Source organism: Gekko japonicus, unplaced genomic scaffold, assembly GCF_001447785.1.
Source record: "Gekko japonicus isolate JY-2015 unplaced genomic scaffold, Gekko_japonicus_V1.1 scaffold720, whole genome shotgun sequence".
In the NCBI taxonomy this organism is placed as follows: Eukaryota; Metazoa; Chordata; class Lepidosauria; order Squamata; family Gekkonidae; genus Gekko; species Gekko japonicus.
This window is the reverse complement of record NW_015165256.1, coordinates 511,056-583,144: the sequence shown is the minus strand read 5'-3', so window position 1 is coordinate 583,144 and position 72,089 is coordinate 511,056. Positions and strand designations below refer to the sequence as shown.

The 72,089-nt window shown below is 42.6% G+C and overlaps 2 protein-coding genes across 3 annotated transcripts in view; both read right to left on the bottom strand.

Moving 5' to 3' along the window:
• Positions 1–20,225: 20,225 nt before the first annotated feature.
• On the bottom strand, positions 20,226–38,473 carry SAP30L (SAP30-like). Its single transcript, XM_015410171.1, has 4 exons — positions 37,598–38,473; positions 36,096–36,218; positions 32,993–33,091; positions 20,226–25,069 (listed from the first exon to the last, which is right to left on the bottom strand). Exons 1-4 carry the CDS (start codon positions 37,781–37,783, stop codon positions 24,944–24,946), a joined length of 534 nt encoding a protein of 177 aa, XP_015265657.1. The 5' UTR covers positions 37,784–38,473; the 3' UTR covers positions 20,226–24,943.
• A 29,210-nt stretch (positions 38,474–67,683) lies between these two features.
• Positions 67,684–72,089, bottom strand: part of GALNT10 (polypeptide N-acetylgalactosaminyltransferase 10) — an 88,348-nt gene continuing 83,942 nt past the window's right edge. For both annotated transcript variants that reach the window (XM_015410168.1, XM_015410167.1), the window contains 2 exons: positions 68,503–68,652; positions 67,684–67,851 (listed from right to left, as the gene is read on the bottom strand). In XM_015410168.1, coding sequence (XP_015265654.1) covers positions 67,684–67,851; positions 68,503–68,652 — 318 coding nt within the window. The remainder of the gene's footprint in view (positions 67,852–68,502; positions 68,653–72,089) is intronic.

Here is a 72,089-nt window from a genome sequence, read left to right as displayed (position 1 = left end):
ATAATGAGGGTTTCATTGGATCCATAAGTGAAAATCCCTCCAGATATTCCCAATGGTAGTGGATCCCATTGTTATTGGGTACAATCATATACCACAGAAGAATTTCAAAGTTACCACAGGCATAAGACACACACAATACAATTAAAGTGAGCAGTGACTCACAAGAGCTCATATCCTGCCACATATGTTGTTAGTCAGTTTCAGTTCAGTTTCAGTTAGCCTTTATTGGCATAAAGATGTTGTTAGTCTTTAAAGGGCTACTAGACTCTAGCTTGTTTCTGCAGACAGACTAACATGGCTACCCATCTTGATCTATCATCCAGCAGTTTGCATTCTCCTGCAAAGGCAAATCTCACTCTACTAATGGTGGCACAGAAATGGTTTGGGTAATAGTACATTAACAGGAGTCAATAAATAACACATTTCAAACATGGTCATATATCCACAGCACGAAGTAGCATACCAGCAAAGCTGTGCTTTCTGTTCACTTCCTGTTTAGCTCACCCCTGTACCTCAGGACCACAATGGGATCATTATGTGCATAAAGTCCATAAACCTCTGTGGAACAAAAGTTGTATCAAAGAAGAACTGCTGGACCAGGAGTTGATCCTGATCATTCACTGCTTATTAATGTCATTTAATATAACTGTGGGTGCTGCATGCAGAGTCTCAGTCACACTGTTTAAAGTTTTATGTCAACTTTTTGTTGGACAGGAAAGAAAAATTACCTCCCCTTCTCAGCACAGAAAAGTAGCACAGTAGTTTGAGGTGTGCCTCTTTGATCCTAGAGGCTCACCCTTGCCTTACATCATGTCAACACTTATCCCTGTACAGCTTTAACTCTTGTCAAGGTATTTCTCAAAATCTTTGCAATTCTTCTCCACCCACTGTGGCTTAATTAATTCCTGAGAGGGGGTTTCTTTCCCCTCCTTTACTGAACCCACCATCTATTTCCCAGGACATGGACATATGGACATTTGTACAGTTGGTCTGTTTAGATATTCCTTTTTAAAAAAGATATTCCTGACCAATGCTCCCTCTAAGCTGCGAGTCCTGTGAGCAAAAATTCTACTTTGTAAACTAATGACATTAAAGTTGTGAGCAAGTGATTTGGTTTCTGCATAAGTTAGTTTGCTCTGGAGCCATCCTTCCTGAGCTAAGACAAAATGTGTGAGCCGGAGGCTAAAAAACTGAGCTAGCTCACACTAACTCAGCTTAGAGGGAACATTGTTCCTGAAATATTCAAAATTGCCACCCAAAGTAGTGGGTAAACCAGGGTTACATGGCTGGCTTAACAGGAAGGCAGGAGAGGAGAAAGAGGCCACTATTGAGAAAGAGGCTTAAAAGGATTCCATATCAGTGGCTGCATTTGTTCTTTGTGGTCATGATCCAATGACACAATAAATAAGTACTATTTTCTAATGACTTCTGATTTACTAGCACCACTATTTTTATTACAACTTCCTCAGTGTTCAAAGAACTCCATTCACATTCTTACCAACAACCTTGTAAGGGAGGTTTGTGTTATCTTTGTATTAGTGATAGAGACTGATAGTTTGCCTAAGGCCACACTATGAACTAATCACTGTTGAAATTGGGCTGGGAACTTCCAACTAAGTGTAAATGCTCTTAACCAATACCCTAAAACAATCATAACACTCTCAAGCTTTTCTGTGCAACCCTGAGGACTAGAAAATTAAAATTTTTAGCAGAAGCTGAGAATGTACCTTCCACTGTACTTGCTACATAACTAATCATTTTTTCTTAGTGTCTTGATACCTCTATAAACTTGTACAGTGAAAAGGTAAGCAGGCAGCCCTGCAGCGCTTCACCTACTTGGTGACTCATCTCTGCACTTACATGTTTGGCCTTTTGGCAAATTATCTTGTCTCCCCCCCCCCTTCCCAAGCACACGTTTTTCAGAAAGCCACAGTGCCTGCTTGTTGTTTTTTCGGTATTTATGAGACTGTTTATCTGATTTCAAAGGAGCCAACTCTTATCTCCAAAGCAGCGAGGGAAGGGTTAAATGGAACAGCCCTGTAGACAGCATGGAGCCAAATAAAATACCAATCTGACAAGGGGGGGGGGGTCGGGGAAAAAAAAGCCGGAATGGAAAAAGTGAGGGGAAGCAAAAATGAAATGAAAGGGGGAGTGCCTTGCTTTTCTCAAACTCCTTCCTCTATTGGCTGGGCTTGGCTTAAGAAGGCTCTCTATGAAGCAGACATTGTTACTAGTGCTTTTCCATCCTAGTGCTTTGAGGAGTGCCTCAAAAGAGAAGAACTGCCACTGTCCCACCTTTCTGGGAGAAAGGAAAATGAAATATACCCTTAGGAGCTTCAGGCTCAGGCCTACTCCAAGAGCTCTCTACGTACACACTGAGGAACTGAGCAAAGGAACCCTTATTCCCAACAATAGTTGAGTGTTGCTTCAGAACTGCAGGTCCTGTTAACACTACAAGACATCCACACAAACATTTCCACTCACCATCACCAAACAGGAGGGCTTGGTGGGATTCCAGGGGAATGTTTTCAAGCAAGTAAAATATTGCCTCATATTCCCTCTTGGTGAATTCAAACTCACCGCCTTGCAAATAGAAGGAAGACTACGTCTTGATCTGTGTCCATCTCAGCTGAATGACAGGAAGTCAGGTGGCAGGTTTCCATTTTCTGAAAACTGAAGCACTAGAACTGAAATGCCTCAGCTCTAGAAAATCTCTCTTCTTCAGGGAAACTGCGTTTCCATGAAGGACATAATTGAGGAGGGCATATATTTGTGCCAGTGATGGACTATCTCTGTAATTTAAGTAATTATAAGGAGAGGTGGAAAGGAGTTGTATCAATATAATCTTCACGCCTGCAAATTAGAGGTTCATTTGGGAAAGACAGTTATTTGTGGAACTCCTGGCATTAGCTTTAGTCATCATACATTGTCAAAAGGGGGAGAGGGGGGCTGTGAGGGAATTTTGAAAGATATTCCCACCCCCATAACCACAGAGAAGTTCTCCACAACTGCCCATGTAGGCCGTTACTGGTGAGGGGAGGGGAGGAAAGAGGCACAACAATCAAAAGGACGCCTCTGCCTGCTCAGGGCAGTGCCATGTTGCTATGGCACTCCAAGTGGCTGGTTGTGTCACTTGTACAGAAAAACGGGCCCTAGTTAGCATATTACACAGAGAAAGGTTTCAGTCCTTTGGTTTGGTGTATTGGATAAGTGCACAGACTCTAATCTGGGAGAACCGGGTTTGATTCCCCGCTCCTCCACTTGCACCTGCTGATGTGACCTTGGGTCAGTCACAAGCTCTGGCACAGCTGTCCTTGAAAAAGAGCAGTTTGTGTCAGAGTTCTCTCAGCCCCACCCACCTCACAGGGTGTCTGTTGTGGGGAGGGGAAGGGAAAGGAGTTTGTAAGCCGCTCTGAGACTCCAAGTGAAGGGCGGGGTATAAATCCAATCTCTTCCTCTTCTTCTTCTTCTTCTTACGTTGGGCTAGTTTTCCCCTCAAAAAGGAATTATTACTATAAGAAAATTTAATCCCTCACCTGCCGGCTAAAGTGGTCTAGTCCATTCCAGCACCTCAGCACTCTGCCACCTCATTACCACCTCCTGCGGCTGCATGTGTAAATCAGGCTACTCCCCCACACCAACAATTTCTATTTCAGCCCACTGTGTCAAATTGATGAGGTGAGTTGCATGAGAGCAGTTGTGTGAATTCAATATTTAAACAAGAAAAGCAATCCATCATGCATTGCCAGTGAAGGCAATGATTTTTCAAAGATTTCAAAGATTTTATTCCAGGTGGCTTCCACAAAAGGAATGAATAATATAGAGTGCTTGCATTTATCTTTGTAATCTCTAGTATACTTCAAGCAAAAACTGTACAGCAAAGTAAAAAAAAAGTGAGAGATGTAAGAGATACAAAACAAAACAAAGAAGAGAAACAATAACCGTTTCAGTGACTTGAGAGCAATGTTCCCTCTAAGCCGTGGAGTCTTGTGAGCAAAAATCCTACTTTGTGAGCTACTGGCATTAATGTTGTGAGCGAGCGATTTGGCTACTGCATAAATTAGTTTGCCCTGGAGCCCTCCTTCCTGAGCCAAGACAAAAATGTGTGAGCTGGAGGCTAAAAAACTGTCAGCTAGCTCACACTAACTCAACTTAGAGGGAACACTGCTTGAGAGACACTTTCCAAGATTTCAGTAAAGTCAAAGGAAATAATTTAATTTTAATACCTTAATGCACTCATAATTGGAAGACAATGTTAAGATTCCGTGTGAGATACTGAAAGAATTCAAATTAATGTAGTTAGTAAGGTTAGATTTACATGGCTATTTGGGGAGAATACCAATCGACCTCATTTTTATTATTCATTTGTACCCTACTTTTCTCTACAATGGGGATCCAAAGTGGCTTATAACATTCTCCTGTTCTCCATGTTATCATCATGATATAGCCCTGAGAGGTAGGTTATGCTGAGAATATGTGAGTAGCCCAAGGTCATCCAGCAAGCTGCCATGACAGTGTGGGGGATGGAACCAGGGTCTCCCAGATCCTAGTCTGATACTCTAACCAGTGACATCATGCTGACTCTCTCAAGTCATCATTCACCATCAGAAATCAAATGTGTTTATACTGGGTTCCAAATCCTTTTAAAGGCCTAAAGGCTGATCTTTGGAAAGTGTATTTGTTGGCTTGAGAACCATGCAAATTCTTAATAACAGGGTTTTGTTTGGGATAACATATTGGTCACATGAAGTTGCCCTAAACTGAATCAGATTATAGTCTTCAAAGTCAGTACCGTCTACTCTGATTGGCAGCTTGTTGGGATTCTTGATTTTTAGTTTGTTAGCAGAGTATTAAAGAGGCAGAGTCCATGGTGTGTTTAAAAGAATAAAAGTTTACTACAACCTAGCATGGGAAAAAGGTACACGGGATATAAAACAACGAAGAGCTAAATGGTCTACATCCTTACAGCTAAATTGGAATGGCAGAATGGACGGCTTCTTCTTCTTGCTCAGAACAAAGAAACACAAGACGGGAAGAGAAACCATAAAATGCTGATACTTGGCACTTTGGTTTCCAAACAGAACAACAAACTAGCTCTTAAGTTCCCTGGCTTTCTAACTGTCTAAAACAGATTGGTTACAAACAAACATGTGACTTAACAAACATAATTAACCCAGTAAATACTGAAGTGTTTTAACTTGTAACACCCAACACAGCTGCTCTCCAGGATCTCAGGTAGTAGTCTTTCATATCACATACTATCTGATTCTGTATCTGGAGATTGATCCTAGGATCTTCTGTGTAGAAAGCAGAGGCTTTACCACAGAGCCAATAGCCTGACACCTAATTGTTATGGTACTAACATCTTCCCTGTGGGGACAGACATAGGCTAGACAATATTTGAGATGATAAATTTAATTTTTATTTATTTATTATTTTGATTTATACCCCGCCCTCCCCGCAAGCAGGCTCAGGGCGGGGTATAAATTTAACTTTTGTAACTACTCTCCAAATTTGACTTATGGAAAGTTACTGAAGCTAGGTCTCTCAGTAGAGCAAAAAGGTCACCTAATAGGATATGCTGCTACAGCTGTAGTTACAGAACAGCCATTGTGTGTTTATGGACGATGAACATAATACTAAAGGAGTGGGGAAGAAAATAAAATAAAAACAATAGCTTTTGTGCTCTGATATGCACAAAACTGCGGCTAGCTGGATTAGTTTGCAGTTTTTCAGAACTAGCCACTAAGAACCAAACCAGATGTGATGCTAAGCATTCCATGAATGGAGCTCCTAATAGGTTTTGCTTCTTTAAATAGCAGATGTAGGGGGTCCCTATTGATCAGGACTGTGATGCAGGGGGTGGTGGTTCAAACCTTCTTTGTGCAATTTTCCCCAGCCACCACTGGTGCTGAAGAGCTATTATTTGCCCCTTTGGGGAAACATACAGGTATTGATATTGGGTACCCATAAGGGAAGAAATCAGTGGGCTAAATTAATCTGTGGCAGTTGTCATTCTAATCTGATAGGAAATAGTTAGTTAAGACCTTACAGTGGTGGTGGAAAGTGCTGTCAAATCACAGGTGACTTATGGAGACCCCATGGGGTTTTCAAGGCAAAGGACCTTCAGAGGTGGTTTGCCATTTCCTGCCTCCATGCCATGACCCTGGCATTCCTTGGAGGTCTCCCATCCAAATATTAGCCAGGGCCAACCCTGCTTAGCTTCTGAGATCTGAGAAGACTGGGCTACCCAGGTCAGGGCCAAGACCTTACAGTATGGCATTCCAAAGTAAATCCAGAATGAAACTCCACACAGATTCAAAAATCTGATACTTTTAAAGCAAGATGTATAATTCATTTAAAAAGGCAAAATACTGTTATATTGCTAAACAGAATAATTTTATACCTTGCTTTCTAAAAATCCTCAAACCCAACAAAATCCATTATTGAGAATACTATGGTGTGTTTTTTTTAAAGAAAACAAACAAATTAATTACTTTGGAATATATGTTTGAAATGTTTGCAGCCAGATTTTAAGCTAAAAAATATTGCTTGAGAATTTTATACCCATTTTTGTCCATGTCTAGTTTAGCATCAGAAACCACTTTTGTAGAAACTGCTGCTGGTGTCCTCGCTCATGAGGGCAGGAGAACCTTCATGAAAGGGATGCAGCCACTCTCCACACGTTATTTCAGTCCACATACAATTATTTCTAAGGTACGCTTATACCTCAGGCCAGTTCAATGCTTCTATATGCTGATCCACTATACACATGTACAAATGAGATGTGTGCTTAACGGTACATGCCAGAGGCACAAATGCCATCCTAGGCATAAAGGATGACGGTGTGGCCTGTGTTAATAGTGTTGGTATAGTTATTATGAGTTATTAAAGAAAATAACCTGAAAGTTTTATTTTAGGTACAAATAACAGCAAAGAGACGGTAATTTAGGGTAACTGTATTAAAGTTGTGGAGAGAAAATCCTGTCACAGAGAACATTCTACCCGGTGCTGCTAATGGGGAGGCAAGAAGAGAACTGAGGAGGGGCTTGCTCCATACTTGGGGCTGTTGCCTTGAAGGGATGGATGCATATCAGTTTCTTGGTGAAAACTCTAATTCTGAAGCTTGCTCTATAGATATATATCTCTGTCATCTGTGTTAAGACCATGAAGAAGAATGCATGGAAACTATTAAGAAAGTACAGTGGCTATGAAGACAGTGGTGTATGCTAACTACAAATATAATTCTTTCACACTAAGGGGACTTATAAAGGTAAAGGTAAAGGTTCCCTTGCTCGAAAGCCAGTCGAATCTGACTCTAGGGTTGCGGTGCTCATCTCCGTTTTAAAGCCGAAGAGCCAGCGCTGTCAGAAGACGTTTCCGTGGTCATGTGGCCGGCATGACTAAACAACAAGGCGCACGGAACACTGTTATTTTCCCACCAAAGTGGTACCTATTTATCTACTTACAATTTCTTGCTTTCGAACTGCTAGGTTGGCAGGAGCTGGAACTAGAGACGGGAGCTCACTCCATCCTGCGGCACCCGAGTCTCGAACTGCTGAACTACTGACCTTCCACAGCCTGCAAGGTTCAGCATCTTAACCACTTGAGCCACCGCAGCTCCAAGGGGACTTATACCTTACATCAAAACATGTAAACAAGGATCTTACCTGTTTCCCACATGAACATTTACCATTTGATGACTGCAACATGGTGCAGACTAAAGGGACTACTACAAATCTAACATGACACACTCACATCAACCCACACAAATCAATACATCCAGTTCATGCATTCAGCTGATATCTTCTTGCAGATAGATCAAAATTTAGTCTTTAGGGAGAACACATTGTGAAGGCTACTCGTACTTTGCCTCCTTCTATCTCTCTCTTACTCTGCGAGGTGCTGGCCGACTTCAAGCAGAGAAGTAGATCTGAGTTTTGCTGGCAAAAAAAGCTTCAGTAAAGCATCATTCACGGACATTTGGGAAGACCAATGGAATGGTTTTGTTCTTTTGCGGAGAGGGAGGAGAAGCGCTAGGGCAAGAGGGCAGTCAGTGTGCCAACAAAAAGGGGAAAGTGTCCGTATGGGTGATTACATCAAAATAGGGAAGGGACGTGCCACTTCTTTTTCCTCTTTCTTCCTTTGTGTACTTTTCCTTAAGGAAGCCTCTGACAGTTCTTGTCATCTAAGGTGGCCCTTCAGCTCTGGAGATGGCTCCTTCAGAGAGGGTAATGGGGCCATAATTTGTTTTTTATGTCAAGATGACATCAAAGATAAGGCGGACATTTCTGAATTTGGGGACTAGAGAGACAGGAGAAATCCTGACCTGGGTCCGACCTCAGAGTAATGACCATAAGCCCCAGTAAATAACAGTTGCAGGTGAAAGATTTACAGCCAGGAAGTCCTTTGATCCTGGATCAGACTCCCAGCCTCTCAGGCCAGTTTTCAAATCAAATACCTTGAATAAAACTTTCTTGGTCTTAAAGGTGCCACTGGACTCAGATTTTGTTCCTTGCATTGCTTTCTCTTTGCGTTTCCCACACATCAGCCCAACACTAGGATCTTCATAAGAAATTCTGCATTTATATTGTTCCATAGAGGATTTTAGAACTCCCATCTGAACAGCTGCACACTAGTGTAAGCTGGTGAACTAAGGTGAGAAAACCCAGGAGGAGGCTTTCCTAAAATACAGGTTAGACACAACCTTGGCTGATCAAACCACCTGTATTACTTTCTGTGCTGGGGGTGACCAGTCTCCTGTGAATGGTCCAAGAAATAATGTTACAGAGGCCCTACTACTGGTGCTTTGTAGACTGATGCTGTTGATGGAACAGACAAGGCTTCTTATTCATGTCAAGCACCCTCACTGAGCAGACATTTAATTATAACCAAAGAGAACAGTGTGGTACCTTAGTGTCTATTAAGCACATTAGCCATGCAATATTAATCTCAGCCTCTCTGGAGTTTAAATGTATAGAGAAACCCTCCCTTGACTCAAGAGCTATGACAATAGTTCTGCATAGTAAAACAAAGAGTCTGATTTTAATAAATGTCTATATTCCTCCCCTTTCACTAAAAGTCCAATTAGATGAAGCTTGGAGCTCCCTAGAGAGTTATATAGTAAATCTAATTGCGGAGCATCCAGAGGCCAATGTTTTACTTCTTGGAGATTTTTTTTTTTTTAAGTTTCATTTTCATTTTCATAAAACATCATTCCATGATACATATTTCATCAAATTCACTTATGGAGTCTTTTGCTATACATCTACATTGATCCATTCATACAGACGCTTCCATCTTTCCATAAATGTCTTTTCCTTTTTCCCTTGAAGAACTAAACTTAATTTATCCATCTCTGCTGTTTCTAATAACCTAAGTACTAGATCATCTAGGTTCGGTATGTATTCTTGCTTCCAGAATTTGGCTATTAAAATCCTTGCAGTTGTTAATATATAAATTATCAGGTATTTATCATTCCCTCTAATATCCTCTGGTAACATATTCAGCAATACAGTTTCCGGAGTCAGCTCTATTTCAATCTCAGTTATTTCTAAAATAACATTCTGCACCATTTTCCAATACTCACTGATCTTAGCACATCGCCACCACATATGAAAAAATGTGCCCACATTATTTTTACATTTCCAGCAGTTCTTGCTAAATGTGGGATTACATTTAGCTATCCTATCTGGTGACCAGTACCATCTATAGTAGATTTTGTATATATTTTCCTTATAATTTACACTTATCATAAGTTTTATTGATTTCCATGTCTTCCCCCAGTTTTCTATACTTATATTATGTCCTACATCTTTTTCTCAGGCTAACCATATGTTATTGACTGCACCTTCCTTTGCTCGCTCTTCTAAAAGGAGTTTATATATCCTCCGTATCATTTTGTCGTTGCTCGATGCCCAGATTTTGTCCAGCTGTGATTTACCATCCTCAAACCCTCTTTTCTCATCTTTAGCATATCTCGACTGTAGCTGTGATGTTTCCCACCATGACAATTCAATCCTATAAAGTGTTGATAACACCTCTCTTGACTTTATCTTATTATTTCCATCTAACAACGTATCATAACTTTCTCTATCCGATGATTTAACTATGGATGGCTTAATAAACGCTTCTAACGGTGATACCAATCTAGGTGTTTTTGTGTAGTGCTTTTCTCTAATATCTTTCCATACCCTTATTAGGGCCCCTCTCATTATATGATGTTTAAAATTGTAGTGCACTTTATCTTTTCCGTACCACAGATATGCATGCCATCCCATTTTTAAATCATGCCCTTCCAAAGTCAAATTCCTGATATTATTAAAGCAGATCCAATCTTTTATCCAACTCAACACCACTGCCTGATAGTATACTTTCCAGTCTGGAAGACCAAACCCCCCTCTCTCCTTTCTGTCTTGTAGAGTTTTCATCCTAATTCTGGGCCTTTTTGGATACCAAATAAAATCTTTAATAGTCTTGTCTAATTCTGTAAAAAACTGTGAGTTTTTTAACACTGGTATATTTTGCATGAGAAAAAGAACTTTAGGCAAGATGTTCATTTTAATTGTCGATATTCTACCTAGTAAGGATAGTTGTATATTTTTCCACTGATTCAAATCTTTTTTAATTTCCTCCAATAATTTATCATAATTATCTTTAATTAGTTTAATATTTTTACCGGAGATTATTATTCCTAAATACTTAAATTTTTGCACTATTTCCATCTCTGTTAATTTTTGTAAATCCATTATCATGTTAGTTGTACAGTTTTTTGTCATTATTTTTGTCTTTTTACGATTGATCTTTAACCCTCTACCTCTCCGAAGTTATTAATTACTGTTAGTAGCCATTGGGTCCTCTATTATAAAGACAACATCATCTGCATAGGCTAAAAGCTTGAATTCCTCCCCTCTTATTTTTAATCCTCTAATTTGTGGATCATTCCTTATTAAATCATTTAATGTTTCCAGGGCAAAGATAAATAGTAAAGGGGATAACAGACAGCCTTGCCTCGTTCCCTTCTGTATTTCAATATCTGCCGTTACTTCTCCGTTTATAATTACTTTAGCGAACTGTTTATCATAAATGGCTTTTATCATTGTTTCAAAGTCAGTCCCACACTCCCACCTTTGTAATTTCTGGATTATAAATTCCCATGAGATATTGTCGAATGCCTTTTCAGCATCCATAAACATTAAGGCCATATTTTTCTCAGGGTGAGCGTCATAATATTCAATTACATTTTAGATTGTTCTGGTATTATTCTTAATCTGTCTATTAGGGAGGAATCCTGCTTGGTCTTGATGTATAATGTTCGACAGCACTTTTTTTAATCTTGAGACTAATGTGTTGGCAAAAATTTTGTAATCTGCATTTAATAGCGAGATTGGTCTGTAGTTTTTAATATCTTTACTGTCCGTATCGGGCTTATGTATTAAAGTAATAATTGCATGCTGCCAAAAACTTGGCAGTTTCCCCCTTACCCTAATGTGCTCCAGAAGGTCTTTAAAATGCGGACCAATTTGGTCCTCAAATATTTGATATATTTCAACTGGTACTCCATCTACTCCTGTTTTTTTCCCCTTTTTTGTCTTTTAATCGCTTTTACTATTTCATGCATTGCTATTTTCCCACTTAAAATATTTTTATATTTTTCTTCAAGTTTATTTTCTTCCTTTTCTTGGATGTATTTTTTAATTTGCTCTTTATTTTGAGTTTCTTGTTTGTATAGGTTTTTATAAAAAATTTCTATGATTGACTTCATTCCTTGGAGATCATACTGGATCTCTCCTTTATCATTATTCAATGCTACAATATTCCTTTTTTCCCTTTCTTTTCTTAATCTGTACGCCAACCACCTTGTGGGTTTATTTGCATTGTCAAAATAATATGCTTTAGTGTATTCTATAGATTTCGCTATTTCCTGTGTTAATATTAAATTTAGCCTATGATTTAATATCTTTAATTTGTCTCTTGTGGATTTATTTTCTTTTAATTTAAGCGCGTTCCCCTCCTTTTTAATTGCTAAATTTATTTTTACGTATTGCTCTCTCTTTTTCTTTTTCTTCCATGCATCTTGGTTTATAAACAGTCCTCTTATATAGGCCTTAAATGTATCCCATATAATATCCATTGCCATTCCTTCTTTCCTGTTTCTTTGAAAGAATTCTTGTATTTCTGCTTTCATTTTTGTTGTAAAGACCTGATCCCGCAAAAGCCCCAAATTAAGTCTCCATCTTGAGTTCTTATGTCTATCTTTTAGCAGAAGCTGTATCGGGTTATGATCAGCAAAAGTTTGTGGTAGAATTTCCACTTCTGTAACCTCCTGCAACCATTCAGTGGGTGCCCATATCATATCTATTTTCGACCAGCATTTATGTCTGGCCGAGTAATATGAAAAATCCCAGTAAATACTGAAGTGTTTTTTCTTTTTTTATATATAAAAATAAAAAACACTTCAGTATTTACTGGTTTAATGATGTTTGTTAAGTCACATGTTTGTTTGTAACCAATCTATTTTAGATAATAGGAAGCCTGGGAACTTCGGAACTATTTTGTTACTCTGATTGGAAACTGAGTTCAGTCCAAATTTCTCAGAGCAGTTCTTCAGGTCCCGAGGTGTGTATCGAATACACTGATCCGTCTAGAGACAGGTGCTATATCAGTGGAAGCCACAATTACTTTAGCTTCACTCCAGTATTGGCTTAAACTAAATTTCCATCCTCAGGGACTAACCCACTTGTTACTCTCAGACAACTTTCAACCCAAATGGCTGAGAGCAGTTCATAATAAATTATATGAGCTTGGTTTTTCCTCCCAAGCGATTCTGAGTATGCATTGGGATGTAGCAAAATCAGCCCTAAAACAGAGAATGCTGGACATGGAGAGACGGACAGATCTCGGTAGATGTCCTAAGTTTAGAGCCCCAGATTCTGTCAAATATCGCTTGCAACCCATGTCCTATTTATCACAGCTTGATACAAGTTTAGGAAAACCTTCACATTAGCTAGATGTGAGGCTTTCCCCTCCACGATGCTTGAGGGCAGATTCAAAAGGATCCCCACTGAATATAGACTTTGTCAATGCAGCTCAGGAGAGATAGAAACTATTGAGCGCATGATGCTCAGATGTAACTGGTATAACAAGATCCGTGACAAATATATTACTCCTCTTATAACAGATATGGTGGGACAATCAGGTGCTGAGCAGTGTAACCGATGGTTAATTGATGGGAACCGGACAATTACCGAAACTGTGGCAAAATTTTGGGTGGCATGCTACTGCATCCGAAATACACAATCAAATATATAATAATAGTTGCCTAATAGTCTCTGTTTTATGTTCTAAATTCAGTTATACAAATGTTATATTTAAGCATGTGTGTTCTATGGCTTGTTGCCGTAATAAATGCCTGTCAGTCAGGTACTAACAACAAATATCCAACCAGTGCTGTGCCAGCGGCACTGGATCCAGGTTGAATACTGGATCAGGTTCAAGGTTCTGGTATTAACCTTTAAGGCCCTAAATGGTCTGGGGCCAATGTATCTATGGAACCCCCCTCTCCTGGCATAACCCTTGAAGAGCATTATGCTCTGGTGGGAAGAATCTTCTGGTGATCCCTGGCCCGAAGGATATCTGGTTGTCCTCGACCTGAGCCAGGACCTTTTTGGTCCTGGCCTGTTGGAACTCTCTGCCTAACGACACCTCCGTCCTGCAGGACCTAATGTAGTTCAGTAGGGCCTGTAAGACAGAGATGTTCCGCCAGGTCTATGGTTGAGGACAGCAACAGTTGACATCCATCCCGGCCTCCTTATCTTTCATCTCTCTGCCCCTCCAAGGGGTTCAACACAAATATCTTAACATCATCTGGAACAGTTTGTTGTTTAATTTTTAACTTTTTAATTATTGTATTTATTGGAATGATAGAGTATATTGAATGTTGTGAACTGCCCTGAGTCCTATTGGGGGAGGGCAGTTTGCAAATAAAAACAACAAACAAACAAATAAATTATGATGGACTTGAAGTCTCTTAACATCAGATTTGCAGTTCCACTTTAAAGTCTCTTGTGACAGAGTGGAAAAAGTTGAAAATGGATAGCTCTGCAAACTAATGCAGTGTACCCCTAAATATGTGCAAATATTCATTTTAGTGTAATTTCGGTTTTCATAATGGCTTTTGTAGCCAGTTTGGTGTCATGGTTAGTTGCACGGACTCTAATTTGGGAGAACCGGGTTTGATTCCCTGTGCCTCCACATGCAGCTGCTGGGTGACCTTGGGCAAGCCACAGTTCTCTCAGAGCTGTTCTATCAAGAGCAGTTTTCAAAGACCTCTATCAGCCCCCCCCAATTCACAGGGTGTCTGTTGTGGGTAGAGGACAGGAAGGAGATTGTAACCCACACTCAGACTCCAAGTAAAGGGCGGGGTAGAAATCCAATCTCTTCGTCTTCTTTCCTTTGGCCCATCCTGATCATACTGCTATATTTACCATGGACTATTAGAAGAAAAGGTAGAAAACCTTAAAAGCAAAGAAAACTCTCTCCCCCTTTATCCGCCCAGGTTTTATAGTAGCCAAGGAAAAAGCCAATCATGTCTTCAAAGACACAAGAGATAGCTCTCATATGAATGGGATAGGAGGTCTTCTTAGTCATTTCTTATTATGCACAATGGGCAAACATAAAATATAAGCCTCAGCTATTAGAATAGACTTCAGTTTACTTGATAACAGATGATTTTTTAAAAACCCACAATTAAATCCCCATTTACATTTCCCCATATCCTCCAATCTGCCCTTTATAACAGGGATGCTGAGAAAACCAAAGCCTGGTTTCTATCAAGCATTATGGAAAGGGTGGAGAAAAGACTCCTTCAGGGATCCAATCTGCTATACATGTTTCATCTCATTCTTAACCAGGCCACTAAAAAATAGTCAATCCCTTTTTTATGATATCCACATCCCTTAATGCTGCATAATCCTACTTCCAGTATCTGACAAGAACCACCATTTCTACTGGAAAAGCCTTGTTTGTGACAGAAAAATGGCTGTGATCCCTATTAGAATATTCCTTGCCCAATCAGCAAACAAAGAACAGAGCTACAAGTCCAGGGATGATTACTATTTTAAGCACAGGCAATCAGTTGTGTTGCTTATATGATACTGCCCTCATATGGTCAAAAAGTGCATGAAAGGAGAACAAGCAGAAAATGATCATACTCCAGAGTTTCCAGTGCTTGGAAGCCAGATCAGTCCTTTAGCATTTGCTAGGCAGGGAAGATTCTGTAGGGATTACTTCTCTATCAGAGTACTACAGCGACAGCAGCTATGCTGCCAAACTTCTTCTTGAAAAACAAGTGGTTTCAAAACTTGTAATCCTTTAAGTATGAAGTTAATTTAGATTGTAGCAAACCTGCTCTAGAAATATCTGGGAACGAATACTTGCAACTCTGCATATATAGTTGTAATGGTGAAGTCGGAAGAAAAGTGAATTTCTTCAAAAATGCATCTGAACAGAAACCTCACATTAACCCCAAACTCTACTATCATACTTACGAGTGGGTCAGGACTGGTGATCTCCAGCTGTCTTTGTTGATGTCTCCTAGTACTGAAGGTGCATGATAAACCAGCTCTTATCTAAATGGTTTGGGGGTGATTTTAGGAGCTATTTTTGTTTGCAGAGTTGTATGAGGAACAATCCTGAAGTATATATATTTGGGTGGAAGTACATCTACACATATGCATGTGATGGGGCCAGGGGCAGATTAAGGCTCACTGGTGCCCTAAGCACTGACCAATCTTGGTGCCCCCAATCTTGGTATCATAGCACCTCACCAACAAAAAATAGAAGATAACCCTAGGGTGCACCATGATCAATGTGCACTAGTTTTATCAAAAAAAATTTTTTTACAAATCTTCATTCGTGTTTTTTTTCTTTTCACCCTTTCCCGAACTTTTCGGTGCCCTCTTCGGCCCTGGTGCCCTAAGGACGTGCTTAGTCTGCTTAATGGTTAATCTGCCCCTGGATGTGGCAATTTCAAGGAATGGGGGGGGGGGTCAACCAATTACATATCTTGAAAGGGCAGCAACGGGGGAGGGGGACACCTGCAAGGCCTAGGGCCAAATATTACACAAAACAAGGGTTTGCCTTTAGTTTGGATGCTCAAAGGATCATATGGTCAGGTAGAAATGTAAGAATTCCTGTCAACAAATGTGCTAGACCAGAGGTCCCCAACTTTTTTTTTTGAGCCTGTGGGAACCTTTGAAATCCTGACACAAGGTGGTGGGCACAACCACTAAATGGCCATCATGAGAGGTGGAGCCAACCACAAAATGGCTGCCATGGGAGGCAGAGCCACAGACAAAGAAAGCCCAAGTGGAGAAGACAAGCATAGTAATTTTAAAAAAAATACACTGGAAAAGAGAAGTGAAAGAATAATACCAACACTGTGCTGGTGGCTGCCAGCAAAGCAACAGTATTTTAATTTGCACAGCCAATTGGATCTCCAGAGGTCAATAAGAAGCCTTGCTGGGGAGAAACCACCTGCCCCGGTTTCTAAAAAAACTTGGCAGGCACCATGTTGGAGACCCCGGCGACAGGCTATTCCGTTACTATGAGCTTCAATCACAAGGTATAGGACCACTTTTGGTAACATTTGGAAATCACAAGTCCAAATAGATCGCCATGGTAGCTAACAGGGAGAGTGACTCATAGAATATTCTTGCTTATGGCTTTATTACGTAAAGCTGTGCAGAACTATTGGTGGGACATACTTTGAACCAGCATGAGGCTGCAAGCTTTTAGTCACACCACTAAAGGAAGCTCTGTGATATATAATCAATGTGAAGAATATGGCAAACAACCTCTAACAGAATCAATACAAATTTCAATTGAACAATTAGTATTTTTGTACTGCTATGTCCTATAATTTCTTCAGTTGGCAGGTATTTACTTTTTAATTGGCTGTTAAAATGGTCATTTATGTAACTAGCAGACCAGTTCAAGCAGAAACAGTTTGTGACATAGTACTGCAATATTTGACAAGTTTACATGGGTGAATACTTTTTTAAAAAATATTATGCTCTCTGCACCACTGAAAATGCAGGTGACATAACAGTCTAGAATTTACCTGGTCTAGATGACACCAGAGATCCAACCCAGTGCTTCTGCAGTAAGGATCCCAGATGCTTTGCTTTCTGCTCAGTCTGGGCTATTCCTTTCTGAAGGAGGCTGCCATGTTCTTGCATGGCACACACTCAAAGAGTTTAAGAAACACAGTTGTGAAACTATTGATATTCTACCAATAGGATGCAACTTGTCACTAAATTTGGCCTCCCTAATGAAGGGCTAAACAATTGCCGGTGTAACAATGATTTTTTTAAAAAGGAAGATCTGGGATCCCTTGCTCCTGTCCTCCCAACAATCCTTTCTAACTCCATGAAAGTTAACCTGATAAGTATTCTGGGTGGACTTGAGGAAAATTATTAAAAGTAGAACATGCACACCGAGGAACAATCAACATCTTATCTAAATTAGTTTAGAAAACTGATATACTATGTTTCCAGAGAGCTGCTTCTGCAAAGGGAAGTCCTGTCTAATCAACCTTTTGGAGTTTTGAGAGTATTAACAAGTTGAAAGCTTTTAAGAAGTCCAGGTTCCTCAACAGGCTCCTTAATAAAGTCATAGGATAACAGTAAAGATCCTCTTATGAACTAATAACTGGTTAAACAACAATCAGAGTGTAGGAGTAAATGGCCACCTTCAGTCTAAGGCAATAAAGATATAAACATTTTAAATTAATAAGAGAAGCAAGCACTGAGATTTCCTGGGGGATTTGTATTAGGACCAGCATTGTACAATGTGTTCATAAACAGACATAGGTGAGCGGTGAAGTGATGAAGTTATTCAACATGGCACAGACAAAGAATATCTCTCTAAATGAACTTATGGACACAGCAGAGAATGAGGTACAACACCAAGTAACACACTCTTGGGCAAAATATAAATCTCACCAATAGTAGTAGTAACTAATCAAGGAAGATGTTATAGTTGTAGTGGGTAGTTGACTGTAAATAGAGGTTCTCATTCTCTGGGTTGCAGGACCCTTGGGGACTATTATCCATGCAGGTGTGTCTGTGTGTGAGTGGGTGGGGTTGGACTGGAGAGGAAGGAGACAAAAATCGCCTTTCTTATCAGCGAAGATTCACATTTGTCAGGAACGTTCACTAATACATTGCTAGGTCCAACCCACTAAACACAGTTCTAGTAGGGCCATCCTAAAATGGATATAGTATAGCAGGAAAATGGCAACCATACTAAGGGATTGGAACATCTTTCTTTCAAGGTAAGGCTAAAGAATTTGCAGCTTTTCAGTTCTGAGAAAGATGACCAAAGAAAACACTATGTACAGGTTTATAAAATATGCATGTGGTAGGGGAAAGCGGGGAGAAACAAACCATTCTCCCTGCCCCCAAATACTTGCAATCAGGGGCACCTAGTGAAGATATGGCACAGTAAACTCAGGAGAGGCAAGATAAAGTATTGATTCATGATAGTGTCAAGCAGTTAAGTCAGGGATCCCCAACGTGATGCGTGTGGATGCCCTGGTGCCTGCCAACACCTTTCCTGGTGCCTGCCAAGCGTTTCTAGGAAGCGGGTGGGGCCAGATAGAGCTTTTGCCCAGCAAGGCTTCTGAATGACTATTGGAGATTTGATTGCCTGTGCAGATTTTTAAAAGTGCTGCTTTGACAGTAACTGCCACCACGGTACAAGAATCTTCACTGTGTGACTGAAGTAAAGCTGTGGCAGCCGTTTTCCATCATGCCATGTCGAAATTCCAAAGGTGCCCACAGACTCAAAATAGCTGGGGACCCCTGAGTTAAGTACATAATTAGAAAAAGCAGCTTAAAATTTGGATTTCCCCCCCAGGCTTTTCAGTTTTCCTATCTATTTTCTGTCTGAATATAAAGCCTTTATGTCAATCATTTGTAGCATTGGGATTGAGTGGCATCAATATGCAGATAATACCCAGCTCTATACAACCTTATCCAAATCCCCTCCCTGGTGATGTGGTAGAGGTCCTGAATTATTGCCTGGCTGTTGGGGTAAATTAGCTAAGAATGAACAAATTGAAACTAAACCAAAAAAAACAAACAAACCCTAACAGGGATAATACTGGTTAGGAAGGCAGAGATCTTGAAGGTTATTGTGTCCCCCATTTTTGATGGAGTTCAGCTGACCCTCACTGACTTGGTTAAGGGCCTTGGAGTTATACTGGACCCAACTTTATTAATGGAGAAATAAGTTAATGCAGCTACAAAAAAAAAGAGGCTTTCTCCAAACTCAGCCTAGCCCAAAAGATGACAAGCTGATCTGACCACCTGGAACCATGTCACAGTAACACCAAGACTAGACTACTGCAAAGCACTGTACATTGGTCTCCCCCTCAAAATCAAATTGGGAACTCCAGCTGAATCGTGCCACGGCACAGCTGTTATTGGAAGCTAGATGGAGTGTTTATATTACTCCCATCCTACAGGCATTTCACTGGTTGCCCCTCAGCTACTGAGCTCAATTTAAAGTATTAGCTATCACGTACAAAGCCCTTTGGCCTTGGACCCTCATATCTGTGAGACTGCCTCTCCCCCTATACTCTACCATGACAGCTTTGTTAATCGGAGCAGGGTCTTCTGCAGGTGCCAACCTGCAAATGGGCAAAATCAATAATTGTCCATACATGTGCATTCTCTGTTATGGTCTGCCTGAGGAAATTATTCAAGAGGGCTTTTCTACACAGGCAATAGAGTTGCAGTATATTAAATGGTTCACAAAGGTACCTGAATAAATTATTAGTGACTGTGGTTTATATTACTGTGTTTAGCTTGCTGAAACTAGGATACTACTATGTAATTTTTGCATCATTTAATGTTTCATGTTACTACTTGTGCTTTGATTCCATCCAGTTTTAGACTTCCGGTTGGTTCTACAACCCTAATTCCTATTGCACTGTTCACTGAATGTCCCATTCTGTTGCTTGCATTGACTCACTCTGTGTAATCCACCTTGAGTCCAAGTGAGAACAGTGGACTACAAATAACATAAAATAAATACATGTATGTTCAGTAAAACTGTAATATTTAGTCTCTTTGGTTATATGCTTCAAATTCAGCATGGGTGTCCTACACAAATACAAAAAGCAATACCATATAAGCAACTAAAACAAATGTGGCTTGTTGCTCAACTGATCATTTATTAAAAATGCATCTCAAGCATTTATATCTTTATCGAACAGCACAGAGTTTAAATCTCATACACACAGTGGTAGTAGGGTGCACTATACAGCATGGAGAAAAGAATTCTACAGTTTCACTATAAGTTACTAGATTGCTTTAAGAGTACACAGTTATATTTCACAATTAAAAATACAAGTTTACCCAAAACATTTGGCATAAATTTCAGTACAACACATGAAGGCCCACCAGAATGAATGAAGGGGAAGGGAAGTTTTGTTCCAGTAAGTCCATTATAATTCAAAAGGGCTTTAAAAAAAGAACTTCTGCCAATATGTCTAAGTGTCTTTCTAGCTGTGCAGAAGGACGTCATAAGGGATGAAGGCAATGCAATAAAAAGGCAAACCTCACAAGCATAAGTCTTCAAAAGGTATTAAAAAGCAATTTGCACAAAAAGCTATTGCTAAACATTTCATAATGTGATTTCACTGAAATTCTGAGTTAAGGCATAAGCCCCTTCCCCTCCGCATTAAAAATTTAGAACATAATTAATGAATTGATGAGTATGGATAACGCTACAGAAGAGCAAGAATCGTCTTGCATCTTTTTTACATCTACCGGGGGGGGGGAATCCAAAACATTTAACATCACAGCAGACCATGTGAGACAACATGTGAAGGAGAAACAATAAGCAGCTTTGTCAAAATAGGCCCTTTAATCAATTCTGTGGGTACTGAAATGTTCATTTTAAGATAGTTGGCTTGAAGATTCATCAGTCTCTCATCTCAATACACAGGGTTAAGCACTACTAGTGTACTGCACTCGACAGTTTGCCTTTTTAGACAAACATCTTTACCTAGGTATTTCTTCTGATCATTTCCAATTACATGTCAAGAGTTCCCATCTTACATTTACATTAGGATCTATCAACACAAGATAAAGTGCAAGGCTCCCAGTCCCCCCCCCCTCCTCCCTACCCCAATATTGCATTTAGCTAAAATTTGGAATACTGTTTAGAAAGATTTTTCTCAGACAAATCATCATTTCTGGGATACATCTTGCTCATGGCTATTTTTACTCTACTTTTGAAGTCTAAAGATACTCTAGCCATGGGCTACTTTGGCTTATTATTATTATTATTTTTTGCTGGCCTATGCAGGAAGTTTTCTTACAGACAAATCTTTCAGGTGACAGAACATAAGATTTGTTTGATTTAGCCTTTTGAACCTGTAACTTAGGAATTTCATAAGATCAATGGCAAGGCTGCTTTTCTGAATCATAATTCATGAAGTTCCTTGCAAGACAAAATCTGAAAATCTGAACTTTAATGCAGGAGTCTGTTTTGTAATATTTACACACTGCGGTAACAGTCTTGGAAGCTGAATCAACCACATGAAATATTCTCCGATAAGGGTATGACTACTATGAATCACATTCTGTATTTATGTAATTCAAGTACTACAATTGCCATTGCACATTCCCTTCCCTTTGTTCTCTCCTTCATTCAGCTCAAGGGATGAACAAAAATTGTTGCACTAATAGAACTACAGCAATAACAACAACAAATAATGCACCGAGGATCACCATCTTTGATGAAGTTAACCTCATTATAGAAGATGTGCCACACTAAGGTCTTCAGCTCTGATGCAAAGCCCATTAAGAATAATGATGGCTTCCTTCTAGTTTTAAGTGGGTTCTTATGTTGGTTTGAAGGCTCTGAACAGTCCTTTTACTTTGGAGCACATTTCATTCAATAAGAGAATTGGCCGGCAACATGACCTTCCACTAATAATCTTCAAATGTAGAAAGCCTACTATCAAGCCAAAGTTCATTGCTGAACAGCTCCATGTGAAATCCATATCTGATATAAGATTAAATACAACCCACCAGTTTGTATGAATGAACATGTCAATGTGACTCTGTTCTCACATATTCTATTTTAGCCATTGCGTAAGGATTCATATCGTTTGAAGCTCAAAAATGCTGATGAAGGTTTTATTAAAACCACAAGGAATTGGAAAGTTTTCCTTAAATGGCATGCAGCATAATCTGCCATTATATTAAACAATTGCATTGTGGTGTTTTTGAAGATACAACACTAGATGTTCAAGAACCACAGGCTTCTCCCTGAATATAGGTATTGCTGTTTTCAGGATAAGGATTGCTAGCACAAGAAGCCATGAAAGTGGCCCATCCTATCCACCATGACATTTGCTTAATGCTCGTTGGTGAAGCTGAGAGTAAGGCATGTTACAGATGTCTCAAAGACAACAGGATTCAAGAGTTATGACATCAACAATTCCTCAGATTCTATGACGAGATCCATCAGTCTGACACTCATTTGAAACTTGTATTACGAAACATGCAAGTTTCACTTCATTTGATATCTTTGAGAAACAGGAGTTTTGAGATGAAATCAAGCAAAACCGCTCCTGAGCAGGCAAGGGCCTGCTATCACATTTCCCTGTAAATCCTTTTGATCTTGGCTGACACAGTGCCGCACTTGCTTGCTTTACAATAAGCCCTAACACTATGGATTTTATTTTTGGTCTAGAAAGGATGCACATGTCTCTTGTATTTCAGAAGAGACTCTTGCCATGGTCAAAATGCATACACAGATATTCTGAATTCACAAAAGTTCAAAGACCGTGAGAAATAAACTCAAGACTTCAATTACAGAAGATGGCAGTTGGCTTGGCTTGGTTCTTTCCATGAAGGGAGAAGCAACACTGTGAGGTCAACTTTAAAACACCAAGCATCAATCTGAATTACTTAAGCACTATATCTACTTATATATGGAAAAGAATGTTAAAAATGTGCTCAACATATACATGCAATGAGGCTGTCTGAGAAAAAAACACACTCATAAAATGGCATCCAATGAATTGGGATATTTCAGTGATAAGGTGCACTGGCAACAGATACCCTTGTTTCTTGAACACCTATTTTCAATAGAAATAAACACAAACAACTGTAAATTAACTTTGTATAAGGTTTTAACTTTGCATCTGGTTTTTCATACACTTTGCCAGAACTAAAAAAATTAAGCAAGGTAGTTCTACATTTCTTGCAAATGCAGATGTCATGAATTATGCAGCATCTTTCAAAAGGTAATAATTAACCAAAGTAAAATTAAGTTTTTGAAAATTAAAACCCACTATCAGAGTGCTTCCCAAACACTTGAATGCCTGCCCATCTCTCACAGTAAAATTTTAAAGATACTTCACAGCAAAATTTAAAAAACCACTTTTGGAGCAGATTCTCTTATACAACATAAAGATTGTTTTCAGTGGAGTTTATTTCCAGAACACAGTGATCAGGACTGCTGTTTTATTAAACAAGTCTAAGGACTACAGCAGTAAACGACAGATGATGTTAACAGTTTCCAAGTTTATGATGAATAAGATGCAAAGTGACTAGAAGAAGGTTACAAACTGTTCTTTGGGAAAGTCTTAGGTAGGCCTCTATAGGCTATGACCCGCCACATGACAATTCAGCAGCCACGTACAGTAGCCCTCTATGAACAGCTTTTGTTGCCTATTTGTGATTAGAGAAGAGGTGAAGATATTGTCAAACACCTGGCCAAACTACGTAGCTGGGGGGCTGTGTCTGTTTTGTAGGTCTGTTTTAGAGACTAACACTTCTTCCTATATTGAACTGAATGGCAAAATTGTATGTGCACTACAGCACAAACGGAACTTTGAGTCACAACTGGGTGGGAAGCAGTATGGAATTTGTATCACAATAGTAATTATTGTTAGGTTATTGCTGCACACTTCAGGAAGGCGCAGCTAGGAGAGACAGACGATTTGTCACCAGTTCTCACTGCCAAGTATCAGGGCAGAGGCAACTGTCAAAACTGATCCATATCTATCTACTAGAATAAACACTACTATTCCCAGGTTGTTTCAGTTCTAGACTCAAGCATCAGATGGGCCATTAATGCAGTGGATATGTCTTATGAGAACTAGATAAACTGCAATTCACGTGGCTTGCAAACAATAACCGTTCCAAACCGAAGATCATAGCTTTAATCTGGTGTTTCATGTACTGACTGAGGGCCCATACCAACTAAAGAGAAGAAACTTTCAGCTTCAGGGTAATGTACACACTGAACTCTAAGAGAACGGTATGTACTGTATTTAAATGCTCTCTATTAAATGGCATACATTAATAAAATGTGGGAAAACACTAAAATATTCAATAACTTTTGTGAATTCAGTACAACGTTTCTAACAGTTCAGCAAATAAGCAAGGCAGGCTATCTTAACATTCCTAAACTATGACCCATATACACAAAAAAACCTGGGGGACTTGTGAATGTCCCTTGCTTTCATATGTGCAGACAGTGGTAAGCACACTTAGAAATAGAAGCCACAGACCAGATTTTCTGTAAGAATCCCAGTGTTGTGCCTAACCTGTGCCAGCATGTACTACATATGGATGATACAGTCTAGTCCAAGAATGGTAATCTTGTCTCACGTGGGGCTTGTCTTACACTTAAAGATGTATTTCAATCCTCTGGACAGCCGCTGACTGACTTCTTGGAGTTTTCCAGTGATACTTTAAGTTAAATGAAATAGCAGAAGTCAAACACATCCTGGAGTGATATATTCTATATTCTCTAGTTTACACTTTACAGAAGTGTTTAAAAGTTCTTCATAATGCACCTGATTTTTTTTTTTAAATATCACACTCAATGTCCAAGGTCTGCTTAACTTTCATTCTAGTTTGCCAGTTTCTGACTTCTGATCCAACCTACTCTTATTACTCTTCACCATATAGATGAAATAAGCAAGGGTCTCCTTCTCATTCACTGGGATGTTCCTGAAGTGGCGGCTGACAGTCTGAAAGAGAAAGTCAGAAAGCCTTAAATAGTGAACTAGCACATCAGCTATGGTTTCACCACAGTGGGTATTGATTTTTTTTTTTAAAAAAAATACAGATAACTTGGACACCATGGTGAACTGGACATCATCATTTAATATCATCATCATACTTGCTATGTATTTGTAAAACAGAGCCCAAATTAGAAGAACTAGCTTTAATAAAGTCAGAAATAACAGGTTTATTTCACATGGAACATAAAGGAAATTTCCACGACTGTAGTATTTAAAGAATACTAATAAGAAGCTAACACCAAGATTTCGTACCTGATTCACAATGGGGGAAAATATGCAATGCATTTCAATGCATTCCTGTACTCCAGTCTGTTCAATGAAATAACATGATGTAACCTATAATTCAGCCAACTAACCATTTTGTCCATATGTAGAGATCTGAAGGCCTGGGAAGGAGAGAAGAAAAATAAGTCCCCCCCTTGCCCCCTTCAAGGACTTCGCCTGAATTTTTCCAATGGAAAAACTGGGAGATTTTGGGGAGCACTGAAAAAAAAACCTCCTTCGAAGTATTTTATCTTGTGAAAAGTTAAATGCTTTTTAAGACAAGATGTTACTTCAGGGGTTCTCAATGTGATGTCTCCTGACAACTTTCCTGGCATCTGTTAAGTGTTTTTAGAAAGTGGGTGGGGCCAGATGGGGATTTTTAAGTTTTATGTTTATGATATAATACAGAGAGAGGCATTATGTAAAGTAATCTACCCATGCAAACTGCAGAGTGAGATTCTAAAAACACAGTGGGTCCTGATCCTGATCGAACATAATAGGGCTGCATAGCTAAAATGTTTAATGCACCTAACTGGAAATTCCACTGAAATAATTAGGACTTTCCAGTTTAATTCAATGGGAAGTTGATAACAACATCATTCCATCAAAGCCTGTTCTTATCAAAATCTGGCCAGAATCTCTCTTACTGTCCACATATGCAAGCTCTCACCAGCTTTCCAGTGCCAACTGTCATTCTTACAAGTAATTGTGCAGGTTGAAAATGCTAGACTCATGAGACAAGGTTCCTAACCAGGGACTATCAAGGAGAAACATTTTTTCCCCTCGTGTACTAGATGCCTGCAAAATGAAGACAGATAATGCCAGATGAGGGGTTTTTAACTAGCTCAATATGTTTACTGATTCTGTGCGTATGCAAGAAAATATTTTAAATAAGTTAACTTTTAAAAGTATCCTGTTGAACAGCTTCTGCTGGAAATCCTGAATAACTACTATCAGAGTTATGCATAACTTCACTCCCTGACATCTTGTGATTGACTCTGCCTCCCATGGTGGCCGTTTTGTGATTGTGCCTACCACCCTCCATCAGCATTTCAAAAATGCCCACAGGCTCAAAAAACCTTTGTTTTACTCACTCAAAATGTACAGCATGAAAATTTGTATGAAAGAATCTACATTTAAATAATGTTAAACGTACATATGTGACATATGGTTGCTTTTTAAATGTGAATATTGACAAAATTAAAATGCTGTAATGTGTCTGATAATACATTAACAGCGCAATCAGCACAGGAAGAAGACTGACTCCCACACTGGTGTAACTCAGAGTTATGTTGGCATAAAAGGCATTCAAGCCAGCACAGGATATGAGTGGCACTGTGCTGCATAGTTCCACTGGCGCAGCTGCACTGCAGCCGCATGTCAGCAGAGTGACAGTGTGAGTCCCTGCGCTAGCATAAATGTGGGAATGCCTGGGGGGATGTGGTGCCAGTTAGGTGGCTCCCAAAGCATTTTCACCATGGGAGTGCCCCTCCCCCCCCAAAACAGGCACAAAGTTGCACCAGCAAAATGCTAGTGTAGCCCACTAGCAGCCATGGGAACTCCAAATTCACTCCCTTTCTACACAGCTGTGGTCACGCCCACAGGAACCAAAGCAGTTCAGGATACCTACTGAGTGCCCACCCAATCAGCATGCCCTCTGCGCTGACCTTGCCCCTCCTTGGCACCCAATCAGATCCCCCCACCCTACAAACAGTTCCAGAAGTAGGGCACATGGCACACAATGCTGCCTGACAGCTCCCTGCCATGCGGACTTAGAGCACATGCACCTCAGTGGCAGGCAAAATGAAGACAGGGCACCTAGCACCGCTGGGCAAGCATGTAGGGGGAATACTCGCAGGGAGAGCAAAGTCCACACTCTGTGGCTGACCTCTCCCAGATTCTGGGCCACACAGGTATACCAGGGCCTCCGCCAGGATCCCGTGGGGCAGCCATGTACGAACAAGTAAACAAGGCTCCCATTCTTTCCCTGGACCTACAACGGTGGCAATGAGCTGCACTGGTCATGGTGTCTCCCCCTCCTGAACTTTGCAGCCAAGGGAGAAAGTTGCAGGCCCCCAGTCGCACATGGATCCCACGCAGCAGGTGGGCAGGTCCATAAAGATGCCCTGGTGGTCACAGGAGACTTAAGCATTCAGGCTGCAGAAGTGGTGATGATTACAGTATACTCACAGCTCCTCCCAGAGGGCAATGTGGGCTACCTGGGTGCAGTCCACGGCACCCACTACATTAGGCAAGCCTCCGAATGCTGTGAACCCTGCCCTGATGAACACCAGGTCCCACTCCTCAGTGGGGAAGTGCACATGCTCCTGAAGGTGCTTCAGCTGTCCAGGTAGCAGCTGGCTGAAGACTGGGACAACTTCAGGACCTCCGCAACACCCCCCTGGAAGAACCTGAAAGGATCCAGTGGCCAGGAACCTCAGGGACAGCAGGACCTTCAGCAAGATGGGGATGTCACAGGGAGGAAGAGATTGGCCCTAGAGGACTGGGCCAACCTCCTTGCACAGGGCCTGGATAGCGGCTGTGTCTAGGCAAAACCGATTGAGGACGGTGCTCACCAACAGATTGAGAGCACTGATGCAAGCTTGGTACCAGAGAGCACAGCACCTCCTCCACCATCACTGTGCCACCCAGACATACAGTGCTGGTAGCAAGTGAATGTGGTGAACCCCTAGCATGGGCGGCAGGGGCACAATCCCGCCTGTGGCTGGCTGGGCTCCAAGGAGAAAAAGGATAGCATTCACAAAGGTGAAGGGTGCCCTGGGCCCTGGTCATCTGTGTGGCTGATGCATGCCCCCGCACGACGTACCCCATTGCTCATCGGCTCAGTGCCTGCCACCCGCCATCCCCTCCTGTCCGGTGATGACCATGGTGGGAGCATTGGGGGCAGAGCAGGAAGGGGTGATCAGTGTCTTCCCACGATGGATCAGCCCGGGACCTGCCACCTGCTGCCTTCTACCGCCCAGCGGTGTCCTGATTTCTCCACGCCCCATAGGTGACTCACAGTGTGGGGATACTGTTGTGGGGCTGTCCTCCAAGGTCGTTGGAGGAAAGGCGATGCAGAGGGTAGACTCGATGTCTTTAGACGGCAGCAGCGCTGCCCAGACAGATGGGGGGGGCAGGCATGGCAGTGGCAAGGAAGCTCCCCCTGGGCCAAGTGTCACTGCTACTGGTGCCCAAGAGAAAGGGGGGGGGAGATTCTGGCTCCTTGCCAGGTCCCCAGGTACAGGGCCCTCATCTGGCACAGCTCACCCTTTTTTCTATGGGAGCAGCAATTTAGCATGAGTGGAAGTCTTTTCCAGGGTGTTGGATGGTGGGTCTGGCAGCATTTGTGATGGTGGCTGCCAGGCGCCTGGAGGGGTGAGGGACAGGGACTTATTGAGCAGTTGCTCGGGGATCTCTCAGAGGCTCTCCAGGCCCCCTCCTGCTTGTCTTCAAGGGGGTGTTGCATGGTGGTGCCCTCAGCAGTGTGTGCCACAAGCTGGGCCAGGAACGGAGTACGGCACTGTCAGAGCATGGAGCAAGTAACACAAGAGCACCAGCTCAAGAAGTGTAGACAAGGTCCGGTTCAAGGTTAAACACAGAGCCAGGAATCTAGTCATAGAGTCAATCCGTAGAGCAAAGTCTGGGAATCCGAAGGTTACTCACTAGCAGGTTCAGGAGCAAGAAGAAGGCAGAGCAAGGAAACGATCCAACGAGTCACAAGGTAGAGGCAGGATCCGATGTAGTGGTTGCAGAGTCAGAGGGATTTTGACTTTTTGCTTCCACACCTAACAGCCTCCCTTGGATGGTTTTTATAGTCATATGCTTAAGGGTCATGCTTGCAGCCAGCTGCTCAGGAGTAATCCTGCAACTCAATCAGCTGCCATTGGGTCAGGAGGCATGCACTTTGTCATCTCTCCTTTAGTTCTGTTCATAGCCTCCATCTGCGGTGCTCTAAGGGTGTGGGTGATACTGGAGGGCTGGAAATGATCAACTGAGTTTCAACTCTTGAATCAGGGCTGGAGGGTGTTGGTGGTTCTTCACCAGCTGTTGGCTATGAATCCTGACAAGGCTGCAGCTCACCTTCCTGCTTGTTTGCTTCTTCTGACTCAGAGCTGGCTACATGGGGCTCCTCTTCCCCTGAGGAGTCCTTGCTCTCGCTGAGCCCTGGCTGACCCGGGACACTTGGCACCCTGCTGGACGGCGTGACTGTCAGTGAGCGGAGGGCACACACACATCTACATTCTTATCCATCATGGCCCTCAGGGGCCCTGTGCACTCTGTGTGCAGAGCAACACCATGGTGTCTGTGTGGGGTAGGCAGTTGATGACTCCCTCCCCTCTGACAGGTGGCCAGGGCTTCTGACAGCAGCCGGTCTCTTTAAGGGGTGTGTGCTGCAGAGGAGAAGCGAGGGCCCTGTGGCTCCCATTGACCCTGCCTGCCCTGTCTATTATACCACCCCTGCCTGGCAACAACACCAGGATGGAACACTGCGGGGGGAACACTGTGGATGCCACCGTGGCAGCACCCACCAATATTGACAGAGCAATTTCCCCACCCAGCTGCCCAGTAACCTCCCCCCTATGGAGGTGACTAGCAGCACCACCATTGTGCTGCAGCAGGCCACCGCAGCACAGGCGGAACAGAGGATTGCTTGGTTAGAGTTCAACTACCATTCCTTTCAGGTTGCAACTGCAGTATTACAAAGTTTGATACCCAAATATGCTGGCAGTCTTATTGGGACTGTAAGAGGTGGTTTCTATCCAAATACAACACTTTTACTTACTACCAAATTTGTTTTCTAATTTGAACTGTATTTTCCCTTTCTCTTAGTTGGCATATGTGCTAAGATTCCACAGGATGGAGCAGCTTGCAGCTGTCTCAAGTGCTGAGTAAATTTGCAGTTTTGCTTGTAGTAAACTAAGAATTTATCACTGTAACCCCATAAATATGTTAATCCAATTTTACACATTAAGGGTAAAGCAATAAAACGTGTCTAAAGAGAAAAATATGTCTAGGTGTGACAGAAGAGTACTACATATTTTTCTTTCTTTCCCGATTTCCTGTTTTTCCCAAGGAAAAAGAAATTCCCATGGCTTCAACATTTCTGGAAATTTTGCATCTCTATCAACATAAGGTATTACACGACAGCTCTGTTTGAAGGACATGATGGATTAGACCCAGTTATTTCTCTGACAGCTTTGACACTGGAGACAGGTTTCCCTAATTGTTAGAAAACACTAATTGGACCTTTAGTTTTGGTACATTTAGAGAAGCCGTTTCAGTAGATGGACCCATTTTTCAGTGTTCTAATTCTTACAAACTCACTAATACTTTCTTCTCATTAAAAAGCAGGTAGTGGTTTATTTTTTACCACTTTGTTGGGAAGAACAAAAGATTCCTCAAAACCTTTACGATGGTTACAAGTGAAGACCTGCAACACTTTCAGTGTGTGTGTGTGTGGAGAATCCCTCCCTCATTGTTGCTGATTCCATCCTTATGGCTCAGTGGGAGGGCCCAGGAAATTTGCAGGGGGAGGGGATCCCTTCCACTCCATTGCCAAAAAGCTCAGTGCCCCACTACCTACTATTGAGCCCTGTGTCCTCTACAGCCAGGCTGGAGCAGCTACCAATGTGCTCTTCAGCTGCTGCTGGGCCCAGGGGAGCAGCCAGCATCCTCCTCCACCATGTCTGGGCTAGTGCAAATGCTGGCATCTTCCACTGCTGCTGCCAGCCCTGGAGTGGCTGCTGGCATCCTCCACCGCTGCAGCTGGGCTGAAGTAGCTGCCAGTGTCTACTGCTGCTGCAGCCAGGTCCGCAGCAGCTGCCTGTTCCATTCTGCTAAGAGCACTGTCTGTGCAGGCACAGACAACGCGACTGTATTGGGGGGGATTTAACCCCCCATATATTTTCGTTAAGATTTTGGATTTTTCTGTAAACCTAGGGGGTTTTCCAAATTTGCAGAAAAATCTCTTTAGCATCTGTGTGGCTCCAACCTTCGAATCTGGACATAATAGCATCTACTGTAACTATTGTTCTTAGGTATTCCCGCAAGACATAGGTATTCACAGATTAGGTATTCATGAATTTAGGTATTCGCACACGTCGCTAATAGTATATAGATGTTAGGGTGCAAGCTGTCCAAGATTGGGAGTGGGGAGGAAATACCTAGACATACCAGGGAGTCAATACCTGAAAGAGTATTGCAAATGGTTGCAATCCATTTGGGAAGGCAGCCATCCCAGAGCTGCACTTTGCCACCACCTCAGCATCCAACAGCAACCGACCCGGGCAGCTCCAGAGGAACTGGAAGCAGGTGGAGCCGTAGGAATGTCTGAAGCAGCTTACAGCTTCTTGCAAGAGGCTGGAAGTAACTAGGGGGTAATGCACAACATGCTGTGCTACTTTAACATGGGATGCAAAAAGGGCCAATGAGAAGGACAAAACCAGAGAGCCAAGCAGTGTTCCCTCTAAGCTGAGTTAGTGTGAGCTAGCTCACAGTTTTTTAGCCTCTGGCTCACACATTTTTGTTTTAGCTCAGGAAGGATGGATCCAGAGCTAACTAATTTATGTAGTAGCCAAATTGCTCGTTAACAACTTTAATGCCAGTAGATCACAAAGTAGAATTTTTGCTCACAAGACAGCTTAGAGGGAGCATCGACCAGCAAGATAAATAAGGTGACAGTGAACCCCTAGCCCTCTTGGCTCTGAGGCTATAGTGCATCTCTAGGAGGCCCTTAGAGGTGAAGCTGATGGAGGGGCAGGCTGTTACACCCCCGCCCCCCAAAAAATCTGGATTGGACTGAAAATTTAATAGTGTTATTTTGAAATAGAAGAGTCTTACAAACTATGGGTATTATATCCATGAAAGCGATAGGACAGCATATGAAGAGTTTGTGCTGTTAAACAGCTAAGATGCTATGCTTTGAACCTAAAGTTCCTAGTTCAAATCTTGCCTGTGCCAAGAAGTCACTAGGTAGTCCTAGGCAAGCCATTATAACTCATACTCAGACCACTATTTGCAATTTTGAAATAATACTGGCTTATTTTTACAGGACTACTATAAGAATTGTGATTAAAAGGTATGTGAAACCCCCTAAACATTTTAAAATGCTATATGTCAAAGTTATTATTGATTCATCCCAGATGTTTTACCCCTGATTCCACGTGACCTTTTCCCCTCTACTTTGAATAACATATTTTGTTTATTTTTGAACTTTCAAAAGCCTTGTGTGTCATTTCCAGAAGTATAATAAGATGATCTTGTCTCTTCCCTAAATTCCTGGGCTGAGCCAGCATGAAAAAATAATAATGTGACAGGGTGGGACAGCCATAAACCTTCAAATAAGGAGAAAATAAAAGGGCTGCTCAGTCAGAAAGGGAAAGAAAAACAGAGGGAAAATCCTGTGTTTGAGTGAGGGAAGAGGGCGAGATCACCATACATGCACACAGCTGAAGAGAACTGAAAACCTGTAGATGTCTCCAAACACAACTACCAATAATTACTGTATGCTTTGGTATCAAGAATGCATAAGTAATCTCATAGTGGAGGGTAACATGTACTCCATTTTATGATTAACAGATGGAAAACTTCTAACCCACTTACTTCTGCTAGTTGAGCTTTATTGAGGCCAGGTCTTGTTTGCAACTTGTAATGCCTTTTATAACGGCGTAGTGTGTTTACCTGAAGTTGAAATAAGTCAACCTGTAAAACAAAGATGGCATGATGCATAGAGAAAAGGCAAATAGCTATCTATATCCTTACACTAAGTAAGAAACCATAAGAAGCATTCCTTTTCTATTTCAACCCAAGAAATTTTAGATCAAGATATATGTAACTAACACCTAAACAACACACAATACTAGAATACTATTAGTCCACCCCCCCCCCTGTATTTTTAAGAGAATGGATCATCCAATTTTATGGTCTTTGTTGACTTGAGATATTATGCGGGTGCAGTGAAAGGAATGCCATTCTAACCATTTATTTTGCAAAACAGGAAATCACTATCAGATTAGAAACCTGTTGTTGCTTGCACTCCTTAAAAAAATGAAGGCTATGGCTGGAGACTGTGCACTACTTTCCTCCCCTCATGTATAGAGCATGGTTGAAGAGTTTCTGATTTCACAAGTGTACAATCTAACTAATTTGTTCTGACCTCTGAATAATTTAGCCCTATGGAATCACAGTTACTTGGAAATAAAAATCCTAGTTTGTTGAAGTACCCACATTCAGGTTTTACAGCAACCTGGAGTTAGATCACAAACCTCTGAAACCAGAAACGCTTTCATTCCATTTTGCAGATAAGAATAGGAACAGTGACACATGTAACAGTAGACCAGAGCTGAGCTCACCACTAACAAATTCTGTTTTTTTTTTCTTTCTGTAATGTCTGACTGCAGCCCCAACCTTTATTCTACTTATATACGTAATTAAATGATACCCCAGTCAAACAATCCCATAGCACACTTTTTATTGATATTCATTTCAGCATAAAAGCCACATTTAGATTCTCTCTTTAAAGTGAACATAACTTCAACTTCTAGAGCTTACAACAAAATTTAAAAATAAGAAAAATCAGCTTAACTTGCATCTGGGTATATCCTGAACACAAGCCTTTTGAAGTTAAAAAAAAAATCCAGACCTTTGCAATCTGTTCAGTAGTTCGTTGTCAAGCAATGGGAAATGTGATGGAATTTAACGTGACAAGGAAATGTAGGCCTGGGAAGCAGGAAGTATCTACTGTGTACTAAAAGCAACAGTGTGATAAAACAAGGCTCCACCAGCTACTTGTGCTAGGACACATACAGGTGGCAAGAACTGCACTGAGTTTAGAACATAATTTAAGGACCCTACTGTCATGTTCATACCTATATTAGCTTTGCGTGACTACAACTAGCAACAATAATAATCCAAGAGGCTCTTTTGTGGCTTCAGGAAAGCCATGTTTTTGTTAGAGTGCTTTCCCAAAACCTTATTACAAGGTTCACTACAGACAAAAAATAAACTGAAAATTATACTGGATTATGAATTACAAACGAAACAGCAAGTAGTATTTTGTTGGATGCAAAATCCAAAATTCTGACCACTGAAGTCTTTGACAAGTCATACCTCAATTTAAACTACCTCACTGAGTTGCTAAGATGATATGGGGCATTCTGAACAATGCCTCAGCTTTTAAAATACTGTGGGAATAAAAGCTGAACTGGAAAGAAGAAATCTCCCTTTAATCTTAAAGAAGTATTCCCATTAATGTAAGAGAAAGTGGATGAAATGACAATTCAGTACCTTTCAGCTAAGTGGCAGTTACTTAACATAAGGAATAAAAAAATACTGCCAACCTCATGAGATAAGAAAGGGCTTGCAAGCCATCCCAAAGTGGTAGTTTCCCAATGCTATTTGATAAGTAATGTGAAAATTAAACGTTTTTTTGTGAAATAAAAACTGAAAAGCTGGATGTGTGATAGTCTGAGAGAAGAATCCAAGCATTCTGTTGCTACTTAATACAGCACTATCCTGACGCTCTGCCAGGAAGCTTGATAATCAATGTACTTGACATCACTTATGCACATGAAGTGACTGAACTCCTTGAATGGAGATAAGGAAAAACAGAAGTGTATTATTTACAGTGCATACAGTTACAGCCATATAGATAAAATGGTATTTACAATATTACTTATGTTTAAGAAAGCACTTATCCACATTACTTTAGGATACCGAAAATAGCATGAGATCTCAGGGCTGTTTAGCCTTCTTTATCATCACTTGATTAGAACATACAAAAGAGCCCTGCTGGAATAAATCAGTGGCTCATTAGTCCATCATCCGGCCAAGGGCTTCCCCTAGTACTGGTATTTGAAGGTGTGCTGCCTTTGAAAATAGAGTTTTCCTCAATTCCACAATTTAATTATTTATTGAATAAAGTGACTACTGGGGGCAGAATGACAGAATAGTCGTGCACCAGCCATCAGTTTTTGTTTCTGAGGACCCAATACAAACTAAAATTATATGTATCAAAAATTCAACTTGGACAGTGTGAACCAAATGCCAATACATATTTATGGAACTCTTTGTGTGGATTCTTCCATGACTTTTTTTTACAATTAAGAACAGATACAAAATGCTTTGCTTGCCAAGATACAGATGAAATACTCCATAGCAACAGGAAAAATCACTAGAGAAAAGCTTGGAAGAACATATACAATTTTGTAAATCACTCAATCAAAATAAAAATTCTCCAAGACACTGCTTCAGCCATGACAATGCACATAATCTATAATTTCAGGACCAACTATATAAAAAAGCTTATGCTTGACACTTCCTTGATAAACACTATCATTTAAACTGGGCCACAATGAAGAATGAGTCTAACATAACTGCTGACACTTATCAAAATCTGATGATGTAGTTCTCTTCTCTTCCCAGCAATTTCTCACCATGCATAGTCATGGTGGGTCTACAGGCCAGCTTGCTGGGACAGACTTGATTGGGTGTAGAAAGGTTAACCTGAAGAGGGCTTCAGGGGGCACACTATGGCTCTTTTGGCATTGAAGCAGCTGACATGGTTGAAACAGAAGTTTTATAAATACAAGACAGAATTTGCAATATATCATTATAACTTAGGTAGAGTATTTATTGTCACAACAGGTTAAAAAAATGTGGACAACAGTAATAAAACAACACCCCCCTATTTCAGTATAATAGGTACCTCTGGGACATCTATCTCATGCTCTGGTGAGTCTCCACCATCATCACTGGTCTTCCTCTTCCTTTTGTTTCGAACACTCTGAATGAAGTTCTTGTGGAAATCACATATATATAGATGTCTTACCTAAAATTTAAAAGCGAACAAAGATGGAAGGAAGACATAGGGTTAAAATTAGTACAGTACAAATCTATAGTGAAATACATGAGTAAAAACCTACTAAGTTATTGCCTATTCAGGCTCAGATTTTTTAAAACAGAAAGTAACTATTACTATAAGACTGATCTAACAACAATACAAGAAATGGTAGTAAAAAAGGACATAACTGTTTCTACCATCTTGTCATTTGAGATTTAAAGTGTAATATTTCTGACTGAACCAAGGAGCTTTTTACAGAGCAGTGCCAATCTATGCTGGCTAGCAGCAGCAATTCCTACTGCCACATGCAGTGGCGCTCCAGTTTGGAAGCCTGATGTGACAGATGCCACTTAATGTTAACACTAATTGCCTGGCAACAGTCTGCTTGATGCTAGCCAAGAAATAAACATGCTTGCAGATTTCTGGTTTGAAAGATGTTTTCAATCAGTTGAGCACTGGAGATTTGACAACATTTAAAGGAACTTGTTAAACGCAACCATTTTAACTTAACATATGCACATTTTTTAAAGTCAGTTACAAACGCATGTCATTCACAACAGCTTCCTGCTACAGGGTCAGAATTCACACTGCCAAACAGTCATTGCCTGCAATGTGTTTACACTATTTATGTTACACTACAGGCCTATTCGATCCTCACTCTTCAAAGTGTAGGAGCTGTTATAGTCTTAGACAACAGGATAAAAGGGCAGTGTTGTAATATCCGACTGGGTTGTCCATCTCCCCCATTCCTGTTATTGCCTACCCCCACCATACATCGCTAACTTTGTGCTATTGATCTATGCTCCTTTCATTCTGCCTCTCACATAAAAAATGCTTTTACATTTCAAGATCAATTGGATAGTTTTTTTTTGTCTTGTCAGTATTTATAACTTCACTTACTGTTAGATTTGTATGCAGCTGATTTTGAATCACGGGGAAAAACAGTACTCACCATAGCTTGTAAAGAAGAAGTTGTACAAAATATGTTTTCAAAAAGACCACTTATCCTGTGCTAGATACTAAAGTTAGCCTCATCAGCAGAAAGCAAAACCTGTATTTACTCACGTCTCTATGATAGTAACACAAACCACCAAGAAACACAGGGAGTTTGCGTTTTCTTTGTTAAATCTTTTACCAACTTAGTGCCTACTGATTTATTTTTATCAACTACAGTGAAAGTAACAGAATGATTGCTAAATGCTGCTGGTCTTCAACTACAGGGGCAGCTTTATAAGAGCAACAAATATTCCTGACAGATTTTAGAGCCCTTGAACATGGTAACTACCACATAAACAAACTGTACCTAGGCTAGGGCACACACTGTCAGAGTCCAGCACAACAAGATGAGGACTGCCAGCATAACTCACGCTTTTGTCAATGTCCAATTTCAGTTTTTTCTGTGAGATGCTCTTCTGGATCCTCTTGCTGAAGGAGGCATTCCCAGCCGGGCGGACACAGCGGTCCCCGTCGTCAATGAGGCAGCAGCTCTGTCCATAAAAAGGGGTGGTGGGAGGCCCATCCCGACTGTCTTCCTCAGTGCTGAAACCATTCATCGCAGCCTCCCACCAGCCCCGGGAGACAGGCGACGAAAGAAGCAGCACCTCTCCCGCCCCGAACAACTTTGCCGGGATGCCCCAAGACTTCCTCTTCACGGCGCACCTCGAAGCCTCTCCGGCCTACCCACCTGCTCTTAAGGGGACTTCACGAGCAGGCTGCCAACAGGGACGCCGAACACCCTTACCCTCCCCGATAAACTCCCGGGGCCCCTAGAAACTCTCAATTCTTCCGCGCAGTCCTCGCGCCACTAGGGGCCCCTAGAAACAGCTTATGGTGTCCGCTCTCCCTTGGCTCATTTGCTCGCTCGCCCCAGAACTGGCTTCACACCCGCAGACCCACAAGAAGAGACCACCCGATACAGGACACCCCAACAACCCCCCCCTTCCCTTGAGGGGCTGGCGGGGAAACAGGGAGGAAGGGAGTCCCTTCAGCAACTCTTGCCTCCCGAACCCCCTGACAACGGCCACCCGGCAGAGAAGGGCGTCCCTCGGGCTGCTCAGCTCTGAGCCTCCGGAGCCGGCAGCCCGGTACTTGCCGCTGTGCCCGGCTGCCGGCCCCTTCCGCCGACCTCGTCAGGCGCACCCTGCCTGCTACACCCTTACAGGGGACGAGGACAACGCCGAGCCCAGGCCAGGGAGCCGGGACACCCCGAGCCGCCAGCGCGCCTCACTCCCTGCCTCACTCACTCACTCGCTCACTCACAAAACCTGCCCGCTCTGCCTCCTCCCCTCGCAGCGGAAGTCCCGTCTCTGAGCAGGGGTTGGTCGACAGAGCACGGGAGGCGGGGTTCGCTCCACCGCTCATACAACCTATTGGACAGAACGGTTGTCTGTCAGCGGCTATAGGATACTTCCTGCAAAGGGGGAGTTAGTTGATCAGTGTTTGAAGTCCTCACCGGGGGGGGGGGGTTGGGGGGGGGATAAGCAAGAAGCTGAGGAACGGTAGAGGTAAGGGGAAGTCGCGCATCGGGTGGCTGTGTGGTGAGGGGAGACAAAAAGGAGAGGAGGCAAGCAAGCAGCAAAACGGAGGGAGGCTGGAGAGAACTGGTGAGGGCAATGTGAGGTGGTGTGGGTAAAAAAGGGAGAAGAAATATGCAGAAGAAGTCTGAGGTTTTCTGTGGCCCAGAACGGGAGACAGAACAGAAAGAAGCAGGGTCGGGTTTTGAAGAGCGGGGAGCCTGGAATTGGGGTCGGCTCGGGGCTGGGCTCAGGAAGCGGGGCATGAGCTCAGCTAGTAGGCATGCCGGACAAAGCGTCCTGTCATTCACGCATCCAGGCATGCAGAACGATTAAAATGCTGCCTGAAAACACTAGATCTCCTAAGCCTGACCTTGGTTCATAAGCACAATTCCATAGGCATGGGCTACCGCTGGAAACAGCAAAAAACAAAACATTCCCATCATTTTTCTGGTGCTGGGTCGATTAACCGTGAGCAACTTCTGCTTGCGTTACAGTCAGGTGGGGTAGCCGTGTTGGTCTGAAGCAACCCAACAAAGTTTGAGTCCAGTGGCACCTCAACAGGGATACTGGTTTCTAATCTCATTACACATGCTAACTCGTTCAGTCCTGACATATGTATTCTCAAGATATGTATTCTCATCTGTATTTTAGTGCATTTCTTTTTCAGAATAGTATATTAGAATGTATTAGAATACTGAACGTAATACAGGGAATATTGGGATGTTTTGCTGCATCCACCGCAAAAAAAAGAAAAAAATGCTGTTAAGTGACCTCCACACCTGAGAAGAGAGAATGGAGAGTATCAGTTTACTTCCCACAATTAGAAAAGATACTTTACACATTTCTTTGCTATTGTGACATGTTTATTGCTTTACAACTGTTGACCTTATAACCCTAGCTTGTTATTTAGTTTGTCTTTGCACATCTTCATCATGTTACATGTTAATTTGCTGTTCAGCCCTGTCTATACATTTGAACCTTACCTACCATTCCAGTGTACTTGAAAAAGTATACATGCGCGCAAAAGCTCATACCTTGAATAAAACTTTGTTGATCTTAAAGGTGCCACTGGCTGGACTCTAAATTTGTTCTAAAGTTTTATTCAGTGTATGAGCTTTGGTGTGCATGCACACTTCCTCAGATACAAATCTGTATCTGAGGAAGTGTGTGTGAACACCAAAGCCCATACATTGAATAAAACTTTGTTGGTCTTAAAGGTGCCACTGGGCTCAAACTTTGTTCTGCTGCTTCCATTGTTTCAATTTATCCAACTCATTAACGTCCACAGTAACAGGCGACTATGAAAAAAAGCTCCACAACAGTCATGACATCTGATATAGATGGTCCCTGCAACAGAGTATTAGGGCTATGCCTCAGTGAACTGAGTGATTTATGTGGAAATGAAACAAATGAACATTTTCAACGCTTAGTTGATACTAGGGCCAATGACCACAGTCAACTCTGATCTTGCCTGGATCAAGATTTTATTTATCCAGCCCATTACCAACCTTAGTTATTGAAGAATTAGACTGCTGCAACTTGTTCAAATGGAAAGGAGAAATAGAGCTGGGCACCATCAACATCTACTCTAGGCCTCCAATAATATCTTCCAGAGAGATTTAATTATTTAGATGTTTATAAACTTGCCTTTAAGACAGACCCCAAGGTGGTTAAAAGGTAAAGGTTCCCTTGCTCAAAAGCCAGTCGAATCCGACTCTAGGGTTGCGGTGCTCATCTCCGTTTCAAAGCTGAAGAGCCAGCGCTGTCCGAAGACATTTCCGTGGTCATGTGGCCGGCATGACTAAACACCAAGGTGCACGGAACGCTGTTACCTTCCCACCGAAGTGGTACCTATTTATCTACTTGCAATTTCTTGCTTTCGAACTGCTAGGTTGGCAGGAGCTGGAACTAGAGATGGGAGCTCACTCCATCATGCGGCACCCGGGTCTCGAACTGCTGAACTCCTGCCCTGCCACAGCCTGCAGTTCATGCAGTTCAGCGTCTTAACCACTTGAGCCACCGCAGCTCCTAAAAGGTAAAGGTTCCCTTTCTAGAAAGCCAGTCGAGTCTGACTCTAACCAAGGTGGTTAGCAACAGGTTAATATACAAATATTAATGCACAAAATTAAAATGTAACAATGCCATCATTTAACTATATCCCAGAGGACAATTGAGAAATTTTAAATGAATTTTTAAAATATGGGAGATTTATGAATGCTCACATGTGAAACACTCTTCCGGAACTAACGGCTAGAACAGAGGTGTCAAACGTATTTGTTATGAGGGCTGGATCTGACATAAATGTCAGTTTGTCATGCTGGGCCATGTATGCCATGAAATGTTATGCCAGATACCAGAGATATAAACTGTATAAAGGAGAGCAGCTTGTAAGCTCTGAGTTGGTGCATCCTCAACTGCAAGGCCCCATGGGCTGGGAGGGGGGTGCAAAGGAAACCCCATATGGGCAGACTGGAGAGCCAGCGGTGAAGCACTGGGCAGATGCTTCCCACACTGCTTGACTGCTACAGACGAGGTTGTTTCGCCATGCTGAAGCCACAATCGGAGTGGCTCCGCCCATTCCTCCCTGAGGAGTCTCCTGCTCCCTCCATTGCACTGGTTGCTCGCGGGCCACATAAGAACCCTGGATAGGCCAGTTCCGGCCCCCAGGCCTTATGTAGCAACTCAGGTAGGAGTTCACGTAGTTGACCTAGAAGGACACCATTATCAGTAGTTCCAAAAGCTATGAAGAGGTCCAGTAGATTCCATAGGGTCACATGCAGTCTCCATCCCAACAAACTTTCTCAGTCTAGTAGCTTTCAATGCTCCCTCTAAGCTGTGGAGTCCTGTGAGCAAAAATTCTACTTTCTGAGTTACTGGCATTAAAGTTGTGAGCACGCGATTTGGCTACTGCAGAAATTAGTTTGCTCTGGAGCCATCCTTCCTGAGCTAAGACAAAAATGTGTGAGCCGGAGGCTAAAAAACTGTGAGCTAGCTCACACTAACTCATCTTAGAGGGAACACTGGTAACTTTGTAGAAATAATTTGAAATAGGCCCAGTTTATTACTACCATACAGAAGTACTTAGAGTTATTTGGCTACTGTTTGTTCAGCTACTTTGGTTAGAAAAAGGGTATATGATACTGGCCTATAATTTCCCAAATCACAAGGATTAACTAAAATCCTCTTTAATGTGGGTATTGTTCTTGCCTCCTCCTAGCTATTTACCATAAAAGTCTTACATCAGTGAGGCATTCATGATGTTAAACAGGTAATTGATTTCCCCCCACCCTTTCTGAACTGGCTGCGAAGAGTAGGGGCTAAACATGTACATGGCACTCAAAGAACCAGAGACCCTGTGTACAATCTTGAGAATGTAAGATAGAAACGTCAGTAAAATAAAATCTGAAGAGCAGAACTGCTGATGACTTTTAATAAATGATAGCATGAAGGTCAGAGTGGGTGAGACCAATTTTACCCATGAGTAACATAATGGAATTGCTACAGTGGTCTGCTAAGGGTTCTGAGCCACCCAGTGAAGGAGAACCAGGTTCTAAAACCCTTCAGCCACTTGGAAATGCTCTGCTGGATGGAGTGTGTGGACATGAAAGTAACAGGGAAGTCAGAGTATTGCTGTGGAATAGGCTTCAGATATCAGTATTTTTCACACTTTTGGAAATGTGACCCAGTTCTAAACTAAGGACTTACTTGCACATGAAAACGTGAACACGTGAAACTGCCTCATACTGAATCAGACCCTGGGTCCATCAAAGTCAGTATTGTCTACTCAGACTGGCAGCAGCTCTCCAGGGTCTCAGGCAGAGGTCTTTCACATCAACTCCTACCTTGCAAAGTATTTGCAAAGTAACTCCACACTACTTTTCCACTCCCCAGCATAAAACACAGGAATTTCACTTCAGTCAGCACTGGATGGATTTGTATTTTTCATTTTGTATTTAGAATACTAAACATTTATTTATTTATTTGTTGGATTTCTATACCGCCCTCCCAAAGGCTCAGGGCGGTTCACAGGCGGCAAAGCCGGAATCTAAAATACAATAAAACATACAATAAAATACAATATTTAACCCCAAAAACCATCCTATAACACGGTGCTATATCATTCAACCAAGATGGGAATAACCATCCAGCTTTGGTGGCCAGCTATCTCAGTAGCGTCCCGCTACTGAGCAAGGAACAGGCTATATTTCATAGTCATCTTATACATTATGCAGGGAAGAGCTCGATAAATCCTAGGTCAGGTCACTTTGTGTGTATTTGTGTTAAGTGCTGTCAAGTCGCTTCTGACTTATGGCCACACTATGAATTAATGTTCTGCAAAACAACCTCTCGTTAACAGCCATTCTCAGGTCTGGCAAATTGAGGGCAGTGGCTTCTGTGATTGAGTCAATCCATCTTATGTTGGGTCTTTTTCTTTCCAACTTTCAGGCCCAAACATAGTAATAGGGAATTATCTTGAACTTCGTCACCAGTGACACATCTTTACACTTATGAATCTTTTCCAGCTCCTTCATGGCTGCCCTTCCCAGTCTCAATCTGCTTCTGACTTCTTGGTTGCAGTCTCCCTTTTGGTTGATAGTGGAGCCAAGGAATAGAAAATCTTTAACAATTTCAATTTCTTAATTGAAAAACAAATACGATAAATAAATAATAATCCTTAAACTTCTGTAATTCCCCAGTAATGATCACTTTTGTCTTCTAGATGCTCAGCTATAATTCTGCTTTAGCCCTTTCAGCTTTAACCTCCACCAGTAGTCTTTGCAAGTCTTCTCTGTGTTCTGCCAATAATGTGTAATTTGCATATCTCAAATGGTTAATGTTCCTTCCCCCCATTTTCACTCCACCTAGGGTTGCCAAATAGAAAAATCTTACCGGCGGGGGAGCGTCCTGTCGCTCCGGGAGCCGGCCGGGGACGTGCGCACGCTTCCGGAGCGTCACCAGAAGTGACGTCACACGCTGGGCGGGGCCACGCCATTTGAGGGGAAAACAAAAAACAAAGAGTTTTCCCCTCAAATGGCGTGGCCCCGCCCCCAGCGTGCGATGTCACTTCCGGGTGACGCACGTGCGGGGGTGGGGTTTCCCCCGGGCCCCGATTCCGTGGGAGCGGGAATCGGGGCTCGAAACCGTGGGGAATTCCGCCCCCGGGGGGATTTGGGAACCCTAACTCCACCTTCATCTAAATTTAATCCAGTTTTCCTTATGACGTGTTCTGCATACATAGTGAAGATATAGGGAGATAAAATGCATCCTTGTCTGACACCTTTGCCAATTGGAAACCATTCTGTTTCTCCATATTCTGTCCTAACAGTGCCCTTTTGTCCAGAGTACAGGTTGCACATCAAAATAATCATGCTGGGCAGCATCCCTATTTCCTCTAAAGCCAACCATAGCTTTTAATGATCTGCACAGTCAAAAGCTTTACTATAATCTATATGTTCCAGTAACCAACGTAAATTTGCAGTATATATCTAGTGCCTCTTCCTTTTCTGAATTCAGCTTGAATATCTGGCATTTCCCATTCCATATATGATAACAGTCTTTGTTGTAAGATTTTTAGCATCACTTTACTTGTGTGAGAAATTAATGCAATGGTCTGATAGTTGCTGCAGTCTTTGACATCTCCTTTTTTGGAGTTGGGATGTAAATTGAGCGTTTCTAGTTGGAGGGTAATTGTTTTGTTTTCCATATTTGTCAGCACAATCTTATTAAGATTTTGACAGAGTCCATTTCTGTGGCTTGGAAAATCTCTATTGATATCCTGTCTACTCCTGGTGACTTGTTTCTCCCAGTTGCTCTCAGTGCAGTTTTCTCTTCACTTTCTAAAACTGTAGGTTCTTCTTCAAAAGATTCTTCTTTAAAGGGATATGTCATCCTTTCATCTCTTCGGTATAGTTCTTCAGTGTATTGTTCCAATCTTTTCTTTATTTTGTCCTGTTCAGTTAATGTATTTCCATGTTGATCTTTCAGCATGCCTTACTGTGCTTTAAATTTCCCTTTGATTTCTTGGATTTTGTGGAACAGAACTCTTCCTTTTTTGCGCTTCTCTTCAATTTCTTTAGACAGGTTATTATAATAGTTCTCTTTGTCTTTACATGTGCGTTGCTGGAACACTGCATTTAGACATTTGATTCTTTTTCTGTCACCTTTTACTTTTGCTTCTTGTCTAACCAAGGACAATTAGTAATCCACTCTGAGGAACTTTTGCTGAAACATCTATTGGAGGACAAATCCATTGCAATATCAAGGAATGTTGCCAAATTTCTCTTTATTGCATTTACAAAGCGTAAGCTCCTCCTCAATGTTCCTCATGATATTTCTTCTCTGTAAGGTTTTTTGCTTTTGTTCTGTATGCTATTCTATGGGTCTCTGACCGTAATAAAATAAATGAATGAATGAATGCTTCTTGTGTATCTTTAGCAATTTTAAGAGTTTCATTAGTCATCCGTGGAGGCTTTTCTTTTCTTTTGGCTACAGGAATAGTCTTTGCGCATTCTTCCTAGATAGCATCTCTGGTTTCAACCCATAGTTCTTCTGGTTCATGTTCACTTGACCTTAGCAATGCAAATATATATTTTTACATGATCTTTAAACTCTTCAGAAATGTTGCTTAAATTGTATTTTGGTACTATGACTGTTTTGGTGATTTTCTTCAGCTTTATTCTGATTTTTTATATTAGTAGTTCATGACCTGTAACACAATCAGCTCAGCTCTTGTTCTTGTTTTGACAGACAGAATAGAGCTTATTCATCTTCTGCTTCTGCTTCTGTAATCAGATTTCTATATTGGTCTTATGGTGATGTCCGCATATATAATCGTTGGTTTGGTTGTCTGAAACATGGGCTTGCAATGAACAAATGATTGTCTTCACAGACTTCTATGAGTTGCTCTCCTGTTTCATTTCGTGCTCCTAGTCCAGATATTCCAAAAATATTTGATTCTGCTTTGTTTCCAACTTTTGCATTGCAGTCACCTGTGATTATCAGCACACCTTCTTTAGGTGTGTGATCAATTTCTTTCTGGTCACTTGCATAAAAGCTTTAGAATAATAGAATCGTAGAGATGGAAGGGACCTCCAGGGTGTTACGGCAACTGCTTTATCTACAGCAGAGGCTAACTAAATTTAACGTGAGTCCTAGCCAACTTTTACGGAGGTCGTGTCTGAACCCAGAGTTCCAGTAATAATAATAATAATAATACTGGCGGCGAGACGGGTGTTTTTCCAAAACAAATAATCTTTTTACTAAGCAGTATTAACGTCACATACACACAAAATACTCAGTCTCACTTCAGCATACACTTAAGGTTCCTTTAGAATTACAGAAATAGAAAGCAGTTTCTTTTGCTTTAGGAGGTAGGAAGGGAAATCGGTTCATACTTGCCTGTTTCTAGAAGTCTTGTCTGTTGCAATGAAAAATAAAGGGACAGAGAATAGTGTGTAGAAGTTTACCTAAATCACACTGTTCCAGAACCAGCCGGTCAAGTGTGTGTGTGTGTGATCCATAATAGACAGAAAGGATTGTTGCATAGCAAGAAAGGAATTCAAAGTATAAAGGAGTTGATGAGAGGAGAGGTGGCTAACCTGAAGCATGGTCGTTGCATTGGTGGTAGAATGTGGCTAGCCCAGGACCTAAAGCATGGTCTTCGCGTTTTATAGTTGAATCTCCAGGTGGGTGGCACCTTGCCAAACTGCAATCCCACCTACTTACAAGTCCATCCCATAGCTTCCCTCATTGGTGCATGTAGAAAGGGGCAGGTATTCTATGGGTTGGGCCAATATTTGAAATACTACACTCTATCCCATGGAATACCATCTGGCTAGGTGTGAAGTCTTGGCTTCCTGTATCCTCTTTGAAGTACAGATGCATCTTGGCTTTCCCAGGCCTACAAGGTACCATCAACAGGAAACTGCAATTAAAATGCAGATCAGGTCCGTGTTCTGCGTGACATCTAGTCTCCTCAGTAATGGGGGAATTTCTCCTTCTTGGTTGTTTTCTCTGCTCACAATGGCTAACATGTGCTTCTTCTTCCCATGAGGCTTTGAGCTGAATGTGTGCAAGCTACATTAACATGAAATGCAGGCAAGTGTTCCCTATGTGAATTCTCTCACAGTAGGTGATGCAAACAGCTTCCTTTGGCCTATGGTATACAGATGTGTGCACAGTCCATGTATTGCTTGTGTAGCAGATATAAAACCATAAATTAGTCCATTTCTCAACAAGGGTCATCTAGTCCAACCCCCTGCACAATGCAGGAAATTCACAAATACCTCCTCACACACACCCAGTGACCCCTGCTCTATACCCGGAAGAGGGACAACCCCCCCCCCCCGATTCCTGGCCAAATTGGTCTGGAGAAAATTGATTCCTAACCCCAAAATGGCAATCAGCATTTCCCTGGGCATGTAAGAAAGGGCCACAAGAACTAAGCACTGAGGCAATCTTCCTGCCCTCCCTCTCATGATCTATCTAAGTTCACAGAATTAGCATTGTTGTCAGATGGCCATATAGCCTCTGTTTGAAAACCTTCAATGAAGGAGAGCCTACCACCTTCCAAGGAAGCCTGTTCCACTGAGGAACCACTCTGTCAGGAAGTTCTTTCTAATGTTTAGTTGAAAACTCTTCTGATTTAATTTCAACCCGTTGGTTCTGGTCCTATCTTCTGGGGCAACAGAAAACAACTCTGCACCATCCTCTATATGACAGCTCAAGTACTTGAAGATGTTTATCATATCACCTCTCAGTCGTCTCCTCTTCAGGCTAAACATACCCAGTTCCCAGGGACAGCTCGCTCACTAGACGTTCGCTTAGAGCGCGCTGGCCCTTAGGGGTGCCAAACTGCACCTGCCCCCCCACCAAAAGCCCTCTCCCTGACCGGGTGACCCCTGACTGCCACCGGAGGAGGCTGCCCAAGCCCGAGGTAGTGGTGCTGGCAGGGCTGTTGGGGGCCTCATGGAAAAAACCACCCGCCCGCCTTCGTGACTTGGAGGTGGTGCCAATCCCGGGTGAGCTTTGCTTCGCCTCGCCTGCCGATTGGCTGTGCCGGGTGACACTAATTCAATTAGACAGGGCCCTAATTGGGACGAGTTGCCTGGGATGCCTCTGCCGACCCTGAAGAGGAGTCGGGTCCTGAGGAGAGCCTTCTGTTCCCAGGCGCTTCAGCTGGCCTCTTGGCTTGGGGTGGGTGGGCGGGGGCACTTTCGAGGGTGACCTGAAACCGAGGCCGCTCCAGCGAGTCGGAGGCTCGAGGGAGCAATGTCCGGGGAGGAGCATCATCCAGCCCGGAGCGCAAGAGAAGGGGTGGGGGTGCCTGGGTGTCCCCAGAAGAGCCGCCGGTTGCAGCAGAGATCAGCGCACTCCTTCTCATTCGGCACCTGAGGCTCTGTGCCCCTGCCCGAGAGAGGGAGCAATCCGCCCCCGGCCGAGGCGAGGAGACCTGGGCCAGCCTGACCCTACTTCGCAGGGAGCCCTCCCTTGCCAGCCCCCGGGGGGCTCTCCCCTGAATGCTCCGCATTTGCAAGGCGCCTGGGTGTGGGAGGCGTGGCAGCTCCAAGTCGCCTGGGCGCTGTGTCTGGCCTCTGCGGCTCCCGGCCTGGCAGCCCCCTCCCGAAGGAGTCTCTCTCGCCCCACCTGACAGGCTGCAGCCGCCCTTGCGTCGGGACCTGTTTGTGCGCGACCTGCCGAGCACTTCTTCACACCTTGGTGGGGATTTCCTTGGAACCAGCTAGCTGGTCTCGCCTGTGCTGCACAAAATGCTTTTAACAAACTTGCCTGGATAAATGGTTACACTCCTGTGCAATGTTCTCTCTAAGCTGTGGAGTCCTGTGAGCAAAAATACTACTTTCTGAGCTACTGGCATTGCGGGGGGGGGGGCGGCGCACGGGGGGGCGCCAGAAGGGATCCTGCCTAGGGTTCAAAATAAGCTAGGGCCGGTACTGTAGGTGTGTAGTGGGCGCAGGGGTCTAAGCAGGGGTTTGACCCTTGCGGTGGTAAATACTACTTTCTGAGCTACTGGCATTGCGGGGGGGGGGGGCGGCGCACGGGGGGGCACCAGAAGGGATCCTCGCCTAGGGTGCAAAATAAGCTGGGGCCGGCCCTGCCAGTTCCTTCAACCTTTCCTCATAGGACTTGGTCTCCAGACCCCTCACCATCTTTGTTGCCCTCCTCTGGACATGTTCCAGCTTGTCTATATCCTTCTTAAGTTGTGGTACCCAAAACTGAACACAACACGCTAGGTGAGGTCTAACCAGAGCAGAGTAAAGTGATACCATCACTTCCCATGATCTGGACACTATACAGCGATCAGGGTCTCAACATCAACTCACCCTTCCCGGGCCAACGGATGCCAGGCTGGCTACAACCAGGGCCAGGGCTTTCTTGGTTGTGGCTCTGCTCTGGTGGAACAAGCTCCCGGAGGAGATCAGGGCCCGGTGGGACCATATGCAGTTCCACAGGGCCTGCAAGATGCAGCTGTTCCACCAGGCATTCAATTAGGAGCCGCCCCGGGGGAGAATACCCTGCCCCTGGAAATCTTAAAGCAGCCTGAGCCACCCCATACAATGTTAGATCGGGATCGACCATTAGGATGGCAAGGAAGTTGAGCGCCATCTTAGACGTAATGTTAAACTGGTATCTGTTATTGGATTATTATTGTTAGCACCTTTTAATATTGTTATTGCTGTGGTTTTAAGATTGCTATTTTATGCATTGTAGTTTTTATGTTGTTGTAAGCCGCCCTGAGCCGGCCACGGCTGGGAGGGCGGGGTATAAAAATAATAAATAAATAAATAAATCTGTTGATGCAGCCCAAAATTGCATTTGTCTTTTTAGCTACTGCACCACACTGCTGACTTATGTTCAGTGTATGGTCTACGAAGACCCCTAGATCTTTTTTGCACATACTACTGCCAAGACAAGTCTCTCTCATCCCATAATTATGCATTTGATTTTTCCTATCTAAATGCAGAACTTTACATTTATTCCCATTGAAATTCATTTTATTTGTTTTAGGCCAGTTTTCCAGCCTGTCAAGATTATCCTGTATCCTGACTCTGTCTTCTACTGTATTTTCTACCCCTCCCATTTAAGTATCATCTGCAAATTTAATAAGCATTGCCTCTATTCTTGTATCCAGATCATTTATAAAGATGTTGAACAGAACAGGTCTCAGGACAGATCCCTGAGGCATTCCACTGGTCACTACTCTCCAAGAGGATGAGGAAACATTAACAGGCACTCTTTGGGTGCAGTCTGCAACCACTTACAGATCCACCTAACATTTTACCAACTTGTCAACAAGATATTATGTGGAACCTTATCAAAAGCCTTACTGAAATCAAGATAAACGATATCTACAGCATTCTCCTGATCCAGCAAGGTAGTTGACATGACTTGTTCTTGAGAAACCCATGCTGGCTCTTAGTAATCACAGCCATCCTTTTTAAATGCTCAAGCACCATCTATTTGATGATTTGTTCTAAAACTTTCCCAGGTATAGATGTCAAGATGACAGGTTGGTAGTTACCTGGATCCTCCTTTTGCCCTAGGGCTACCAAATGCCCCCGGGGGCGGAATTCCCCCCGGTTTCGAGCCCCGATTCCCGCTCCCGCGGAATCGGGGCCTGGGGAAAACCCCACCCCCGCGTCACCCGGAAGTGACGTCGGACGCTGGGGGCGGAGCCACGCCATTTGAGGGGAAAACAAAACTCTTTGTTTTCCCCTCAAATGGCGTGGCTCCGCCCCCAGCATGTGACGTCACTTCTGGGTGACGCGGACGTGGCGCGCGCACGAGGAGGACGCCGGCCGGGAGCCCCCCGCTCCCGGCCAATTTCGATTTGGCAACCCTATTTTGCCCTTCTGGAAGATGGGGACAACATTTGCCCACCTCCAGTCTTCTGGAACCTCATCTGTTCTCCAAGTCTCAAAAATAATGGACAAAGGCTTAGAAATTACATTCGCAAGTTCTTTTCGTACCCATGGATGCAGTTCATCTGGCCCTGAGGACTTAGGCCCAGTCTGCATCTAGCAATCGCTCCGCTGCTTTACCAAACCCACACTGGAACAGAAAAAGATGCAGCTCAAAACCACATTCAGATACCCCGGGCCAACGCCATACTGACTGCAGAGTCACCCCTGAATGGCCATAAAATGGCTATAAACCTATGCAGATGGCTACCATAAAACCGAGAGATCAAACTAAGTGAAAACGGCGTGCAGTCTGGACACTGCTATAAAATCCGACAATCAATCAAAGTGAAAGTGGCATGTAATGTAGAGGGGAATTTCTGTTCCAACGTGGGCTTGGTAAAACAGCAGAGCAATGCTAGATGCAGATTAGGCCTTAGTTTCACTTAAAGGAAGTAGGTGTTTATGTCCTACCTCCTATGCCGATCCTAGGCTGCAACTCCCTTCCCTCATCATGTGTTCTGTTTTGCCATGTTGAGTACAGTTTCCCTTGCAAGAGAAGACTGAGGAAAATAAAGCAAGCCTTGTTTTAGATTAGTGGTCCTTTATGTCTTGTGGCTATCCTGCCTGGAGACGACAGAGACCAAAGGAAACAATTTTGTAGCTTGAACGTCTGAGAAAGGCAATTAAGAAGTCTGTAGCTACCTGGTAAAATACATCTTGAGAGCTGTATGATGGTTGTTGCTCTATGGGGTGGGGGATGATGGAATTAGTGCTGTATTAAATGTTAGCATTATCTTTATGAGTACCTATCTGATTCATCAGATATCCTAGGCTGCAACTTCTTTCCCTCATTGTGTGTGCTGTTTTTGTCATGTTGAGCACTCTCTCACAAGAAAAAACTGAGAAGTAGGAAGTGAAGTTCTGCCCTCTCTTCATCACCAGTTACAATTTTACTTTCCTGACCCCACAATGGGCCTACCATGTCCTTGTTCTTTTTTTACTTAAATAGGGTTTGATTTGATTTATTAAAGTTCTATCCCACCCTTCCAGCCAAGGCCGGCTCAGGGCACAGGTTAGGCTAAAGGATTTTCTGTCTGTGTCTCACAGCTCACAGCCTTTATGTAAAAAGGTCTAAAAATCCACCATCGTCTTACGGATTAATCCATGTATCCAAAAGGCACATGAAGTTCAAGCCCTGGAATCTTCAAAGAATGTTACAGCCCACTCCACCAGATCTGCAGCAACATCAGCAATCTTTTCCACTGGAGTTCTGGTGGAAGAAATCTGTAGAGCTGCAACCTGGTCCACCTTTTATACCTGCGTGAGACAATATAGGTGGGACCAGTTAAAATCTGCAGAAGCTTCATCTGGTAGAAAGGTGTGAAACATAGTTCTGGAACAAAATATAAATAAAAATGAGGATCCCACCTGGGTTGTAGCTTGGGCATATAACCAGCTTGGATGACTTCCCCACTGAAGGAGAATGAAACATTGGAACTTACCTGAAGGTTTTTTCTCTTCAGTGGGGCGAAGTCATCCTCATTCCACCGCAAACAAAAACAACCCCTCCCTAGTTGGACACAAAATGTAAATGTAAATAAATAAAATCTGTTACGGAGCTGGGCTATACTAAGACTGGAGGGTCAGCCTCACTCTGAGCCAATACAGTCTACACAAATTTGCACAGCCCTGCCTGGATTGAGAGGAGGCGTAACCTAACCAGCTTGGATTACTTCACCCCACTGAAGAGAAGGAACCTTCATGTAAATTCCAATGTTGTGCTCCTCCTTGAGTGATTGCTAATTTAGACCCCTTACAGTATTACTCTGTTTCACTCACACACACAAATCCCTTCACCATGTTAAGGTGTGCATCCAAGATGGGGAGTATTTTTAACGATGATCTTATTATGAGGTTTTTATTATGACAGCCAGGGTTATCCCCCTATCTATTTATATACTTCGAGCAAGGGAATTGCAAGAAACTGTGAAATGCTTAGTAGTAGGTTTTGTGGTAGCAATAGTGAGAAAATATTGTCATTAAAATACAAAACACTGAAAGCTGAAAAATGCCACTATTATGTCTGTACAATGCTGTCCGGCAGGGCTTTTCTGGGTTGTGACATTTATCTCAAGCCCAAGATGATGTTGACCTGGAAAACAAACAAACCTGCTGTGATTCCTATACAATGCATTTTACAGATAAAATTGCTTGCATCCACCACATCTTAGACACCACAGCTGGATAGGTTCAATCTCTGTGGAAGTCCTGAATAGCTGCCCGGAGAAGGTAATGGGATGGATGAGGGCCAGTAAACTGAAGCTCAGTCCAGACAAAACTGAGGTACTGTTGGTCAATGGAAAAGCTGCTGGGAACTGTGGCCTGTCCTGGACAGACTTTTATCAGCTCCATCTGGTTTGCCAGCCATTAATTAAAAAGTGTGATTTGACCACAGTGATCCATGCCCTCTTCACATCTAGTTAGATTACTGCAATATGCTGTATACAGGGCTGCCTTTGAAACCTGTTCAGAAACATCAACTGGTCCAAAACATGGTGGCAAGGATACTGTCAGGGGTCAGTTACAGGGATTGTACCACCCCAGTGCTGAAAGATCTGTGCATCTGTTTCTGGGCACAATTCAGAGTGCTGGTTCTGTTACCCAAAGTAGGCAGTCTTCACTTAGTTTGGGGGAATTAGCTTTGGAGACAGAATGAGAGGTAGGTAACTGAAATTTCCACCTATGTATACAAGGATATGTCCTTATGAGAGCACTTGGAAATAACCAGGCTGTTATTTAAGGGGAGGGGCTTTTATTGAAACAAAAGAAACCAGAATGCACATAGCAAACACAAGAGCTAAGTAGGAAAATCAGGGATGAAAAGAGGAAAGCATTGTAGGTATGGGTGATAATTACTGATCTTGAAGAGGTCCGTGGAAGCTGCAAAGTTGAAGAGGAATCAGCCAGTATTTTGGGAAGTGAGAGAGGACCCACATGCAAGTGGGGGTGTGAGGGGGACCCAGCAACACACACACACTGCTGGGACAGTGGGGTGACATATTTATAGGGCAAAAATGTACCCTGAGGCAAGTTGACTCACTGCCAGAGGACAATGAACTGATTGTTCTTTTGGAGGTAGACAAAGAGGTGGGAGAGGTTTGATGGCCCTACAAGCACTGGATGGGGAAGGTGAATAGACTTAAGCATTGATTAATCACTACTTAATCAAGGGTAATGGGAGAAGAAGAAGAAGTCAGGCTTGGGTGCTGAAGGGATTATTCCTGAGTGTATGGGTGACCCATTGTTTTATGCATCTCCCCAAGTCAAGATGGGGTAGTAGTCAGCCACTCTGACTTGCACCTTGAAAACTGCTTTCCTAGGCCTCTGCCTCACTGGCATCCATTTTGGTCCATTTTAGGCCAAGCAGTGCCCTACACTTAAGGTATTGGGAAGATGTGTAGAGGGGTGTTTCTGGCTTTGGAGCCTATAAACTGCTTCTCAGCCGGAGGAGGGGTCTGACTGCTAACAGTTCATAAAGGTAAGAGTGGCTTGTCCCAGGGTACCTGAAGGGATGTCTCCTTCTATACTATCCAGCCCCCAATTAAAATTAGTCTCTCAAGCCTTTTTCTGTGTCCCTGCCTTCAGAGGTGATGACTAGAGACAAGGCATTTTCTGTGGTGGCACCTTGCCTTTGGAATGCCCTTCCCCTCGAGGCTTGCCTGGCACCTACTTTACTTTTTTTTAGGTGCCAGGCTAAAACACATCACCCTTGTGGAACACATTCACAAGACAGTTTATATTGGATACCTTAGCCACCATTGCAAAAGGCCCTTGCCAGGCAGTTTGCAACTTGTTTTCCTTTTTAAGTCGTAAAACGAATACCTTGTTCCCTGGTTTAAAATACCTTGTTCCCTGTCTTGGGCTCTTGCATCATACCAGTTCTTTTGTTTTTGCTGGGCATGATGAAGATTCTCACCTGCAGCTGCCAGAATCTCATGCAGGATGTTCTGCAAGTCTTCCACATCTTGCGTGGTGGTCTTCCATTCAGGAAGTGCTCTCTCCCGTGGAACTTCTCTGTAGACAAGCAGCAGGTGTTGCAGGTGCTTGTTCCGGTCATTTACATGCATTGCAATGTAAGATTTGATTATCCTCTCCAGTTTTTCATTGAGCCTTTCTGTTAAGCCATTTGCTTCTGGATGATATGGGGTGGATGTAAAGTGTTTCACACCACACATGGCCCAGAGCTGCTGCATTTGAGTGGACATAAAGGAGGTCCCAAAGTCACAATCTCACTAGAAAAACTGAACCTGCAGAAAACAGACAGCAGGACATCTGCTACTCTGTGCCTCAATGTCGCTCAAAGGTATTGCTTCTAGAAATCTTGTAGCAGAGCAAATTAGCATCAAGATATATCTGTGTCCTCTTCTGGTGGGTTTATTCATTGGACTGATGCCAATTCCCACTCTGGCAAATGGGATTACAATTATGGACAGAGGCTGCAATTTTGCTATGGTTCTATCCCTTGGTTTGCCCATGATTTGGCAAACATTACACGTTTTGCAGAAGTCTGCCCCATTGCTTCCTATCCCAGGACACTAAAAATGTTGGGTCAGTCTGTACTTAGTCCTAGCCACTTCCAGGTGTCCGGCAAATTGGTTCTCATATGCCACTGACAGTAACTGCAATCTGTACTTTTGCAGGGCAACCTGTTGGACTCGCCTCTCCCAAAAAACCTCAAACTTCCTTCGTGGAGACTCTGTACAGCTTGTCCTCCTTAAACATGACTCTTTCAGGGTATTCTACAGACACTTCTATGGCTAACTGTATTAAGCCTTTTAAAGTCTCATCAGCTTGTTTTGCCATCAGCACGCTAGTTCCAGCCACCATGCTGGGTCACGCCCAGTTGTAGGGTGCCAGCTGCCGGGCCAAGCTCAGTTGATCAGTGGAAAACCTGCAAGGATTTTTCTTCCTGGCAACCACCCAATTGCCTCACCTTTTCCTGCTTCCTACTTGCCTTCCCACTCACCAGTCAATCTACCTTTATCTGCCATCCATCTTCAGCCATATTTATTCGGCTTATATCATTCTCCTCTCCTCCATTTTATCCTCACAGAAGGTAGGTTGGGATATGTGACTGGCCCAAAGTCATCCAATGAGCACCATGGCACAGTGGGGATTCAGACCTGGGTCTCCTAGATCCTAGCCTGAAACTCTATACCACACTGACTTTTGTGGGGTGGCTGTCACTGAACAGTAGCAAGCAGCTGAGCCTGGGTGAGTCATGCAAGGTGTGCATGTGGTAGCAAGTTTCCCAGTGGTTGCTGCCAGGTCTGGCCCCAATGAGTCTTCCCTCAAAGGCCAAAACAGCCTCAGAAAGGGCACCACCCTCTTCCCCTTCCTTTTACTGACAGAAACCAAGTCTGGAAGACTGGCAATAACATGGTTGCCTAGCAACAGCCATTGAGGGCATTCATTTCTTAAATCTACAGGTATTGGTTCTATTATTTTGAAGAGTTTTAACTCCCCAGGGTATTTTTTCAGATTTCATATTTTTCCGCAAACCTGGGGCTTTTTTCAAGTTTGTAGAAAGCTCTGTCTTGTCTGTTGATGGCTCCAATCTCCAAATTTATGTATCCACACATTGGCCAATAAGGATTGGATACATTAATGATGTTCAAGGTTTCCAAGTAGATCTGTGATTTCTATGTAAATACTGAATAGATTAACTGTTTTTCTGTGAAATGTAAATAATCATAAACATCAGGTCAATGTGTGGCACAGAATCAGTGTTGAGCCTGTACAAGAGGGGGGTGAGATCACTTGTGCTCCCAATTCAGGATGTTATTTCAGTCCTCTTCACACAAAAATCTTGGTAATTCAAGACAGGACACTTTTACATGTCATCAGAAAAGACACAATAAAAATTTATTTTAAATATATTATAAAAGAAAGTCCATTCAATCTTAGAAACACCGCACTTTACATCCAAATGATTTCCAGTTTATCAAAGCTACTACATTAAAGTGCTAGACATCCTTACCTCCCCCCAACACACTAGGCCTTTGCTCCAAGACAAAATAAATACGCTGATTTATGCAGCACATCCAGTTTCAAAGAACTCCTTAAGCATGAAGTTCAAGGTGTGAAGCAACTTGTAAAGTCTCTGAAGACTGCCTAAATAGGTTGATCTTTTCCTTTCTTTCCTCAAAACATACTAGGTCACTGCATATTACTGTAAGAAGGAGAGTGTTTTAGCCTGTTAGATACATGGTAATGTCATGAATCTAGTTCATAAAATCTGGGACCAAAAAAACCTTCTTGCTAATTAGAAACATGGGCCTGATTGGTTCTAGACTATGCAAATTAAAACCATTTAGTCTGTTAAAATCTGAAACCTCTGAGTAAGAACAGAAGCATTCAGATGGCTCAGAACAGAATGTGGTTCTAATAACCCATTATCAGTGGGTCCCCAAATAAGAAAAAAATTGATCTAAATGGTCATCTTGTTTTACTCATGATGTGTACACTGACAAGCAACCAAATGGTTAGCAATTCCCAGAATTTTTCTAAAAGGCCATGCTAAATTTGGCAGTGGCAGATGGCTCTTTAAATGTGGGTCTGCCCCAATCATAAATAAAGTGGGCTGTGTTCGATTTTAAGAGCCAAAAAAGTATACTGGTGAAAGGTGATGAACCCCAACCCTTCCTACCAGTGGTCATTTCGTAGAAAAAGAGGTGCAGGAGCTCATTAGCATAACTCATTAGCATAACTATTTGCATATGCCACCCCCCCTAACATCACCAGAAGTGTGTCAGAAGGCAACACCCACCGTTTAGGGTCCACTGGACTGTTTTGGATTGCTAGCTATTGGGGGGGAGGGAACATGCAGATCTGTCCTTGCAAAGGAGGGAGAGCTCGTGCCTGAATAAAACTTGGTCTTAAAGGTGCCACTGGACTGTTTTGGGCCAGGAGGCGGGGGGGGGGCTCTGCAACTTACCTGGCAGCTCCTTGCTCTGACTGAGGGCTGCTGGGAGCAGGGGGTGGGGCTTGTTGCATGTGCCCGCCCCATGGGCTCTTTACTGCCGGAGCTCTGCTCCTGTGCGCTCCTGCAGGAAATGACCCCTGCTTCCTACAGCTTACCTCCCTCCCCCTCCAGGGGTCTGTCATCCTGGTGTTAATTTTCCATCAAGAAGGCTTTGGGATATGGCCCAAAGGAAGAAGAGGCTTAAGCTCCGCAACATTTTCTCAACCTGAAATGGCCTTCTGGGATCTGCCATTTGCTCCACTGGGAAAACTGACATGTGCAGATGGGCTATTTGAAAGTTCCTGCCAATAGGGCAAACAGTAACTCTCTGGGGCCATTACAGAAAGGGGAAATGGCTTAAGCCCCTTCTCCCTGTGGTCATGATCAAAACTGGGCCCCCACATACCTGAGGCAGGACCTGAGGCAGATACATGGGGGACATGTAGACTTTGTAATGTATGAATCAGCTCACACTGAGTAAGACATAAAACGATGTTACTATAAACAGTTTGCTTTTTTCATCCGCAAGTGCTGTTATATCAAAATTTGGTAGCAAAGCTGGAAGTCAAAATAAAAAGCTTAATTTGAAAAATTAATTCATTGCATTCACAGTGAAAAAATGTGTTTGCGGTCTGTGGTTTTCTGTTATCATAATGATGCATCTGCCATTACACCTCTTGGCCTGCAGCAGCACTCCATTGTGCCGAAAATACCAAACACTACTTCATACCTATTGGTACTAGAGGCTCTCAGATTCTGAGGCTGCTCTATCATCATTTAAATAAAATAACACCATTGTGGAAAGTATTCAAAGACCTATGAGGATGGAAATAACTTTCTCATTGCTCGTGTCAAGCAGTTGGCTAGGTATTGGAAAATGTGCCTAATGACTCAAATTCCATGGAAGCTATTCTGTTAAACTGTTTATCCATTTATCCATGGAGACATACCAGTGCAGAACACCAATGGGAGTGCCTATGTATGCTTCTATTCCACCATCTTGGATCAGCAGCCACTCTGGAAGATATCTGTCAGGATTAACTCTGTGTGTGTATAGGGATTCTTGCTTGTTATTTCCTTTCTCCATACTGAATGACAAAAGTGAAATACAAAAATCCACAAATATTTTCTGTCTTCTAATCTGGGTACCCAGCATATTCCCATTTTACAATTTGAATTTAAAATAGGACATTTAAACAAAAATATTTCCTCCCACACAACCCCACCCCACACTAATTGCACTCTTCATTGTACTCTCTCATTCCATTCTTATCCAGCAAGGCACTAGGAAATGGTTCAAGTTTAGGCATTTGCTGTACATTTGCATTTTAAAAGGCACCTTTATTTTAATGATGCTGTTTAATTTGATTTTAATGACACTGATTATCCTTCATTATACCACAGAGAGGTATGTTTGTGTGCGTGAGCTTCTAAAACAGGAATATCTCCAGCTAAAATATTGAGCTGACTTCTCAGGACTTATTACAGATAGCAACATATTTCAGTTCATACACTTCAACCACAGCCCTGGAAATGTGTGAAGAGGAGTTAAATTGGCATAGCCAGAAGCCACTTCATACACAATGCTTGCCCTATAGAATTATATTACTAGTCTGCATTTCACACAACAACCAACCAAATACCAAATTGGGCCTGACAAATCAGGAAACATTCTGAGAAACAGCTGTGTAAATCAACATTGTATGCTTCTTTCCACCAAAGCAGCGGCAGAAGTTAGCAAGAAAACTGATCCTAAAAAACAGGACATAAGAGATTTATTTCCAATTAAGGTCATTTCTGGCATTTATCCACATGGTTTGTTTATTGACCATTTTGCATATTACGCTCATCAATAAAACCGGAGTAATTACAGATGGGTTTAAATGCAGATTCATTTCTCAGCCAGCAGGTGGCCCCCTGACAACTCTTTCCACTAATCAGTCAGGCCCTCAAAGCAAGGAGATCAAGGAATGCTACTCAGCCAAACCAGTGGGAAATGTTTTTAAAAGCTTTGTAAAAAACCAGCTATTTAAAACAGCTGCTGAGAAACCCTTAAGATCAATGTTTCATTCCTTTCTTAATTTCTTGTACTCGTGTTAGCTCCAATGGGTTCTGTAATTTGAATTTCTGTAGGGTTGTTGCTAAGAGTTCCAAGTTGAAATCTTGTTTCAGGACCAAACTGCAGGCAAGGAAGAACCATGATTGATATCCCTATTTCTTTACATTAAAAATGCTGTTGTGGAATTTGGATTGGGACCATGGTGCTAAGGAAAGGAGCCCTTCCAGAGCAGTTAGCTGCAGCAGGGAAAAAAAAGATGTGTGCCTATAATGTCATGTGGCACTCAGGAGCTTGTTAGATGCCTTTAGGTAAGCCACTCTCTCTCTCTCTCAAGCGTCATTGCTTAATACTGATGCATCTTATAGAGTTTATCCCTTGCCCCCCTCAATTTCAACAATGACAACAAAACTCTGGTTTTCAAAATGACTAATGGCCATGAAAAACACAATTATTGAAAAAAAATGTAATTTTGAGTTCTTGGTCTGGGCAATGTGGAAGGCTGACTGTGCTACTGCTTCCATCTCTGGCCTTACTGACAGTAACAGACAGGAAGAGGGAACTCTCTTCTGGAACTGGATAGCGATATAGTGGATTGCTGTGAAGATTAGAACTTCAGTGAGAAGTGCACACACTAACACACACTAGATCCGCTACAAAATAGGGGTGCCTGGTAGGCTTGTCACTTTCCCTATATGTATGTGGCCCTAGGCTAGGATTTGTGTTAATTGAAACATGTAAGCCGCTCAGAGCCCTAAGGGGGTGAGCGGGATACAAACTGAAGGAATAAATAAATAAATAAATAAATATAAATGCTGACCATTATTCATCACCAGTATGATGGAAAAATTCTGGAAGTTGAAGCAAAACTATATTCTGGGCTTTATTGAATGTATATAATACTTAGGTATCATGTAAGACTTGTACCTTTAAAGGGATTTCTAGCAGTTGGATGTTTGCTGTAATCAATGTAATGACTTACTCTGACTCTTGAGTCTGTACAGACAATCGCACTGAATTTATTTTTGACCCACTTCTGATGATCTCGGCAGCTTCTTAACTGAGGACTGGAAGGAGGAAGAATAATACGTTATAGCAGGAAGGATTTCTGGAGAAACTGGGCAATTTAGAAAGCAATCCAAAGCAGGTCTACTCAGAATCCTAACTCAGATCTATTCAGTGGGCTTACTATCAGGAAAGTGTTCTCAGTATTGCACAGTTTACCTTGGAAGGGGCTCAAGGCAATCTCTTGAATAACTTAGATGGAAATGTGCAAAAACCTACCCAGGAAACTAAAAGCAAGAAGGATCTCCTAACTCTCTCAACTAAACCTGTCCTTTTTGTCACATAAATGAAAATCTGCTTCTTCACATAAATGAAAATCTGTTTCTGTTAAAATCTTCGCTGAAAAACAACTAGGTTTATGACTTCACCTCAAAAGGGAAGAGGTTTCACACACATGCTTTAGGTCCTGATAGGAGAAAGGGAAGGCTTTTAAATAAAAATAGGACAGTAAAAACACAGTTACAGTTGTCCATTCCAACTTGCCAGAAAAGAAGGCTATATTGACAAAGGTGTGGGAAGGTAGAATGCAATTTTTTTGTTTCATTAACCCACATACTTTAGAGGATCAAGCTGCAGGCAAAAATTATAAAGGCAAAAATTAAGCAGGCTACTCAAAACAAAATCTCCTCACATTCCATTCCAATCCTTTACATAAAAGATGTATATGAAAAATATTGGATTCCTGTTTATGGATCTTTCCTGCAAAATAGTCATAGATTTCATGTGATTCTTTTTCACAATTAACCCTCCATAGACATTCTTCTATAAATGAAAACACAGTTGGAATCAGCCCATGAAAACAATAGATTCTGGTAACCAACCAGAAGGACCTGTGTTTCTCTTCCTAAATAGGGAATACAAAATATGAGCATCTGCCCTTTTGATGTTTATATATTCTTATATATTGGCCATCTAGTTAGCAATTCTTTGCAAACAGCACCAGATCCTAGAGGCAATATTAACTGAAGATATATAGACTGCTAAAGCATCCAGTGCTTTATGCACCCTTTAAAACTCAGCAAATGTATGAAACAAGGAAGTAAGAAATTCCAATTTGACTGGAATACAATTGACATAAAATATTCAAGAGTGCTAGAACTATTAGTAGCGTCCTGATTTCCTTCCTATGGTAGGAGAACATGCTACATATTCAGATGGAAAACTCTGTACATGCATGGAGCATTTACCTTTATTGAACAGAACAAAAAATAATCTTAGTATGCACTGAACTTTTGAGTGTAGCATGACAACTTATTTGATAATGAAAGGCTAGGGAGGCAATAAAACTGGAAAGTGCAAAACAGCACCTGTTAAAAGAAGAAAAGCATCCTTCAGTTCTCTTAGCAACTGGAAAATTATTAAAATAATGCACGCGAAAAAACAGCCATGGAAAATTTTTCACCACTACCTATAGATTTAAACTGATTTTTTGATTCAAAATGCAGGTTTAGTATTTAGAAAGGGTATAATGGACACAGAATCTTACTGAGGTTGAGAAATCAACAAGGACAATGATAGTTTATCCTAAAAATGTTGATAGAAGGAACAACCATCAGGAGAGAAAAAGCAATTCAAAAAAGCCATATTCACAGTAAAGAATTTATGTAAAACTAGTTATGAGGTCTCAGAGTAGTTTCTGCTTATGAGATTTTTGTCCAACTCAGTAAAAACACAGAACAAAACTACAGGTAGCACAAAACTGGAAAAGAGAAGTTGTACACATTGGAATGCTGACCTGCAAAGTGTACCAAAAATCAATGACAATTTCAAAGAATATTGTGTAACGTTATATGAAGTGGGTTATATATCTATTTATCTAATAGTGAAGGGTCCCCAATGCATGCGGATACTTATTCCCGCAGATCTGGGGCACCTAGGGGGCAAAGAGATTTTTCAGCACTCTTGGGGCAGTCCCCAGGAGTGCAGAAAAATCTTACATGTTTAAAAAAGTATACAGGGGATACTTAAATCCCCCCCAAAGTCAAACGACTGATCTACTTACAGATCCCCAGTAGAACACTCAGGAGCCCAAGTGAAGCTGTGCGGCTGCACGTGTCATGCTAAGAACGCCAAGAGCAGCTGTTGGAGGCGTGAGGACAAGCGCTCGCGGCTCCAGCCATCCATCCCGCCACCTCAGTAACCGTCACTGCCCCACAGATCTCTGATTGTATAGGGGGGATTCGATTCGGACAGAGGCTTCCGAGGCTGCTGTTCCCACGGAGTACAAGGAGCCCTCCCTCCCCCTCCCTCACGGTACTCAATGACAAAGAAACCCAGGGTCTCAGGAATCAAAGGGGGGAGAAGCAAGTAAGTGCAAGCAGCCAAAGAAATGTGGAACACAGACCTGAGAAGGGGGAGGAGGGGGGAGGAGCACCCACACACTCTGCGACCCTGACTCCGATCCAGCCAGACTACAGAGCAAGAGCAGAGATGGTGCTAGGGTTGCCAACTGTGACTTACCTTGCCGGCGGGGGACTCCTGGGGGATCCCGGCGTGTGCGTGTGCGCACTGCATTCGTATCACAGGGCAATGACGTCATGATGCCGGGCACGCTGGGGGCGGGGCCATGACCATACAAGGGAAAACCATAGAGTTTTCCCTTGTATGGTTGTGGCCCCGCCCCCAGCGTGCCCGGCATCATGACGTCACTGCCCTGTGATGCGCAAGCCGGGGCGGGGTTCCCCCCGGGGCCCGATTCCCCGACATCTGGGAACAGGCCTCTGGAGCGGGGGATTTTCCGCCCCCCGGGGGGATTTGGCAGCCCTAGATGGTGGGGAGCAGAGATTCGAAGCTGCCTTCCCCAGTCCAGTGCTGGCTGCCTGCCTCTCCTGACGAGAAGTTACCTAATACAGTTACTGTTGCCGCTTGCTCTCTCTTTCTCTCTCTCTCCCTCTCCTGTGCCCGGCTTCACTCAGCCAGCCAGCTTGCCTGCTCTGCTTTGCACTCTCACCTGAGGCTCAGCACACGCCTTAAAGAAGAAGCAGGGAGGTGGAGAAGCCTGGGCACTCTGCACTTACATTGTGAACATCTGAAGCAGCAGGCATGAGCCAGGAAGAGAAATTGTGTGTTAATATTTATGTTTGGGATAGTTACCAACCTCCAGGTGACACCTGGAGATTGTCAGATAACTAAGATCCGTTCCCCTGGAGAACACGGCTGCTTTGGAGGGTGGACTCTGAGGTCCCTCCCCTCCCTAAATCCCACTCTCACCAGGCTCCACCCCCCAAATCTCCAGGGATTTCCCAACCTGGAGCTGGCAACCCTAGCTTGGGGGCAGAGAGAAAGAGAAAGAAGGGGATATTGGGTTGGGGAGAGAAAGAAAGAGAAAGAAGGGGAGGGGGGGAAGCAAAGGTGGGAGAATACCTCCTCCTGCATGTTTCTTGGGTGTCCCCACTTCTGCAAGCCCCCTTCCTTCCTTTCCTCCCCTTCCCAGTTTGGTGTAGTGGTTAAGTGCGCCGACTCTAATCTGGGAGAACTGGGTTTGATTCCCCATTCCTCCACTTGCACCTGCTGGATGACCTTGGGCAAGCCATAGTTCTGTCAGAGCTGTCCTTGAAAGGACAGTTCTGGAAAGAGCTCTCTCAGCCCCTCCTACCTCTCAGGGTGTCCGTTGTGGGGAGGGGAAGGGAAAGGAGTTTGTAAACCGCCCTGAGACTTTGGCAGGCAGGAGGCTGGGAGACTGATGGGGGCAGAAAGAGAGAGTGATGGGGTGGGGGGCAGAAAGAGAGAGAAAGAGTGATGAAGTAGGGAGGCAGAAAAACAGAGAATGACAGTTCAGAAAGAGAGAGGAAGTCACATGCATGGAGGAGAAATAGAGAGTAAGAAAAGGGGGCAGAGGGGAGAAATAGTGTGAAAGTGGTAGGGGTGAGGAGAGGAAGCAAAGGTGTGACGAATGAGATAACCATCCCGCAAGTTTCTTGCGGGTCTCCACTTGTAGAATCTAATTTCTGGAGGATACTAAACTACTTTTCAATGTAGCGCCTAGCCAAAATTTAATTACAGAGTGATCTGTAAAATGCCACAAATGTTAAACATACAGCCTTAGATGTAGTAGAGTATCATTTCTAGAGAGAAAAGAATTACATTGACAGGAGCAAAACATACCTAATTAAAACAGAGTTACACTGCAACATTAAATATGATTATGTTTGTCAAAGGCTTTCATGGCAGAGTTCATTAGTTATTATAGATTTTTTGGGCTGTACGGCCCTGGTCTTGGCATTGTAGTATTTGACATTTCACCAGCAGCTGTGACTGGCATCCTCAGAGGTATAACACAGAAAGATGCGAGTACTCTCTGTGTCAATGTGAGATGAAAAATGGTAGGCAGGTATGTTCAGCCACTGCTGATTTTTCAGGTTGGCCAAGTCTGCATGTTCTTTCATTAACATAGCCTAATTCAAACAGGACACAGTATCTTATTCCAAAACACTGAAATGCTGGACAATACATCCAATTACCATGTCAGATTACACAGAGAAGCCATTGAAATTCATAAACATAAACACAATTTCAACAGGAAAGAAGAAATAAATAGGGCATGGTTTCCAGTCCTGAAAAACACAAAATGCTCTACATCTTATAAAAGCACCATAGATCAGATTAGAATTTTAATAGCCAATCCATATGCAAAAGAACCTCCTCAGGAAAGCTCCTCCATTAGCATGTCACAGCCTGGGGAACTCCTACAAGATCATGACTTGGCCCTACCACACGTTTCTGAGTAGATATAAATTACCTGCCTACCATTTTTCTTCTCACATTGACACAGAGAGTACTTCATCTTTCTGTGTTATACCTCCGCGGATGCCAGTCACAGCTGCTGGCGAAATGTCAGGTATTACAGTGCCAAGACCACGGCCATACAACCTGGAACATCTACGACAACTAATTAAATATTATTATCTGGATACAAGTCATAATGATGTCACTTGGAATTGTATCACTGAGTGATCTTAGGATTCTAGCCTTAGTTCTGTATGTGTAATTGGCTCTTCAGTGCTGATGAACTAAATAAGTAATTACTCTTGAGACAGTTGATTTGTCTAACATTTAAAATTATACCAAACATGTCATGTTGGATGCTACTGCTGAGTGTCACAGGTCACATTCAAATAAACATTTGTAGGAGCAATCAACTACAGTGAACTTACATCTGTTTGCATCACATAGTTTTCAGGCCCTGATCTCTCCTTCCTCAAAGGATAACTTTCATGATAGGTCTTGGGACATGACATTAAATAGCCTCTATTCTGATATTGCAGACCTACTGAAAGCTGCATGATTACTCTTGCAGCAGGGTGTCCGAACTATATGGAACTATATGGAACTATAGTTCATAATAGGCAGATTGCAGAGTTTGAAGCTGTAGTTTCTAGAACAGAGATGGTCAAGTTTATTTGCCAGATAAGTGGCCAACACACAAATCCAAGAAAGTAACTCATAGAAAAATGGTTTTTATTCTACTGTAGAAAGGTTCAGAGGTTAGAACTCGCATTCCATTAGCAGGCTGAATGATACAGTTCATCTTGCATGAGGATAGTCTATTTTTTCAGATCTTGCATGTTGGCCACTTATCTGGCAAATACACTTGATCCTCTCGCATCTAGAAACTAGAATAGTGGAAAGGAATTGCCTTCATGCATCTCCTTGCCAATAAAGAGCTTAGAACAAAGACACAGGAAGAGGGCAATAGCACCCGTTTTTGCGGGCTTCTAAACTTGAGGCAATAGAGTGAGCTAACGTTGAAGCACGTGGCCTACAAAGATACCTAAATTACATCTCCCAGAATGCAAAGATTTAAAGATACAGAACTATTTACTGATCTACTTTACTGACTGTCTCACTAGAATCTGCTAGGGGCAGCACAGTTTCCCTTAGTTAAAAAGAGGATAGAAGACAAAACCCCTTTATTTGTCAGTCCTGGTCTCAACTCCTTCTCATCCCTGTCTGACAATTTAGAATGAGCAACAAACCCTCGTTAATATTATGAACAGAAGCCGGCAGGGGGAGTTGACATTTCCCCATGATCTATCAAACTAGTAAAAGGATACCCCCCCCCCCCCCTTTTACAGGCATGGTAATGGAATGTTAATCTGTACTAGTGTTACATATGTGGAACAGAAATTAGAACCCCTAAAAATGGTTAAATTAATGAGAGGCTACAAATAGCATCACTCTGTATATGGTGATAAACAACACCCATCCCTCAATTGGATTTTGTATGCTTTGTTCAACTTGCCAAGCACAGTCCAGTGATTTTCTTTTTTTAAATAAAGTGATCAATTCTTGACAGATATTGCTTGTACTAGTAAAGATTAACAGACTATTACATTCTGAGTTTGAAATACACAAGTTAAAATTACATAAATTAACATAAATTAACTTCATACCATTTAAAAAAGGGACTGGAATGATCCAGTGCTAATGCTTCCTTCATTAAGCATCTGGACTGGAGAGATGCAATCTTCATAACACTTACCTTTGGCTGTGGCCTGGAACCTTGAGCGTGGCTTTGAGACTATGTACTGCAGACGTCATATGACAACTTTACATCTCCCAATGGAAAAATTCTAGGTTGAACTAGAGAGTCAAGAGTGTGAATCTATCCATTCCTATAGGTTCTAAATTCAAGATTCCTGTGTGATTATGGCACCTCAGATTCCTCGACTTCTTGCTTAAGGGATTCAGTAATCCAAAAGATAAAAGGTGCAGCATCATTAAAGTAAAGACTGGCCCAATAGTCACATCCTCTCCTGAGATTCTCCCTTTTACCTTAATTTTTTAAAAATTTATTTTTTTTAAAAAATTGTCAGCTCCCCTGTAAAAACTATAGCTGATATATATATACATATACACATATATACAGTCTTTAAAGATCAAAGTTTTTGTTAAAGTTTTCCAAGACTGTTGAGTTTGTGTGCTCAAATATCCACTGCTGCGTTGGAGATGAAGGATTGCAGGTGTTCATGAATATTTTTCGGTCACTTTCACTACAGTCCATGCAGCTGCCACTTACTGGGTGGTAAAGGGTATTGTCCTGAAGAAAACAATTAGAAATAAATTTACTAGACTGAAAGATCTCCTAGGTGTTCAAAAAACAGCTTTAAGGGGAAAAGTTCTCTGCTACTTCACTGCTTGTCACCTAGCAGCAATTATTATTTAATCCATACTTCTCACATGCAGAGTGTTCTATAATACTGAATACATAATTGCTTTGCTTTTGTAAGCTGCCTCATATCACTTTGAACAAACGCATACAACTGAAATATAAAAGTGTACTAATGAATACTGCAATTTCCCAAATCCAGACTCAACTGGATAATATCACTAGGAAACATATTTTAAGAAAAACATGAATGGACTTGCTTTTGCCTTATATACTTTATTCTTCTTTTTTTAATCTTTTAAAGACTGGTATAAAAATGACCATTCTACATCCCCACTCAACTCTGATGCATCTTTTGGTGTATTAAGAATGCCAGAGTTTCTCACAGCATGCTTAAGGCAAACAAATTACTTTTGCTGCTACTGATAGAAATGTCACTATACCATATTTCCCCATGGCTAAGTGATGATAGGGTTCTGTTCTGGCTATTGCACTAAAATACTACAATATGAATCATATTATTCAGCATTCACAGGTGATCACGATGGCCTAATATATTCTAACTAATGTGCAAATACTCACTTTTCTGTATTTCCAGAGTTGATTCCCCTTCATTCCATGGCAGTCATAGAGGGTCACTGGGCTATTGTGGGAAATTGCATCAAAACAGAATTTCTTTGTGTGCTGGGGATCTCCTGGACGGATGTCTTCTCGCCAGCTGAATGTGAAAACCTGGTTTGACAGAAAAGGTGTTGGAAGACAAAAAACACAAAGTTCTTTATATCTATCCCCCTCTTCCAGGCTCGGTGTGAAGAATAGCTACTCTCCTCAGCTTGGGACAGGCAATTAAGGTTATGTCTAGTGTAAAATATTTCTGCCTCACACTCATACACACAGATAGCAGGAGCAGGCATATCTAGATTTCTGAGTACTGAAACCAAGTACAAACTGAATACAATGGGTCTAATGGGTCTCCATTAGAGAGAAAGGCAGGGTATAAATGTAGCCCATTTCCTATTAAATACTATATTCTAATTGCATAGTATTACCCAGTTTGCATTTAAGGTAAAAACGGAATGCAATGTTAGTCTTTTTACTACATTCTGAGAGGGTAAAATGAAGACACGTGGGCAAGGGGATTGGGATTGCAGCAGCAAGCATTGTACCTGATCTAAATGTGTTCCTCAGTATGTTCTAATGAACTTGCACATGTAAATATATACATGCACAGGCTTATCGCTGTTCAGTCAGAAACTCTGAAAAACAGAGTTACCAGTTGTGTGGACCTTGTAAAATCTAGGTATACAGTCCAACTTTATAGGATGAAGAGGAGCTTGCTGCTGCAATCTTCATCCCTCCATGCGTAACAGTTTCTGTAGCAAAACAAGGACTGAATATGTTCAGAAAATCCTGTTCTTTATCTTGGGGTGGTAGAAGCAGAAAATTACATAGATGGAAAGGAAAGAAGATGAATAATTAGTCAGAAATCAAAACAAAAGGGTTCAATTCTACGGGCCCCCAAACAGGTTGCCCCCATCCCCTCCATTGTTCTCTATGGTGGGGAAAAGATCCAAGTGTGAAAAGGACCACTAAGTGCTATAATGAACTTTCTAGATGGTGTCTGGGATTTGTCAAGCCCCTATATGTACATATCCATATGACATTCAGCGAGGTCTACTTGAAGGTGAGGCACTTTACCCACTGAAAAGAATAAACATTCATGGTGGATACAAATGTTCCTCTCTCAGTAGAAGGAGGACCTCTTGACCAGGATATTCCAAACTATGCCCCAAATCCCAAAAGGGATCATGGTGAACAAACAAACAAACACCGTCCTGGAGGATAAGTTTTCTGTAGGACCATCCTCCCAAAAGCTGTCTCAGCTGAGGTACTCTTGTTTGACAAATGAGGAGGTAGAGACCCATGATGCTGCCCTGTACATGGAGGAATCCATCTATATACTAATAGCCAAGTTGGCCAAATCTTTGGATACGTAAATCCAGTGACCGAAGTTGTGAAAAGGGCCCCAGGTTTGCATAAAAATGTGAAGCCTTAAATAAAGTACATTGAGGAGTTCAAACCCCCCCCCCAACTATGAAAGGTGTGCCTGTACCTTTAAGCAACAGATTTCTTCAGTGGCTGCTGTTAGGCAACAACAGTATATAAGGCTTTCTTCTGCCAGTAAAAGGGAAGCCACAGGGCCCCTCCCAAGCCTATTTCGGCCTTTGAGGGAGGACTCCTTGAGGCCAGGCCTGGTGAGGGTTGCCAGCTCCAGGTTAGGAAATTTCTGGAAGTTTTGTGGTGGAGTCTGAGGATGGCAGGGTTTGGGAAGGGGCCTTAGCCATATATAGTGTCATAGAATCCAGCCTCCAGAGCTGTCCAGGGGGACAGCACTCGGTTGTCTGGAGTTAAATTGTAATTCTGGGAGATCTAGGTTCCACCTGGAGGTTGGCAACCCTAGGCCTGGCAGTAGTCTCTGGGTGACTTGATACTACCCAACTTGCATGACTCAAGTAGGCTTTGCTACTTGCTACTGTTTAACAGCAGCCCCCCTATGAAAGCCAGTGTGGTATAGCAGATAGTGCTTCAGAGCAGAGGCTGCGAGACCCAGGTTTGAATCCCCATCTTGCTGTGGAAGCTCCATGGGTGATTCTGCACCAGTCACATACTTTCAGCCTAATCTACCTCCCAGGGTTGTTGTGAGGATAGAAAGGAGGAGAGGAGAATAATGTAAGTTGCTTTGGTCCCTACTGTGGAGAAAGTGGGGTATAAATGAAGTAAATATGAAGATGGAAGGCAGATGGGTGGGAAGAAGAAGAGAAGAAGCAGGGAAAGATGAACATATGGGGGCTTCCAAGAGGAGGAAAAGAGGAAATAGTGTGGGGAGGGGAATACAGGGGGAAGTGAGATGTCACCATGAAAGTCCTTGATGGTTCCCTACCATGCAAGTGCGCCTGGCCCAGTGGCTGGTACCACACAACTTGGCCACAGTTTTCTGGGGTAGAGGCTGCCTGCGGTGGGGGAAGCTGAAGACAGAGGGGCAGATGAAGGCAGGGTTGCTGTTGGGTAAGAAGGAGAGAAGCAGGAAAAGGGGATAGGCTATGGGGGCTTTCAGGGAAGGGAAGAGGAGATAGGGGGCGAGGGGGAAAGGAGATGCTTCCTCTGCAAGTCCTTGAAGGTTTCCACTTGTTCTTCCTAATTTCCTGTTCTCTTAATGCAAATTATCGAGCTCTAGGTTATAGCACTCCTCTTTGGGGTGTTTAGGATTAGGGCAGCATTAGCTCCTTTGGATGAAGACTACGTCTATCCTCAAAACCTCCCTACTGGCAGAAAAGTCACATAGCTCATCCTTGAGTGACAGGCCTCCTCATTCAGGCACCCTCCTAACTGAGATAATCGCTATTAGGACAAAAGCTGTGGGCCTGAAACTTCTAAAAGGACTCTCATGGGCTCAAAAGACAGCCTTGAGAACAAGCAAGAGGTGTCAGGATGAAAATCCATAGCTTGTGGAGAGCTTCAGAAGAGATGTTCCACTCAGGAATCCTTTGACCTGTTTGCGTTTGAACATGAGAACACCATCTTAGAGTTTCAGGACTGAGGCTTTGACTGCGGCATGCCATTGCAGAACGTTGGGCCTAAGTGATTTTTGTGTTTGGTGGCAATCTAACAGTTACGTTTGCACCACCTGCAGAAGATCCTTCAGAGATCTGCATATGTGATGTGCAGATGCCTTGGGGATGATAATGATTTTAGAATGGTAGTCAAGTTTCTTTAGTGAGACCCAGATCGTAAGTTGGAACCAATCTGGAACTGAGATTCAGGGCACTTGCACAAAGATCTGGGATCTCTAAGAACCACAGGTTAAGCACGAACTAATCTTATGAAGTTTAAAAACTTCACTCTGTCAGTGGAAGGCTGTGCTGATAACTTCTTCCTTTTCTGCTCAGCTTTTTTCACTGTCCTGGAGGATAGGTCTATCAGCGGCTACAAGCCATGGTAACTGAGGGGAGCCTCCACATTCAGAGGCACTAAACATCTGAATCCCAGTGCCAGAAGGCAGCATCAAGGGAAGGGCTCGGCCTCTATGCCCTGTTGTTGACCTTGCAGAGGATCTGGTTGGCCACTGTGTGATATAGGATGCTGGACTAGACAGACTTCTTATGTTCTTA

Coding starts and splice junctions, on each gene's coding strand:
- SAP30L (XM_015410171.1), bottom strand. CDS start 37,783: ATGAATGGTTTCAGCACTGAGGAAGACAGTCGGGATGGGCCTCCCACC. Junction 36,219..37,597: donor AATTGGACATTGACAAAAGC/GTGAGTTATGCT, acceptor TTTAAATTTTAG/GTAAGACATCTATATATATG. Junction 33,092..36,095: donor ATGAGATAGATGTCCCAGAG/GTACCTATTATA, acceptor TTTGTTTTACAG/GTTGACTTATTTCAACTTCA.